This window comes from Tenebrio molitor, chromosome 8 (assembly GCF_963966145.1).
Source record: "Tenebrio molitor chromosome 8, icTenMoli1.1, whole genome shotgun sequence".
In the NCBI taxonomy this organism is placed as follows: Eukaryota; Metazoa; Arthropoda; class Insecta; order Coleoptera; family Tenebrionidae; genus Tenebrio; species Tenebrio molitor.
Window position 1 is genome coordinate 18114904 of NC_091053.1, and position 59134 is coordinate 18174037.

At 34.8% G+C, this 59134-nt stretch overlaps 6 protein-coding genes and 1 long non-coding RNA gene across 22 annotated transcripts; 5 read left to right on the plus strand and 2 right to left on the minus strand.

The window, feature by feature from the left end:
* The first annotated feature begins 640 nt into the window (after window positions 1-640).
* Window positions 641-14644, plus strand: LOC138137593 (uncharacterized). 2 transcript variants are annotated; one of them, XM_069057071.1, is made up of 6 exons: window positions 641-785; window positions 2565-2852; window positions 7740-12110; window positions 12850-12867; window positions 12901-13626; window positions 13767-14644. In XM_069057071.1, the coding sequence occupies exons 3-5, from the start codon at window positions 9195-9197 to the stop codon at window positions 12901-12903; spliced, it is 2937 nt and encodes a 978-aa protein (XP_068913172.1). In that variant the 5' UTR covers window positions 641-785; window positions 2565-2852; window positions 7740-9194; the 3' UTR covers window positions 12904-13626; window positions 13767-14644. The 2 variants fall into 2 exon arrangements, with proteins under 2 accessions (XP_068913172.1, XP_068913171.1); XM_069057070.1 differs by having other exon boundaries at window positions 12850-13626.
* A 3626-nt stretch (window positions 14645-18270) lies between these two features.
* LOC138137592 (uncharacterized) lies at window positions 18271-31507 on the plus strand. 2 transcript variants are annotated; one of them, XM_069057069.1, is made up of 5 exons: window positions 18271-18391; window positions 21939-22243; window positions 24349-28417; window positions 30448-30459; window positions 30639-31507. In XM_069057069.1, exons 2-5 carry the CDS (start codon window positions 22016-22018, stop codon window positions 30650-30652), a joined length of 4323 nt encoding a protein of 1440 aa, XP_068913170.1. In that variant the 5' UTR covers window positions 18271-18391; window positions 21939-22015; the 3' UTR covers window positions 30653-31507. The 2 variants fall into 2 exon arrangements, with proteins under 2 accessions (XP_068913170.1, XP_068913169.1); XM_069057068.1 differs by lacking the exon at window positions 30448-30459 and having other exon boundaries at window positions 24349-28694.
* Window positions 31508-36255: 4748 nt separating this feature from the next.
* On the minus strand, window positions 36256-37613 carry LOC138136897 (uncharacterized). Its single transcript, XM_069056213.1, has 2 exons — window positions 36762-37613; window positions 36256-36714 (listed from the first exon to the last, which is right to left on the minus strand). The coding sequence occupies exons 1-2, from the start codon at window positions 37611-37613 to the stop codon at window positions 36283-36285; spliced, it is 1284 nt and encodes a 427-aa protein (XP_068912314.1). The 3' UTR covers window positions 36256-36282.
* LOC138136898 (uncharacterized) lies at window positions 36589-37995 on the plus strand. Of its 2 annotated transcripts, none has more exons than XR_011161484.1 (2): window positions 36589-36728; window positions 36775-37995. It is a non-coding gene; the product is annotated as an uncharacterized lncRNA (long non-coding RNA). The 2 variants fall into 2 exon arrangements; XR_011161485.1 differs by having other exon boundaries at window positions 36590-36728; window positions 36796-37995.
* Window positions 37996-41401: 3406 nt separating this feature from the next.
* hyx (cell division cycle 73 hyrax) lies at window positions 41402-45764 on the plus strand. 5 transcript variants are annotated; one of them, XR_011161801.1, is made up of 9 exons: window positions 41402-41574; window positions 41656-41881; window positions 41932-42077; window positions 42124-42337; window positions 42391-42818; window positions 43213-43436; window positions 43489-43630; window positions 45301-45421; window positions 45473-45598. XR_011161801.1 is itself a non-coding variant. In XM_069057093.1 (8 exons), the coding sequence occupies exons 1-8, from the start codon at window positions 41444-41446 to the stop codon at window positions 45670-45672; spliced, it is 1548 nt and encodes a 515-aa protein (XP_068913194.1). In that variant the 5' UTR covers window positions 41402-41443; the 3' UTR covers window positions 45673-45764. The 5 variants fall into 5 exon arrangements, 2 of the variants coding, with proteins under 2 accessions (XP_068913194.1, XP_068913195.1); XR_011161800.1 differs by having other exon boundaries at window positions 45301-45391; XR_011161802.1 differs by having other exon boundaries at window positions 45301-45391; window positions 45485-45598.
* On the minus strand, window positions 45692-52659 carry LOC138137596 (anoctamin-4-like). 9 transcript variants are annotated; one of them, XM_069057079.1, is made up of 15 exons: window positions 52304-52657; window positions 52061-52248; window positions 51814-52009; window positions 51243-51448; window positions 50902-51062; window positions 50759-50849; window positions 48078-48204; window positions 47616-47780; window positions 47424-47567; window positions 47220-47374; window positions 46948-47069; window positions 46692-46897; window positions 46244-46343; window positions 46008-46192; window positions 45692-45960 (listed from the first exon to the last, which is right to left on the minus strand). In XM_069057079.1, the coding sequence occupies exons 1-15, from the start codon at window positions 52436-52438 to the stop codon at window positions 45757-45759; spliced, it is 2385 nt and encodes a 794-aa protein (XP_068913180.1). In that variant the 5' UTR covers window positions 52439-52657; the 3' UTR covers window positions 45692-45756. The 9 variants fall into 9 exon arrangements, with proteins under 9 accessions (XP_068913180.1, XP_068913179.1, XP_068913176.1 ...); XM_069057078.1 differs by having other exon boundaries at window positions 46008-46343; window positions 47220-47423; window positions 47491-47567; window positions 52304-52658; XM_069057075.1 differs by having other exon boundaries at window positions 46008-46343; window positions 52304-52658.
* A 1934-nt stretch (window positions 52660-54593) lies between these two features.
* On the plus strand, window positions 54594-55200 carry LOC138137087 (uncharacterized). The gene is made up of 2 exons (XM_069056375.1): window positions 54594-54839; window positions 54934-55200. The coding sequence occupies exons 1-2, from the start codon at window positions 54594-54596 to the stop codon at window positions 55198-55200; spliced, it is 513 nt and encodes a 170-aa protein (XP_068912476.1).
* Window positions 55201-59134: the final 3934 nt, after the last annotated feature.

Consider the following 59134-nt stretch of genomic DNA (forward strand, 5'->3'; position numbering starts at 1 on the left):
AAGGGATGTGCGCGCCATTTACGAAATCCTGCAACAAAATGCAACCTCCCTATTGGTTATTTTATTCCACTAACCAATAGGGAGGTCGCATTTCGTTGCAGGATTTCGTAAATGACGCGCGCATCCCCTTCCCAGGAGAAAATAGTCTTTAGTCTAAGCTGTCTCTAAAAATGCCACACCATACGTTAACACTCTATCGTCTTTAGAATTTTTTTTTTCACAACAACATAATAATAATTATTATTATTATCAAACTGTTTTGACAAATGACAAATATTCAGAGCTTATTTAGTAATTTCGAGCATTTAGAACAAACTTTTCTCTTGTTTATTTTGGTCACTTGATTTTTAAATTTTGTACATTTACCTACTCTTAATTTTCTTGACTTTTGTTTAATGAATGGGTATAGTTTTTTGCATTTTTAGAATTCAGAAAACAAATCTCTGCAATACTGAATACAAAAAATGTACAGTGCTATTTGAAAAAAAGAAGTTGATGTTCATCTATCAAAAACTGGATAAAAAATAAGCAAGATACAGGAAAGGTTTTTCGTCAGTCACCCCGTAGATATTTATTTACTCCTTAAGCTTTTTATAGTAATTGAATCACAAAAGTACGAATATAACAACTGCTCCGTTCATATCAAAAGATATCATATCTTATTTATTATGGGTTATGGATTATACACATCTAGAATTATTTTGAACTCCAACGACTCAATATTGTTATCTTATCAGAATCATTTTCATCGAAAACTGTATTGATTGAACGCCTTAAAGTAACATGTAAGTGTTTTTCAAAATAATTTGAACATTTTAACGGGTGATTTTAATTATTCAGTGTTTAAATAAGGCAGGTATTTCTTTGGTTAAACCACTGCTTAAAATGTTGATTATTTGCTATCTTGTGAAAATACAAATAGTTATCGACTACACCCATAACCATATAAGGAATTATAAATTTTATCAGGCTCTTTTACCTTTTGCTTCAATTCTAAAATAATGTCACAAAAATTAGTTTTTTTTCGACACTGTCAAAATTTCAGAATTTTCTCCTGTGTGAACGGATTTTGATAAATGTCACAACTTATCAAAATGAAACATCAAGCTAATTTTAAAGATTTTAAGCGATTTGGAGCCTTTAAGGGGCTCGTCGAACAAAAAAACGTCGTATTCAACTCGTTTGTGTGTAAGCACGGTAAGTGAGCCACGCATGTCATAAAGAGCCCAATTTACACACGAACTCGTTAAATAATATACTATTTCGCATATTTTACATTTTTAACAACTTGTTTACTTATACACTCTAGATTATCAATTTCATCAAATAATGAACCAAGTCAATCATGTAAACTTGTAGGAAATTAATTAGTTTAGAAAAGAATAGAATGATTTTAGCCTTTGCAGTCAGCCGATTTCAGTCCGATAGAAAACACAACTTGCAGAAGCAGCATAAAAGAACTTTCGCTTATATTGAGTGATTCAAAATGATTGTGGATCAGTACGGCAACTATGTACGAAAATTTATGTGTCAACTGTATGGGTGGGGTATGGTTGACATTGGTATGACATTTCATAAGAGTGCATTTGATTTTTTTATACATTTGCACATTGATTTGACAATTTTCAAAATTGCGCGGCTCTGAACTGTCAAAGAAATGTCAACTCTACAGCTGCCACATACATTTTCGTACATAGTTGCCATACTTATCCACAATCATTTTGAATCACCCAATATTTACAACACAGGTGCTATTATGATTTTTTACAATCCTGTGATAAGTACTGATACAATAATATCTATTCTAACAATAGGTATATGGTATATTATGTTACAAACATGCAAATTACAAAAAAGGTAACAGCAGTTTTACAGCTGTCATAATTTGTTGTCCTTTGGTTCAATGAAAATTTTTCTTCGAGAAGGGGCGAAAAAATTTTGTATAATTGTTATTTATGCAACGAGGTTCTGTGTAAATTGGGTTTTTCTAATTGCCCGAGAGGCCAGATTGAAATACGAGCGCAGCGAGAATTTTAAGGCCTCGAGGGCAATTAGAAAAGCCCAATTTGCACAGAAACGAATTGCATACAAACTTTTATTGTTTGAAACGACGTCCCAAAGCTTCTAAATCTATTAAAAATGATTTCGCATTTGCTTTTGACAGTTTTGACAATTTTTTCGAGAAATATCACTTTGAATGTGTTGTCTAGGGCAACGGTTGGTTATCTGCTATTTTTTGCTTTAGAGCAGTTAGCAGGCAGTTTACAAAGGAGAAAAATCAAAATCTATGACAGTTGAAAGCAATAAAATTAAATTAGTTATCAATATCGACTGTAATTACTACCTTGATAAGTAAATAACCAAATAACTATTATCGATTAATAATTTTATTACGATTTATTGCGATTAGGTATAATAATAAAAATTACTAAACTGCGTAGAACTAGTTCAAAATTTTGTTTGGTTCAAACAGAAAAGAGAACAACTGGTAATTAACAAAATTAACATTCATTAGTTAATGAATTATATGTGTTTTGAATTGATTTTCATTCGGTTTTTTATAGGGATTGCTAGAAACACATAAAACATTTGGAGAAAGTTATTTAAAATACGGAACCGCCAACATGGACAATAAGGATAACCGTAATAAAATTTCTAACAAAGTGGAGCAACACTGTGACAACAAAGAGAAGTTGAATGTGGACGAACGAATTAAGTTGCAGAAAAAATGTACTGAAGAAGTGAAGCAACAAGATTCCCCTTGCAGTAGTACAAATTATGAGCATAATGAAGAAGCTCGAAAATTATGGAGGAAGAGTGCTGGTCATGAAAAGCAGAAAGGAGAGTCTAGGGTACGGTGTATTGAAATTTATGTTACTTATCTTAAAATTTGGGTGAATATTGCCAAGCAATACCTATATGTTTAAATATGTGTAAATTGCTTACTAGATTTTTTAAAGACCTAGAAAGAATGGTAAATGAGGCACTTTTAATCCAAATGACATACACTATTTTTTCTCCAACCAAATAAAGGACCCTAATCATAAAAAGTATGAAACTCATGTAATTTACGTTAGGAAAATTTTCGTTTCCCGTTTTTCTTTGCAACAACTGTACCTACATTCAGATTTTAAAGCAAACATTTTATTGAAATATTCGTGTAACCAAAGAGACAGTTTGGGCTTTAGTTTTTTTACATGTTTAGTTGTTTTCTTCAAATCAAGAAGTATCAAACTACAGCGTGATCAACAGTGACTGAGTCTGTTGGCAATGAAACAATTGAAAAGTACTGGTGTTTTTTGTCTCGTAATTGGTTCTGACCGGATTTTTTAACTTGAGACGACATTAAAAACTTTTTTGGTTATGCCAGTTATGTTTATGCTATTACAAAAATGAAACTTTGATGGTAAATTTCAAATTTCATTGTTACAAACAGATTCAGTCATTCTTGATCATACTGTATTAGTTTCAAGCAAAAATTTTCAAGCCTAGGATTAAAAGTACTTTTCATCCTGGGAGGTAAAAGTGTTGCCTTAATAATACGTAATTTTTTGTACAGTTACAAAAACATCTAATTTAGTGACAGAAAACGGTATTAAAAGTAACCTTCTTTAAAAAACGATTGGAGAAAAAATAATTTCCTTTGTATTTCTTTATTAATAATACAAAAAAGAAATAAATAAATATATTCATATTTAAAATTTTACTGCAACCACTAGTGGAATATCCAGTTATATTTTCACTAGTGGAATATTCGATGAAATTTGCTGTTGCTAGGCTACGAAAGTAAATATCTGCTATTTTATTGGTTAATATTTGAAATATGACAGGCGAATTGAATAGTCGCTGTAATCCAAAAAATAAAGCCTTACGATTGGTCGAAAACGATGATGAATGAAATAATCATTATAAACATATTTTTTCTAATTTTGACATATAAAGTGACACTTTTCAAAATTAATTGACGTTTGGAAACGTCACACTTTTCGTAACTGGTTACGAAAAGTAAAATCTTTCCTATACTCCATTCTTTATCTTGGTGAGTGGTCGTTGGGAAATTTTCAGCCGTCAAGTTGAATTTAGGGATTTTTAAAAGTTCCAATGGAAAAGTGCGTTGGTAGTTGTTGAAAAATATTCAAATATTACAATAATGTACTTACAGAGACGCCGCAAAGTCTTTCTATTTATTATTTTCCTGGTTAAATTGCTCATGATTCATATGGACCGAGACCACCGACACATAACCTCAAACGTGTCATCTTCATATCGCATCGTTTTCTAAAATTTTAATAACTTGCTTGGGAATTTCAAAATGTTCTAGACCGCCCACACACTTTCCGGTCAAATTTGGTCCGGTTTATGGTTTAAGAATTCGGTTAATTTCTCACACCCAAACTTCTTTGCAATATTGCCCGGCACGGGACGGGAATAATGTTCGGTCGACGGTCGGATTGACCGACGACGGGCGCCGATAATTTTCATATCGGGAACGGTTAAATTTAAGAATCGATGTGTACGGCTTATATATTTACATTTCGCGACATAAGATTGTCAGATTTGGAGATGAATGCTTGACGAAGATTCTGAATTCGAATGACAGCGATGACAGTTAATATTTGATTTACACGACACACAAATTTGGTGGAAAAAGTAAAACTTACAAAGCTACCCATGGCTTGCTTGATCGCATCGACCACTCACCAAGATAAAGAATGGAGTATAACTGGTTAGGAAAAATTTATTGTATCACCAGTTACAAAAAAAAATCAAGAAAAATTTTAGTGTTTAATTAATTTTTGTAAACATTTATAACGCAATTCTTACAATTACTTATGTTAACTCCTGATGAAAGGGAAGTGGTAGTAGAATTCGCCGATATCTGAGAAACGCAATTTGATGTTTCCCCAAGGATATCGGTGGCAATCTTTTTCTTATTTTCTAATGAATCCTTCACGTAACCTTCTGCTACTGAGTTTGACTTCCAGCCCCCATGTCTTTTTATTTTCATTATATCAGCTCCAGAGTCCGCCAGCCAAGTGGCCGAAGTTCTTCTGAAGCAGTGGCCAGTAAATAAGACACATTTTCCATTATTATATTTAACAAAAAATCGGTTGTGTTTAACATTCGGTGGACGTAAATTAATGTATTTCTTGATTATATCCAGAAAATTTACTCCGTCAATGTTTCCCTTTGTAATTACAAACTCACGTATAACTTTTGTTTTTGTATTCGGAATACGAAAATATGACTGATTGTCCACAATATCTTCGACATGCACCAGCTATTCCAACGATCATTGCAACCTTAAAAGATAGGTAGTAATAATACGAGGGTCGTTCGGAAAATTCTCGGCCTGAAGCAGAGATGTCGCTAGTATGACCATAATTCTGCCATTTTATTTAAAAAGGAACCTTCAGTTGGCGCTCTGCAAAGTTTTAGATTCGCGCGTTTCATAGCTTTGTTGTGGTAATCAAATCAAGCAGGCAATTCTTGCCATTCCTGTGAAATGGATAAAATTGAGATTCGTGCTGTGATCAAGTACTTCGTTTTAAAAGGTCTTACCCCAACAGACATTAAAAATGAGTTGGACTCTACATTGAAGGAAACTGCTCCTTCATTTTCGACGGTGAAAAAGTGGGCAGCGGAATTTAAACGTGGCCGTACCTCAATCGAAGATGATGAACGCACGGGACGTCCAAAAACGGCCACGACCGACGAAATCGTTGCAAAAGTTAACGATGCTGTATTAAACGATCGCCGATTGAAGGTCCGAGAAATAGCTGAGGCTGTAAAGATCTCTATAGACCGCGTCCATCACATTTTACACGAAATTTTGGGTATGCGAAAGCTGTCTGCTCGATGGGTGCCGCGTTTGTTGACAGTCGCTCAAAAACGCGTTCGAATGAACATTTCTCAAGAGTGTTTAGATTTATTTAAACGCAACCCTGCTGAGTTTCTTCGACGTTTTATCACTGTGGATGAAACATGGATTCACCATTATACCCCTGAGACGAAGCAGCAGTCCAAACAATGGATTGGAGCAGGCGAAAGTGTTCCTAAGAAGGCAAAAACGGTTCCATCTGCCGGGAAAGTCATGGCAACGGTCTTCTGGGATTCTCGTGGTGTGGTGTTGATAGATTACTTGCAAAAGGGCAAGACTATCACTGGGGCCTACTACTCTTCACTACTGGATAAATTGAATGAGGCTATCAAAGCTAAACGTCCCCATCTGGCCAAAAAGAAAGTGCTTTTTCACCACGATAATGCACCCGCGCACACGTCTCGCATTGTTACGGCAAAACTTGAAGAACTTCGATTTGAAGTGGTTCCACATGCCCCGTATTCCCCAGATTTGGCTCCCAGCGATTTTTTCCTCTTCCCGAATTTGAAAAAATGGCTGGGGGGACGAAGATTCACTTCCAATGAGGAAGTCATAGCTGAGACAAACGGTTATTTTGCAGAGTTGGAGGAGTCGTATTATTGTGAGGGTATCAAAAAGTTAGAACATCGTTGGACGAAATGTACCGATTTGGAAGGAGATTATGTAGAGAAATAAAAAAAAAAAAACCCAAAAATCTTGAGTTTTCTTTATCAGGCCGAGAACTTTCCGAACGACCCTCGTAAGTATGTAATTGTAAACAGTTAAAACAAAAAATATATTGCTATTGTGCGATTCGAGTTTACCTTTGCCATTAAAATTATCTTATCATCAGCCTCAATTAAAAACTTGGCGATATTCTGTTTCGACAAGACGTTGGACTTTTTAGCGTGGTAACCGTCTGACTGCCGCTTTAAAAATGCCACTAAATTAGTATATTTCTTAATATCGATATTCCTCTTTAGAGATAGTTTGCTTCGCAGCATGGAATAAAGAGTCCACAGTGTGGAAGCTTTTAGAGTCTTCTTTCCCTCAAAATACGCCAGCAAAATTTTTTCGTTGATGTGCTTTATGTTTTTTCCTTCACACCATTTTTCCAATTTCTCGTAAGCCAAATCATATTTGGCTTTTGACTTATTCGGGATCACGGACGATATCGCACTTCGTGCGGCCTCTTCTACATCACTTGGTATATCATCTGAATCTAAAGACATTTTGGATGTTTCCAGTAAAACTCAGTACAATTATACACAAAACAAATTTGACACTGTCATATTTTTTGTTTTTAAGCAAAATAACCGTGCCTACTTACCTACTTGATATTTTAACACAATAATAATTTATTATTAATTAATTTGAAGAAACTTTTTTTTGTCAAAATTAGAAAAAATCTTGTATGTAACACGTTAGGAAATGCAATTTTGTGTAACTCGTGTGATTTTGCGGGATCTCGCTGCGCTCGTCCCGCAAATATTCCACTCGTTACACAAAATAACGCATTTCCTAACTGGTTACATAAATAGCTATTTCAGCAAGAAATCCGCTATTTCCTGACAATCAGATTTTTATTAATCAGTAAAAAAATTTACCTTTTTTAAAAATCGCGGAACCTAGCCCAATGTAATTGGCCAATGTGAGTTAATTGTAGCGTGAATCTTGTTTCAAATTAAAAGTTGAGAAGTGTAACAAGGGGTCTTAAATGCTCTACTTCGGTTTTAACATTAGGCAATTTTATTAATTACCTATAAAATTATGTAACCGAACCATAAAAATTGATCACAGTTTGAAATTCAGTTGAAAAAGTTTTTAATAAAATTATGTAACTTATTTAAAAAATGTATCATTTTCATTTAATCTTCAGTTTGCAACAAAGAAGAAGTCCTTTCATTCTTCAAGTCAGCTCCGATTTGATACTTACAAAAAAAGAGCTGGAACCACAGATCTCGGCAAGGACTATGAAAAACTGATGTGCGCTCTATTGGCTTTGAAATTCAGCACAAGTGATATTGTGGCTGATTTCGAGATGAAAACCAACAGTGACGATTGTGGAGACTTCGACGACGTGGTGCTGAAAGTGACTTTTGTGGATGGACAATCGCAAACGTTTCAGCTCCAATTAAAACATTCGGAGAATACGAAAAATATTACCGACAAAATCCTTGAGGCGAAAAAGGGCGACTACAGCTTACCGAAGTATATAAAAAATATTTCAAAATTTGAAAACATTGAGAATATCAGTTTTATTTTATACACGAATAACTCGACAAGTATCAAGAGTAATTCAAAAGTTTGTCTTCAAATTGAAGGCAAGACAAATGAAGAAGTTGTTGTGACGGAGCTGCAACAATTGGATCCTAAGAAACTTCTACTAATTAACAGAAAAGGAATCAGCGATAAGAAAGAGGGAACAAAAGTTTTCCAGTTTGAATTAAATCAGGGTAGTGGATCAGTTAGAGGTCGTGATGATTCTTTGAAAAGTTTTTATTTCTTTGCCAATCAAACTAACACAACAGGAGCACAGTCGTTAATCACCGATACGTTAAGAGAAAAGTGTGGAATTAACGATGCTACTTGCTCTTCAAGTTTTATCCAGTTCATGGGAACGTGGTGGTCTGGTAACTTTATCCTGACTAAATATGACGTGGTAGCAAAATTGGCTGAGTTAACATTTACGCCTTTTATGCAAACCATATCGGACAAAAAGTGCAACGAAAAATCAAAACTTCTTCGAGAAGCAATTATGAAATTTGACATGACGATTGTTAGAGATACGAATGAAGAAGTTATCGCTAACATCTGGAACGAGACAGCAAGTGACGAGGATATCAGTTCGACATCGCTCAAATATGGATTGCCTTGTAAGGGAATTAAAGACTTATCTCCAAAGGAAAGAAGTAAAGTGTTATGGCATTTAAACAAAGTTCCCTTGATTGTTAAAGCGGAACAATGTCACGAAGCACAAATTAAACAGGCTATCAGACTGCTCGAAAAAGTCGAAAAGAAAAAAGTGGTATTATTGGCAAATGCTACAAAAGAAGAGTTCCCGGGGTGGAATATTTTCCAAGATCTTTCCGATTTACCAAATGAAGGTGTCTACACAGATATTATTAAACATTTTGCGGTGTCTCTTCAAGGTCGACAATCAATTTTTTTGGACCAGTTACTCAACTTTGATCAAGAAAATGGCAAAATTATTGAAACTAAAGAACTTATTCAAATGACCTAAGAAGTTATTCAAATCGGTAGAAGGCAGGAGAATGCGTTTGAAAATTACATTCCCAGAAGTGTTTCTACGATTAGTTTAGACATAAAGAAAATGTCAGAGTTTTGTAAGAAAACAGGTTCTCTCCTAATCATTTGTAACGTTTCTCAACCTTGGAACAAAGCAATTCGACAGTTGGATTTGCACGTGATGGAGCTTGACCAATACTTGCAACTGGAAGAGAGAAATAAATGTGATGTTTTGTTGACGAGTAATAAATGGCCGCATGTTCAATTCGATGACATTTGTGAAAAAACCAACAGGAACGTGCATTTACTCCAAGTTTTTGACGACAAAAGTTGTACTTGTACTTGGGTTCTAAGTAAGCGAGACAGATTTTCGTTGGAAACAATGATATCTGAAGGAGCACATGTCGATGAAATGAAAATTTTCACATATCTCGACCATCCTCTGAATGTCATTTGTTCTCCACCCGGAATGGGTAAGAGCACGCTGGTGACTCGCTTGACCAGCAATTGTCCCTCCACTTATTGGAGTGTTCGTGTAAATTTGATCGATCACAAAGGACTTTTTAAGAATGAACATGAGCACAATGTAATATTGCACCGTTTTGTTCAAGAAGAGGAAGATCCATTAGTGGATAAGATTCGTTCGATGCTTTTACAAAATAAAAGAATGTATTTTTTTCTCGACGGATTGGACGAAATAGATAGTGACTCTCTTCAGGACGCTTTGGATTTTATTAAGTACATCTCTTCGTTGGGTCACCGGGTGTGGATTACTTCACGTGAAAATTTGGAGCAAAAAGTGTCGCAAATCCTAAACATATTTCCCATAAAAATTGAAGAGCTGACAGAAGAGCAGCAGAAGACATACATCCAAAAGCGTCTTCAGGATTTGTACCAAAAAGAAGAAGTTGTTGAAATTACCAATAAAATATACGCAAGTGTGGATATCGTTAACAGTCGATATTTGTTAGGAGTCCCTTTGCAACTGTTCATTGTTACAGAAAATTTTCGCGACAATAAAGATTTAAGGAGAGAACCCGACCAAGAAATTTTTGTATTGACTAAAATGTATAAAATATTTTTCCAAGGAAAGAAGAAGCATCAACATCGAAAATTGGGAGTGCACGAATACGAGAACCAGCTCGGGTTTGACTTTGATCTGTATCTGGAACAATACGAATTGCCAGCACTGGAATCTTGTCTTGACACCACGACTTTTGGCAAGTTAAAGATAAATTTGGGAAAGAGTCAAAACTTCTTGGAAAAATTAAAAACTGGAGATCCGTTTGGAATAGTCAGTAGAGTGACCGACGATAATCAAGTCATCTTCAGCCACCAGACTTACGCAGAATATTTTGCTTGTGTGTGGCTGAAGAAAAATCTAAACACGGTTTCGTCGCTGCGAGATGACTTAGTTAAAGAAGAAAATAAAAATTTGATGTTTATATTCGATATTATGTTGGCTGAAAAAAGTGCACTTCACTTAGCTGTAATCTACAAACATAATGATTTAGTTTTAAAGCATTTGGACAAGAGGGAAGTGAAAGATGAAGGTGGTCGAAGTGCACTTCACTTGTTGTGCTCTTTTGGCGTCCCACATCCTCTTTCGTGGAATAAATTTGACAACTTATTTCCCTACTACACAAGGAAATATTATTCTGAAAATAACATCGAAGGAGTCTCTACACAGTACAGAGAAATATTCGAAATGTTGACACATTGTGATGTATTTCAAAAGGACGACGTCTTTCAAATGGACGTGATATTTAAATGGAACTGTCTTGACTACGCCATTCGACACCATAACTTGTTCGCTGTAGAAAAATTTCTAGAAAAATGTGGAGACTCGATAAGCCTTGAAAGTTTATTCGATCACTATGACGCTGAAACACTTGCACTATATTCGTCACAGATGGCTTATACAAATTTATTGCGTGCTACCATTAGAAATGACTCAAAAGCTCTATCAGTCAGAACTGAAAAAGCCGGTTTGACATTGTTGCACGTGACCTTTATTCGAATTGAAGGGAATAACAAATTACAACAAATGTTAATGGAGGAAAGAAAAAAAGTGATTACAATGTTAATAGAAGGCGGTTTAGATGTAAATGCACAATGTAAGCGTAAGACCACCGCTTTGCATCGGGCTTCTGCACTTAATGATGATGTGATCGTTAAACTTTTACTGGACCGAGGAGCAAATATCAATTTGACTGCTATCGGTCGACAGAACGCACTACATTTCGCTCTCACAAATCCTAAAGTAAATATGAAATTAGTAAAACTCTTGATAGATGAAAAAATAGATATGGAAGCCGAGGATATGTACGGAATAAATCCATTACATATTTGTTGCCAAGAAGGACATTACGATGCTTTGGTAATTTTATTAGAAAATGGTGCCAGCGTAAACGCTAAAAATGACGGAGACCCAAGTCCACTTCACACTGCCGTTTTAACGAGATCGAAAAATTACAACTGTGTAAAAGTGCTACTTGATTACGAAGCTGACGTTAATGCTGTCGATAATTTGGAGAGGACTGTGTTACATACAGCTCTCAAAGGAACATCCTCCCCTGATGTTGAGGTGATTCAGTTGTTACTAAGTAAAGGTGTTGACGCCAACAAGCGAGATCGCCACCAACAAACTGCTCTAGATTATGCTGTAACACGTTCTGAATCAGATGACTTGGTGAAGATACTGTTCAATGCTACAGCACACGATCAGTATGTAACGTTTCTTCACTACGCTGTCTACCAAGGCAATTGTTTTGCTGTAAATTTATTTCTAAAAGATGGACCAGATCTGGATAAGATCAATGTCAACAACCGCCAATACCCTTTGCACTTTGCAGTTGAAAATCAACACCTTCGGAGCGATCTGTTATTGAAAATGACCAAGTTTATACAAGATTGTATCGAGAAAAAAGCTGTTTTCGAACCAAGTCTAATTGTTATATTTTTAAAGAAATATTTCTCAAATGGCTATGGGTCCGATTGTGTAAGTTTTTTTAAGATCAATTTGTGTTTTTCGTTTGTGCTTATTTGAGTTAGAATATTTGCTAAATAAAAACGATGTATGTGTGCCGATGTACCGGGTCATTTCATTATAAATGATTGTAGTCCAAGTTGGCGTAGAAACTGAATGTAAAATTTATGGTTGCTGCTCCATATAAAAATGATCAAAATTATGTGAATACACACCGTTCACACACAAGAGTTAAATTGGATGCCAAACAACTCAATACTTTTAGATGCAATCGTTTATTAAAAAAAATTAAATCCTCATCATTATTTGCATTTTACCTGGTCAGACTCGTCATCTTAGAGTGAATAATCCTGTACAATTGGTACAATGTTTGTCTTAATCATAAAATCGATCATATCTACACAAAAATTGTTGCATTCTTGAAAATGAGTCAAGCTCTTAATTTTCTGTTTGAAATAACATTTAGCAAATTGACGTTATTACCATATCGACATAAACATTTAAACCAAAATTGTAGATTGATTTAATTGAAATTTCATTGATAGTACCTTCAGCTTTTTTTTATTCTTTTCCTCAATATTATAACGATATCGTGATTAGATATCTACTCGTATTTCAAGAATATTGTAATTTTCAACATGTCTTATGTTTCTACATTTACTGACACAAAAAGTTTTGATAAGTCTTAAAACATATAAATGTTGAACACGAAATCTTTTTCTTTTTCAGTAAAAAAGTTTACATTTTCTAGATACCGGATCCTACCACGTTTGATGGATCGATGCTATTAGAACCGCGCTTTTGAAGAAATGAAACAATCTTCGTCGATCTTATTGAGTTTAGAAGTTGAACATTTTTATTACGGTTTATATGATTAGTTAGAAAACGAGTGTCATTTACAAAAACGACTAAAGAAACGTTATCAATAAATTTATAATAGTAGTTTATTTGACGAGTTTGTGTGTAAATTGGGCCTTTTTTGGCCCACGAGTGCCAAAAAAGGCCCAATTTACACACGAACGAGTTGAATACAACGTTTTTTTGTTCGTAGAGCCCCTTAAAGGCTCCAAATCGCTTAAAACCTTTAAAATTAGCTTGACGTTTCGTTTTGACAAGTTGTGACATTTATCAAAATCCGTTCACACAGGAGAAAATTCTCAAATTCTGACAGTGTCGAACAAAAAAATTATTTATGAACTGTAAATCACAGGCATTATACATGGAATAAGTAAAGACGTAGGTAATGCATATTTCGTAACTACTACAAACTAAGGCCGCCAATTTGTTTTTTTTTCCTCTTGAAACTCACACAATATTTAGATTTTATTTAAACTAATAAGTGAAATTTCTATTAACGAATAGATATGGTAAAAAATACAGAATTTAAACATAATACAAAGTTTTAACTAAACCCTATGTGTACATCGTCATTAATCTGCATAAAATGTAATCTTCAACCGCATACAAAATTCTGATGAATATTTTTCTGCAGAAAGTTTATCTCCAGAATAGAATTTAACAGATTAAGGCCCATATTCACCAACGCCAGTTAAAGTTAACTGTAGGTTAACATATACGAAAATATTGTTGTAACAATAGGTAACTAAGGTAACGAAACATTTTAACCTACAGTTAACGTTAACTGGCGTTGGTGAATACGGCCGTAAGGGGCGTATTCTGTAATTTTTAAAGGGGCGTTAAAATTTCAAGCACTGATTTGTCATTGCTATGACAACTTAATTTAACTGCCTTTAAAATTTCGCGGAGCAGTTACAGAATACGCCCTTAATAACGTCCAAATTAATGCACATTTACGTACCTAGCTTAAGACACATACCGCGTGAGCAATAATAACTGTTTCAGTTGGCAATAAAAATTTTTACTTGAAATTGGAAAGACTGTGAATTGTACCTATTTCAGTTTGTATTATTGTCATTATTGACAGCCGACATCAATTTCAAATTTAAACGCCTCGGTTTTTGTAATCTTTTATTGATAAAATGGTTTTGTAGTTAGCTCAAACAGTAATTGTTGCTCTCGCTGTACTACCTACAATTTGTCATTTAATCAAAGAACCACCAGCACTTTACACCCAAGATTCGATCGGCAACATTGTGTTAATTTGAAGTTACGTTACCTGGAAATGAGAAATGTCATCACCTAGCTAACCAACAAGCACAAGAGCGGATAACAGTATGATTTCTATTTCGTGGCGTTTTTAAGAAAAATTGTTGAATTCAAATTTCAAATTTTATGCGTAAACTCGAGTTTGGATACCTCGAATGACATCTGATAATGACAGACGGCAGGTGCAGTCTAGCCAATCGGATAAAATTAAATACACTACAATTTTATTTTTTGCCAACATGATGCAACCGATGGTGTTTATTTGATTCGAAAACAGTTTGTTATCGCTTTGTAGCCTTAATTTAATTTTTATGGATTGTTTAATACAAATACATTACAATTTGTTAATAAATTAGTTCATGTAGAATTGTTTTACCAGACATTGCATTTTACATGAAAAAATAAATAATGAAAAGGGGTGTTCTGAACTTGTTAGATCCTTCTAATGACCCAGAATTTTTTTTCAGGTTATATCGGAACCACCCTGTATATAAAAATCAAGTAATTTTAGAGCCAATAATTAATTAAATGTTAATTTCTGATATAAAGTTGTAATTGAAAGCAGCTTCAGTTCACTCTTAAGTAAACAAAATGTAGAAAAAAACACTTTTTTTCCCTACCGGTTAGAAATGTAGGCTGTGGATACCTCATTTGAGGTGAGAAAATTCAACTTTCTCGCTAAGGTAAGAAAGTTAATCATGAAATGTTTATGGTAAAACTGTACCAAAATAAAAATGTCAAAAGTGTCAAAAGTGAAATAAGTTATTGATAAATGAAAGCCAATTCAATAAAGCAAGTTGGTAGATCAATCATATAATCTGGAAAATAAACAGATAAGCTAGGTAGGTACTACCCTAGATGGTACTACAACTTCTGTTTATATCAAATTTTCGAACAAACATCAAATCTTCAAATTATATGACAATGACAATTTAATTAAACAAATAACCCAACCTACTATTCAATTCTCAAAATTTTCGTTTTAATCAGGAATATAACCATCTTTTTTTGACTTTTTTCAACGAAGTTGTGTCGGTAGGGAAAAAGATAGTATTCAAACCTTGTTAAGAAAGTGCCCTTGCAGACCTTGGGCACTTACAAACCTCGCCTACGGCTCGGTTTAGAAGAAAGCACTTTCTTACCTTGGTTTGAAATATACTATTACAATAGGGGCATATTTCCGATATGAAAAATTGATAAATTGACAGTACTGGTTGTGTTTTCTCATACGTTTTGCAACACCAGATTTGTCGAGTTATGGACAAATTTTTCTCAACAACGAGCGTAGATACTGAAAGGCTGATTTTCTGGAAATCTCAGCCGAGTTTCCCCCTTTATGAATTGGCACAGTTTTAAAGTTTTCCAAACATTTGGAAACGTGCCCTGCTCCAGGGACAGATTAAAAATGTGTACCAACGGTTCGATGAATAAGGAAATTTTGGGTTTAACCTGGTTCAACGCTTTTTCTACGTCCGATTTATTAAGTTTCTTTAAAGTGATACGAGTACATGGCTAGAAGCTGTTACTATACGACCTTACTGTAAATTTACCAAGAACAGAAGACGTGGAATAAAAATTCATAAAGTAATCTGTAAAAGAGTTGACTATGTCTTGGGATTGATTGTAGATGACATCATCATAGATCGTTTTAGATGGAATCCTGGCTTGAACTTTTTTGGATCCTTCTGCAAGGAGTTCTCAACGAAATGGATACAGGCTGTTTGATAAAAAACGCCTCAACCCATAACTTTTTTATTTATTATCCGATTTCAATGAACAAAAAAACCAAAGATATGGTTTTTCATGCGCTACGAAGCAGCAATAAAATATATTTTTTTTGGCGTTATTTTCAGTAGCTACCGATAGTCAACTTTTTTTTTAAATGGACACATGTAGTTTTTTAGGCTTAGTCTATTAAAGTATTTTTTTAAATCTAATGATGTATTAAAAGTTATCGTTTGGTCCGTAGCTGACTGAAAAAAAAAAATAAACAATTTTTAATTGTGGTTCAACTTATTATGAAATTTTCGAGTGTGCCGGGAAAAACAATTGGAATACAAATAGCAACAAATGTCAAGTGTGAGTTTGAAAATTTTCAGGTGCAATCTTGAAGAGTTTTAATATTATTTTCTTGGAAAACATGAATAATAATAATTAATATTATTATTTTTTCTATTAAATTTTTATTTTTGACTAATTACGATTTTCATTACATTCGAACATAAAATAATCGTCAAATGACTGCTATCCTGCATGACTGACAATGTTATTTTATACTTAAATAAGAAAAGTTTAAAAAAGCAGATGAAAATTTCAAAGCTGACGTTTAGATGACATTCATCGTACTTTGTATTCCGATTGTTTTTCACGGCACTCTTAAAAATGTTATAATAAGCTGAACCACAAAAAAATGTTTTATTTTTTTTTCAGTTAGCTATGAACCAAATGATAACTTTCAATACATCATTAGATTCAGAAAAAAAAACCTTACCACACCAAGCCTAAAAAACTACATGTGTCCATTAAAAAAAAAAAAGTTGACTATCGTTAGTTATTGAAGATAACGCCAAAAAAATATATTTAATGGCTGTTTTGTAGCGCTTGAAAAACCATATCTTTGATTTTTTTGTTCATTGAAATCGGGTCATAAATAAAAAAGTTATGGGTTGAGGCGTTTTTCATCAAACAACCTGTATAGGCGTTATAGTCACGCAAGATTTGGGTCTTCACCAATCTTCTCAATCTCACGTTTTCTTTGTGGACACTTTCAATTCTAAACCTCTTATATTTTTTATAACACCGTTCCTTTCAACGTATGTTACCTTTCAGCTCTTTAGTATACCATCTGGGGTAATCACGAGAGACTTCCGATGAAAATTTCGTTAGATGCAACCGAAACTACAATTTCCAGTAGCTTCTAGCTTCCTAAAGTTATAAAAAGTAATACTTAAAAAAACGGTTGCTGCCCCTTATTGTCTGTCATGTCAGTTTTCACATTTAGGTATATTAACTTTTACCAAGGCGATTTTCATTTAACTTGAGACCGCCTTGCTTTTGCTCATAACCTCAATAAAGAAAAAGTGTCATGATTAATCTTATTCGCCAAGCTACTTCGATTGCTAACTTATTTCGAATTATACAAAATAAATCAAGTTCTAGGTGTTTCTTGTATTTTTGGTTGCATATAACGAAATTTTAATCGGAAGTCGCTCGTGAATAACCCTGTAAAGCTAGCTTCTCATAAAAAGCCGCGCAAACCTCGTTTATATCACGCAGGGAGTAAATGGGTGACCAATCGACTTCCTCCAAGTACAGCACAGTATGCTACTGGGTTGAAGTAATTGTAAGGAAAGAAAAAAGATTTTGGAAATATCGAGCAAATTTTCAATGCTTCATAACACAAAAACAGAAAGACTTTTACTAGAAAAAAAAATTGTATTTAACTTCTATTCATCGTCACCAACTACCGATTATTTTAGACATGCATTTCGAGGACACCTGTATAAAATCTATTCTAAAATTTGAAAACACTAAAAATGTCAGTTTTATTTTATACATGAATTCCCCGACAAATATAAAGAGTAATTCAAAAATTTGTCTTCAAATTTAATACAAGACAAATGAAAAGATTGTTATGAGGAAACTGCAACAATTGGATCCTAAGAAACATCTGCTAATGAAGTAGGCAATAAAGTTTCTCAGTTTTAATTAAATCAGCGTATCTAGTGGGTAACATGAAGGTCTTGATGATTATTTGAAACATTTTTATTTCTTTGCCCATCAGACTAACACGACAGGAGCACTATCGTTAACCACCGCTATGTTGAGGGAAAAGTTTAAAATTAACAATGATATTTACTCTTCAAGTTTTATCGAGTTTATAGAAACGTGGTAGTCTGATAACTTTATCCTGACTAAATATGACGTGGTAGCAGAATTAGCTGAGTTAATCCTTCCATCACTTTTAATCGCTGTAATCACTACTATCATATTTATATCAAAAGATATCATACAAAACAAAATTTTTTAAAAATACTTTAATACATGGATCAATATCTACTAATCATTTGTGACAGTGACAAATTAGATGGTTCAAATAAAAACTTCATTGAAATTTGATGTTGCCAATGGTCCTCTATAACGATAGAATATTTGGAATACAAATGGTAAGAAATTATAAATACTAGAAGTTGCCCAGCGGTCGAAGTTCGATCGTTATTCATAAAAATTTTAAGTTTGAACGTTATTGAGATTTTTTTTATCAAAGAGTATACCTCTATAAACCTTGCTTATAATTTATTGAAAAAACGATAACGAGTTTTTTGACATTTCCTTGGGTTTTTTTAATTGCCATACTGGCCAGATTTCTCCAAGGCTACACAGTTAATTTGCCTATGTTTCTCAAATTATACAGGGCAAGTCACATAAAGCTTATTTCTGAATTTATTTTGTACGCCACCAAAAATACTAATGACGGTGACCACTTGACACCGTTTATAATGTGATTTAATGTATGTAATTCATCCACTTGTACGTAATAATGCTCTTTACTACTCTCGTAATGTAATATACTATAAACTGCGCTCTGCGCAATCTAATTATGGTAACGTTCAAACTTAAAAATTTAATGAATAACGATCGAATTTCGACCGCTGGGCGACCTCTAGCACATATAAATTCGGCTTACATGTCGCTATGGAAATGACATAAATAAAACAATTAAAAAAAATGCCGGAAGAGAATTGTAGTGAAAGTGATGTTTCAGTTTCTTGGAGGTACTCCTCCAGAGTTAAAAAGTATATATTATAAATTTTGGGGTTTTTAATTTCATACCCGAAAAATCTAAACTCCAGTCTTACATGGAAACTTTGAATTGTATCAAATATTAAGATGATGTTTTCTTTAAGGTCCGTCGTTAAAAGCAACAGCCACGAAATTGGATTTCGCGGCCTTTTTTAAGAACGCGAAGTGCTCGTTTCGCGTACGGTTGCACAAAAATGTAATTAAACATGTGTATAAACATATCATACAACGTTTTATCTACTTTCATAATCAATACAAAATATTTGTATTGATTATGAAAGTAGATAAAACGTTGTATGATATTTGTATCGTAAATAACTACATATTCGCTTATATTTATGATCTAGCTGATATTATGAATCATTAATTCATTACTGTGTTAAACAATGATACAATAATATCTAATCTAACCATGCATGGAACGAAAAAACAAACTGAAATATATTGTGTTGCAAAGATCTGCAAATTAAAATTTTTCTTCGCAAAGTAAGGGGCGAATAAATTTTGTAAGACAAGTAGTACCGTGAGATCATTTAAATTTATAATTAAAGGAGGCTATGACTTTAAAATTATATTGGCAACACCGCTGACACCTGGATTTGAATTGTCAAAATGACACTTTAAAATTCAATACAAAATATGAAACGGCGAGTTAATAGTTGTATCCAAGCGAGGGGTTTGATACAACTGTTAACTTGCAGTTGTATACCTGGTGATTCAGATTGGTATTCGCGCAGTTGTATACCTGGTGATTCAGATTGGTATTCGCGCCCCTATATCTTTTTTATTTTAAGAAAAAAGTATAGCAAACCATATATATTTGTAAATCGCTTATGAAACTACAATTGATGACGTTGTCAAATCTTCTCTACGATGACATATGTCAAAGTTAAGACAGTCAATTTTTTTTTTTAAATAGTACATTTTACATTTCTTAGTCTATTCTTGTAAAGCTTTTTTTTTCTACATTTGAATGTGTAAAAAAGTTGACACTTGCAATAGGAAAAAATCAAGAAAAAAAATAAAATATGATTTAATTTATTCGAAAGTGTTATTTTCTAAAAAGAGCTAGTTAACCATGGAGACAATTAAATTTTGACATTAATAGCGTCAATTATTAACGTACTATTCCGGACACGGAATCTTGGCCATGACTGACATTTATCTGACAAATATATGTGAACTGGCCTTTATTGAATATAACCCAACTTTTGACTCGATAATGCCATTTCCCTGTTTTTTTGATGTCACTTTATTTTATTTTACTTATTAATGACACTAATGACTGGTTTACATCATTTTTTTTTAGAAATGTCTAAAAAATGTTGGCCAAGATTCCGTGTCCGGAATAGTACCTACATTTAAATAAATAGCTATGTTATAACCTACATTTAAATAAATAACTATGATATAACATCTAGCTTCGAAACCTAACTTTTTCCTGACTATACCGCTTTGAATGCATACACGATGAAAATATGTAGTTGAATTTTGATAGTGCATGAATGACATGATGAGTCTTGGGAATCGTATTCGAATTATTCGAATATTTGAATAGGTGACTATGTAAAATTCGAATAAGTGTAAATTCTAATATTCGAATAAAGTAAATTCAGGATGGATCGGGTATTTCACTGTCAAATAATTTTATTTTTTGGCTATGTAATTCTTAAAATAGTGAGATGCAGGGAACCAACATAACGCGAATTTAGCATAGTAAATTCAGTATGGATTTGGTATTTCGTCCGAGTCTCAGTTTTCTGGCCGAGGCGCACCCGAGGCTTGAAAACAAACAAGGCCAAATCATTTTATTTTTTGGCTACGTGGTTGTCTTGTAAATAGTGACATGCAGGGAACCAACATAATGCGAATTTACAAATGTTTGGCTTACTAGCTCTTTTTAGAAAATAACGCTTTCGAATAAATTAAATTATATTTTATTATTTTTCTCGATTTTTTTCTGATGTAAGTGTCAACCTTTTTTACACATTCAAATGTAGAAAAAAAAGCTTTACAAGAATAGGCTAAGAAATGTATAGTGTACTATTAAAAAAAAAAAAGTTGACTGTCTTAACTTTGACATATGTCATCGTAGAGAAGATTTGGCAACATCATCTATTGTAGTTTCACAAGCAATTTACAAATATATATAGTTTGCTATACTTTTTTCTTAAAACAAAAAAGATGTAGGGCCGCGAATACCAAACTGAATCACCCGGTATTCTGTATTGAATTTTGAAGCACCACTTTGACAAATTAAATCAAGATGTCAGTGGTGTTGCCAACCTAATTTTAAAGTCACAGCCAACTTTAATTATAAATTTAAATGATCTCACGGTACCTATTACAGTCTCGATGTAGTTATCAATATCCTTCGACTCTAATTACTTTACTCCCTTGATGAGTAATAGTAGATTACATACCGAGGTGGAAAGTGTTTCATTCCTGTCAAGAGCTAAGATAGTTTACCAAGGCGTAGCCGAGATGAATTAATGCTCCAGACAGGAATGAAACACATACCCACCGAGGTTTGTATACTATTTTATTCGGAATCATTACATTTTTAGCAAATAAACAATTAATTTGATGCAGTTTCATTTCTACTGTTTTTCGACGTTCAGTAAGTACGCCACTGGAAAAACCTTATAATAGGGCGGAAAGTGGCCTATTACTAACCAAGAGAGGAAAGTAAAGATAAAAAGGAATGGTTAACTTTCCGCCCTCATATAAGGTTAGGAATGTGCATATTACAATACGATTCCGAATAAATAATTAAATAACTCTTACCGATTATGAATTATTTTTTTTGGTTCAAGCATTGAAGGGAAAACAACTGGTAATTAACAAAATTGTCATTCATTAGTTGATTAGTAAACGAATTATTTGTATTTTGTATTGATTCATTTTCAGACTTTCATCGGGATTGTAGATAAAAGCACATAAAATGAACATTTGGAGAAAGTTATTAACAATACGGAACCGCAAAAATGGACAATAGAGAAGGCCGTAACAAAATTTCTAATGAAATGGAGCAACGCCGTAACAATAAACGAAAGTTGAAGGTGGACGAACAAATTAAGTGGCAGAAAAAATGTACTGAAAAAGTGAAGCAACAAGATTCCTCCTGCAGTAGTATAAATTATGAGCATAATGAGGAAAATCGAAACTTACCAAGGAAGAGTGCTACTCATGAAGAACAGAAAGGAGTTTCTATGGTAAGATGAAGATTTAAATTTATGACATTTATGTTATCTTAAAATTTGGGTGAATATTGTGAAGCAATATACAGTGTGCGTCCTAAAAAACGCCGCAAGACATATCTCCGTTATTTATGGCTCGATTTAAATAAAACGAAAACTGAAACATTGAAAAATACAGAGTGTCTATAAAAGAACATATATCAAGAGTCCTATGGAACTCGAATATATTTGATTTTTGCCGCTTTGTCGCATATTGTGGTATCAAATAGAAAAACAGAGGTTATGTAACTTCATTTATGACAGGTTCTTTGATTTTTACAGTAATAATAAATAAATTTTAAAATAATAATACAATTAAACTCCTTCGTGAGGCAGCAATGCATACTCCAACCTTTATAGGATGCCATCGAGTTTTTTTTCTAACAATTTTCTGACAAGTGGAGACTGGTAGGTACATCAGTCTGAAGTGATAACTTCCTAAGGGATTTTTTTTGAGTTTTGTTCCATTCGTTGGCGTAAATCTTCAACAATTTCGTCATTCACTGGCGGTCTTCCTACAGTTTTACCTTTTTCGATACTTCTAGTTGCCACAAATCTATCCACAATCCTTCTAACATGTGGAATTAAATTTGCTTCCGCATGTTATCATTTGGAAATTTTCCGAAAAATTCTTCCTTGCAAGCGTTTATTAGAATAAACCCACTCTCCATTCTGCAGGGTAATAAGATTGCTTATTACTTACTGTAAACGTACGAAAATAAATGTCGTACCTTCCGTACGTTCTTTTATAGACACTTTGTATCTTCAAGGCGGTCTCTATTTTAACAGGCCAGGACTCTGGCTGTGTTGCCAAATTTCTTAGTGGGCCATTCCATAGCATCCTGAGTTTCAAAAATATTGGCACTTCCATAGAAAGGCGGTTCATTCAAAAATAATTTTGACAAGACAATTAATTGTGTAATTAATTTCAGTAATTGAAAAATAAACATGCCACACAAATGTTGTGTTCTCGTAGATACCCAATTGCAAGTCAAATTATGTTTCAAGTAAGTCTTCCTACGTTAGCGTTTTCAAATTCCCATCGAAGAAGATTAGAATGCAAGAATGGATGCGCATTTTGGAACTAGAAAATTGGCGCGTGAGGTCTTTGTTGCTCGTTCCATTAGGTCTAAAATCCATTTTAAATTATAAACCTGTATTGATGGTAGGGTCCATACACCCGAGTGGGTAGCTTTTGCAGTTCTTATTTATTTTCAACAATTCATACTGCACCTTTATTGGTCTTTAATGGTCTCTGTGTAAGACTTTAGAAAAAAAATCTTGTCCTGAGCTGTACATTGTACAGGTGGCAATGGTTGGAATTTGCACTCGAGCTAATGCAATCAAGGTGAACTAAAAGGACTTCTATCTTCATTTCGGATAGGATACTTGTTCAGAATACAGGACTATGAAATTTTACTAACAATAGCTATCTTATAAAACAGGATACACATAATTACCTTGACTTGGTCACCTGATATACTTTGACTGAAGTAAAGTTGCAATACGAGAATTAGAAAAATCTTTCAGTGATGATTAACTGACAGCCAACAATGACAAAATAGTGAGTGACAGTGAGTGATCACAAAACTTCAAAACTAGTAACTTTTTTTAAAGGTTGGCGAAGCAATGTTGTCAGACGTTAGTGGGCCATTCCACAGACCACTTTCTGAAGTCAGTGTCACGGCCTGTTAAAATAGAGACCGCCTTGGTATCTTGCGTTAAAAAATTTGATTCGCAAGACTTTTTGATATAGCAAAATATTTTTCCCATTTGGATATATCGGGTGTTTATTAAAATGTTTCCTCAAAGTAGGGGTTGAAGAATCGATTGTGAACGCACCACGGGTTACAGATTACGAATCACCTGTTTAAATAAAACCTCACTTTTTGCGTTGTTTGTGCTTTTAATATGTAGACTGATGAAGGGTGCGTGGTGCGTTCATAATCGACTCTTCAATGCCAACTGGAGCATACATTCTACTCGTATACGTTGTTTTATACTAGTCACTTTATAATAATGTATTATCATATAATCATGTGACTTATTAAAAAATTATGTCATTTTTATTTAATCTTCAGTTTGCAACAAAGAAGAATCTTCTTGATTCTCCAAGTCAGCTCCGATTTGATACTTACAAAAAAAGAGCTGGAACCACAAATCTCGGCATGGACTATGAAAAACTGATGTGCGCTCTATTCGCTTTGAAATTCATCACAAGTGATATTGTGGCTGATTTCGAGATGAAAACCAACAGTGACGATTGCGGAGCTTTCGACGACGTGGTGCTAAAAGTGACTTTTGTGGATGAACAATCGCACACGTTTCTCCTCCAACTAAAACATTCTAAGAATACGAAAATTGTTACCGAAAAAAAGCTTGCGGCGAAAAATGACCACTTCAGTCTACTGAAGTATATAGAATCTATTCCAAAATTTGAAAACACCGAAAATGTCAGTTTTATTTTATACACAAATTGCTCAACAAGTGTCGAGGATAATTCAGTAATTTGTCTCCAAAATAAAGACAATAGAGTTGAAGAGGTTGTTGCCAGAGAACTGCAAAACTTGAATCCCAAGCAACTTCTGCTAATAAACAGAAACGAAATCAGCGATAAGAAGGAGGGAACAAAAGTTTTGCAGTTTGAATTAAATCAGAGTAGTGGATCAGTTAATGGTCTTGGTGATACTTTGAAACATTTTTATTTTTTTGCTGATCAGACGAACACGACAGGAGCACGGTCGTTAATCAACGCTATGTTGGGAAAAGAGTGTGGAATTAACGATGCTACTTACACTTCAAGTTTTATCGAGTTTATGGAAACCTGGCGGTCTGGTGACTTTATCCTGACTAAATATGACTTGGTAGCAAAATTGGCTGAATTAGCACTTACGCCTTTTATACAAACGATATCGGACAGAAAGTGCAACGAAAAATCAAACCTTCTTAGAGACGCAATTATGAAATTTGACATGACGATTGTTAAAGATACGAACGAAAAGGTTATCGCTAACATCTGGAACGAGACAGCAAGCGATGATGAAATCAATTTGACATCGCTCAAATATGGATTGCGTCTTACGGAGATGAACAATTTATCTTTAGAGGAAAGAAGTAAAGTGTTGTGGCATTTAAACAAAGTTCCCTTGATCGTAAAAGCGGAACAATGTCATGAAGAACGAGTTAAACACGCTATCAGACTGCTGGAGAAAGTTGAAAAGAAAAAAGTGATATTATTGGCAAACGCAACGAAAGAGGAGTTTCCGGAGTGGAGAGTTTTCCAAGATCTTTCCGATTTACTAAATGAAAGTGTTCACACTGATATTATTAAACATTTTAAGATGTCTCTTCAAGGTCGACCACCAATTTTTTTGGACCAGTTACCCAACTTTGATCAAGAAAATGGCAACACTATTGAAACTACAGAACTTATTAAAATGACCCAAGAAGTTATTCAAATCGGTAGAACGCAAGAGGAGGCGTTTGAAACTTACATTTCCAGAAATGTTTCTACGATTACTTTAGACATAAACAAAGTGCCAGAGTTTTGTAGGACAGAGGATTCTCTCCTAATCATTTGCAACGTTTCTCAAGCTTGGAATAAAGCAATTCGACTGTTGGATTTGCACGTGGTGGAGCTTGACCAGTACTTGGAACTGGAAGAGAAAAAGAAATGTGATGTTTTGTTGACCAGTTATAAATGGCCTCAGGTCGCATTCAGCAACATTTGTAAAGAGGCCAAGAGGAACGTCCATTTACTCCAAGTTTTCGAAGACAAAAGTTGTACTTCGGTTCTAAGTAAGGAAAACAGATTTTCCTTGGAAATAATGAAATCTGAAAGAGCACGTGTCGATGAAATGAAAATTTTCACATATCTCGATCATCCTCTGAATGTTATTTGCTCACCACCCGGAATGGGTAAAAGTACGTTGATGTCTCGCTTGAGCAGCATCTGTCCCTCTCGTTACTGGACTGTCCGCGTAAATTTGATCAATCACCAAAGAGTCTTTAAGAAGAAATGTGTGCACGATGAAATATTGCACCATTTTCTTCAAGATGAGAAAGATCCATTGGTGGTTAAGATTCGTTCGATGCTTTTACAAAATAAACGAATCTATTTTTTTCTCGACGGATTGGACGAAATAGATAATGGCTGTCTTCAGGACGCTTTGGATTTTATTAAGTACATCTCTTCGTTGGGTCATCGGGTGTGGATTACTTCACGTGAAAATTTGGAGCAAAAAGTGTCGCGAAGCCTAAACGTATTTCCTATAAAAATTGAAGAGCTGACAGAAGAGCAGCAGAAGACATACATCCAAAAACGTCTTCAGGATTTGTATCAAAAAGAAGAAGTTGTTGAAATTATCAATAAAATATACGCAAGTGTGGATATCGTTAACAGTCGACACTTGTTAGGAGTCCCTTTACAGTTGTTCATGGTTACAGAAAATTTTCGCGACAACAAAGATTTATGGAGAGAACCCGACCAAGAAATTTTTGTGTTGACGAAAATGTATAAGATATTTTTTCAAGGAAAGAAGATGCATCAACTTCGAAAAGTGAGAATGCACGAACACGAGGACCAGATCGGATATTACCTTGATCTGCATCTGGAACAATACAAATTGCCAGCACTGAAGTCTTGTCTGGACACCACAACTTTCGACAAGTTAAAAATTAATTTTGGATGGAGTCAAAAGTTCTTGGACAAATTAAAAACCGGAGATCCGTTTGGAATAGCGAATGGAGTGACCGACGATAATCAAGTCATCTTCAGCCACCAATCTTACGCAGAGTATTTTGCGTGTACATGGCTGAAGAACAATCTGGACACGGTTTCGCTGTTGCAAGATGATTTGTTCACCAAAAAAAATCAAAATCTGAAGTTTATATTCGATATTATGTTGGCAGAAAATAGTGCACTTCATTTGGCTGTTATCTATAGACATACGGATTTAGTTCAAAAGCATTTGGACAAGAGTGAATTGAAAGATGAAGGTGGCCGAAGTCCCCTGCAGTTGTTGTGCTCTTATGACGTCCAACATCCTCTTTTGTGGAAAAAATTTGACAAGTTATCTCCCTACTACACAAAGGAATATTATGCTGAAAATAACATCGAAGGAGTCTCTACAGAGTACAGAGAAATATTCAAAATGTTGTCACATTGTGATGTATTTCAAAACGACGACGTCTTTCAATGGAACTGTCTTGACTACGCCATTCGACTCCACAACTTGTTCGCTATAGAAAAATTTCTAGAAAGATTTGGAGACTCGATAAGCCTTGAAAGTTTATTCGAACACTTTGATAATATCACACTTGCATATTATTCGTCACAGTTGGGTTATCCAAATTTATTACGTGCTGCCATTAAAAAAGACCCAAAAACTCTTTCAATGAAAATTGGAATATGGGATTTGACATTGTTGCACGTGGCCATTAATAGAATTAAAAAGAATAACGAACTTGGACACATTTTAATGAAGGAAAGCAAAGAAGTAATTACAACGTTAATAGAATGCGGTTTAGATGTAGATGGACAATGTCGCTGTAAGAGAACAACCGCTTTGCACATCGCTTCTGAACTTGATAACGATGTGTTCGTTAAACTCTTACTGGAACAAGGAGCAAATATCAATTTGACTGATAACGTTGGACGGAACGCACTACATTTTGCTCTCGAAAATTCTAAAGCAAATACGGAAATAATAAAACTGTTGATAGATAAAGGGATAGATGTGAAAGCCATTGTTGAGAATGGACCAACTCCATTACATCTTTGTTGCAGAAGAGGACATTACGATGCTTTAGTAATTTTACTAGAAAGGGGTGCGAGTGTAAACGCTAAAGATTCAAAGAACTATAGTGTACTTCACGAAGCCGTTTTCAGAAAAAATTACAATTGTATAAAAGAGCTACTTGATCGCGATGCTGACATTAATGCTATTGATGATTTCGGGAAGACTGTGTTACATGAAGCTTTCGAAGAAAGACAGTCCCCTGATGATGAGGTGATTGAGTTGTTGTTAAGTCGCGGTGTTGACGCCAACAAGCGAGATAACAACCAAAAAACTGCTCTAGATTATGCTGTAACACGTCCAGGATCAAATGAGTTGGTGAAAAAACTGTTCCATGCTACAGCACGGGATCAATTGATGTCTACCGATTATGTTACGTTTCTTCACTACGCTGTTTACCATGGCAATTGTTTTGCTGTAGAATTATTTCTAGATGGTGAACTAGATCTGGATAAGATCAGTGTCAACAACCGCGAATACCCTTTGCACTTTGCAGTCGAAAATCAACACCTTCGCAGCGATTTATTATTGAAAATGACCGAGTTTATTCGAGAATGTAAGAAAAAAGAAAATTTTGATAGAAAGCAAATTGTTGAACTTTTAGAGAAAGATTTCTCAAAGTAGATTCTGTAAGTTTCTTTTTCTTAATAAGAATTTGTGCTTTTTGTTTATGTTTATTTTTCAGAAAGTTACAGTAGTTGCTAAATAGAAAACGATGTCTGTGTGACGATATATTTATAGTCATTCAAGAAAGTTATATTGCCTGTTGCCTTATTGTAAAAGGTTCAATACCTTAACAGCCGATAACCAAACAGATCCATCTTTGGCCTAGGATATTATTTGTATATTATAATAATTAGGTATAGATTTATTTATTATTATTAACGAAAAATGTTATAAAACGGCTCTACATTTAAAAACAGAGTGGGTGTACCAAGCAGTCTCTCTTGGGCTCTGAATCTTTCTCACTACGAGGTGTCAAATAATGGTCTTCTAATTATTGAAGTCAAAGTGTAACATAACTTTAGGATTCTTGAATGACTATAAAAATAATTGATACCATGTCCAGTTTATTTTATGGCCGGTTGCAACGCACTTTTAATCCGGTGATTAACGTATTATTTAATTTGACAACTTTGTTGGCACCGCACTTTAAATAACCTTTTCCGTTGACCACTTGATAATTTCAATATTAATGAATTATTTTGTCTAAAATATAGTGTATTAATGGACCTCATTAATACACTATTTTTCATTAATCAACGATTTTTGCGATTTTGACGTTTTCAAAAGCCGAACTTTTTGGTTATAATTCGCATGTCATATTTTTCAAAGGTAACTAGGTTTTCTTAGCAACCGTGATTTTTACGTGAAGTTGAATGTGAATGGAGTTGACGTCTTCTGACACTCTTTGTAGAAAAGTGAATAGAAAGTGTTGAAAAATTTTAAAATGGCCTACCCTAAGGAAAAAAAAAGGATGAATGTATTTTATAAGGTCTCATCTTTATCGAAAAAGATTAAATTGATTTTGATTTGGCTTTAATTTGAAATTTTGTCACAAAAAAAAAAGTTTGCGTTCAACGAAAAAATTTTGTAATCAACTCGTTTGTTAATGGGCGATTAATAATCTCAACTATTAAAGGCACTCACTCGTTACACTCGTTCGTGCTTTAAACAGTTTCGATTATTAATCGCCTTCATTAACAAACTAGTTTATTAAATAACTATTTCCATCTTCTTTGCTTAGTAAAGTAGCCAAAATCGGCGAATTAACCTTTAAATAGAGTTTATGTAATGTCATTAATGTCAATATGAGTTCAAATTTCAAATCAACATGGAAGATTTTGATAATTTCTTGGAGGACGATTTAGACATTTTGGAGATTATTTTTCACGGTTCCAGAACACAAGATCTGACCGTTTTCATGAACTGGATGAATTTAGATTTTATTCGAGGTTCAGGCTCACAAAAGCAAGTGCTTTACATTTTTTGATTTTAATTGAAAAGGAAATAGAATTTCCTGCTGATACGTAAGTTGTTGTAAGATATTTCGCAATTGTTTAACAAAAGCACATTTTACTTTAATTTTATTTAGGTACTTCTGATTCCGCTGGTTCAAATAGTAGCGCCTCTAGCGGAATTCTTCTTCCGTTGTCAAGGGGTTTGTTTACAATTCGATTATTATTGTTTAAATTAATTAATTAATCATGTTTACTTAAACAGATTTTAAAATATGCGGTGCAATGAAACAAATTTTAATATACCATTCAGTTTAAATCTCGTTTTAGTTAATACATGATTCACGAAAATGCGGTGCAACCGGCCATTCATCATTTATACCATATTTACATAAATATAGATTGATTTAATTGAAGTTTTATTAATATCTAGTAGGTACTGTCAGCTTTTTTTTTATTCTTTTCCTCAATATTATGATGAAATATCTATTTCAAGAATATTGTAACTTTCGACATTGTACTAAGTCACATACTTAATAAGCTTTTGAAACATATACATTTTGAACACGAAATCAACTTTTTTTTCTGTCAGTAAAAAAATTTTACTTTTTACAGGTACCGGTTTGTGACCATGAGATGTTGATGATTATTACAATCGTTCTTTTGAAGAGATGGAAAAATCTTCTTCGATCTTATTGAGTTTAGAAATTAGTCATATAAATGATGATTTTATAAGTAAAGTTTCGAAAATACGTCATTTACAAAAGTGACTAAAGAAAGGTTATCATAAAATGTATCTATAATCTATTTATAAATTGCAAAACACAGGCATTATAGAATTAATAAAGATGTAATGCATATTTCGTAACTAACTAATCTTGAATACTAAGGTCCAAGTAAAATGTGTACGGCAAAGAAGATACAATAAGTTAATTTTTTTGAAATTTTTGAAATCGGTCCTGGTTAATTTTCGTTGATTTGTTAGAAATTAAAATTGACAAAAAAAATAAAAAAAGCATGAACGTTAATCAAAAATACTGTCAGAGTTGTCATCTAATTTCTCGGAATGGCTTATCATTACGAAAATACCGAGCTCACAGATATATGGGCAATGTTATCAAAATGTAGCTGCGCCGTCCAGAGAGTAGGTACGCAGAGCGATTTTCGGAAAGATACCATCCTGGGCCACGTCAGTTTATTAATCTACTACAGCGAAGAAATAGGCAGGACCGGACTCAAAATTTTTGAAAACTATAAAAATATGTAATCAATTATCTCCGTTAAGGCTCGCGTTTACCTGAGTTTGAAACGGTCGAAAAAGTGGATTTTCGATCACGTTTTTTGAGAAAACAGTACGAGATGAACGTTTTCTCTCTTTACTACATAAATTATGAACATTTCTATTAGTGAACTATGAAGAGAAAAATATAATTTTGTTTTGACGAATTTGTTAAAAAACCACAAATAAAATGCTCTGCTTAGAAGCTGTGTAGGCAAAACGAAAAGAGATATCGAAAATATCTCACGTCATTCACTAGATATTGTTGTGAATGTGACGCAGACGAAAAGTGGTGTTTCCTACTTGAATACTAGTTGAAAAAAACGAAAAAAATGAAGTCATTTTTCAACGTTAAAATTTTACGTTGTAGACAACCAACCCTACATGCTACCTGAGCTAACAGCTTACGGAAAGGGGACTATACAAGGGTACAAATTACATCGGCCTCCTCCTAAGAAATTAGGAAATACTTATAATAGGTATTTGCATTTTTATTCCAAATTTGTAACAAACGATTTGAGCTTTATTAACAACAGTCAATAATACTGCTGCTCCATCAGGAAAAGCTTCATCAGATTATTATATCACCCATTTTAATATTAGATACGCAAATCTCTGTCCTTTTTTTTTTAAGTGGAATAATAATTTCCAGTAATAATGCACTATAAAAATAAGCACAATTTTTTCCTTTATTTCATGTCAAAATTCACGATCTCTAAATATTTTATTTTATACTGTCCGGTAGATGTTCGATTACATTATCAATTTGAGTCCGGTAGGTGAGTTATAAGTTATAACAGTATCAGAGCCGGAAAGTGTCGCTAAGCAACACTTACCGGACTGTTTTATTTTTCTGACATTGAAAATTGCAAAAGTCGAAAAATATCCACTTGAGTGCTTCGAAATGATCGATTTGTAATACGAAAGTTGATTAGCAACCACAAGTGTCATTTTTTGACGTTTTAATTTCTCGAGAAATTTGTGAAAAAACGATACGAGTGTTGCGTTTTAATCAACTTGAGTATTACAACAGATTATTTCAGAAGGACGAATGTAGAATGAAGATTATTTCATGAATAAAGTTGTTTAATTAAAGTCCTTTAAAATGTTTGCAAGTTGCTCGTCAGAAGTTGACGATTCATGTTGACATTTGAAAAAGGACAATAAAAAATTATCGAAAAATTATCGCTGTAATCCAAAAAATAAAGCCTTACGATTGGTCGAAAACGATGATGAATGAAATAATCATTGTAAAAGCAGTAGTAACGGCCGTTGCCCCAGGAAAAAAGATGATGCAATTTTCATAAAATAGAACAGACTTCCAGTATGAAATAATAGTACATATATTATTACATGAGCAAGTACAGAATAAGTAAAGAATAAAAATCGTTACTTGCCAGTACCTATAATCCTATACTTTGTCTATAGCAAATTTATCTGACTCTAAAAGCCCGACTAATAAACCGATAATGTTCAATTATTATTCACCGAAGGGACACAAGATGAAACCAACCATTTCATTGTATTTTTACCTTAAAAATATTTTGCCATAAGGGTCATTTTTGTCTCATTCATAATTCTTGACAAATCAGGTAGAAACTCCGAACTAATATTCATTCCCTCATCTGCAGGGAGTAAATGCAGATTTAATCGTAATACTTTGGGAAAATACAACTACAGAACTACACAATGCTGCTCCCTGTATTTGGTGAATATTATACAGAAATTAAACAAATTTTTTTTCAAAAAAATCTTTGGACAGGTCAATTTTAGTTTATAAAAATACATATTTTAATACAAAATAAAATTCCAAGCAGTCATTTGTTTTCGAGTTATGACGTCATCGATAGTTTTTTTTAAATAGAAACCCCCTATTTTTGTTCTTGATTCTGATAGGCCTTTTAATTGTCTAAACGCCAGTATAAAAATTTTGTTATCTTACATAAGGAAATTTTTGAGAAAAAAAAAAGTTGAAAAAATAAATTTTATAACAAACGAAAACGAGTCAAAAACTGTGTTAGTAAGTATTTAAAATTATGGAATTATTGAATGTTTGAATTGCCATCCTCCAGCTTGTTGACAATAAGCAAGTTTATGAAGAAATTCCCCCTGTTTAATTTTCTCTAGTTTTATCCACACACCCAATCAAAATTGAAATTTCTATACGTTGTGTTTCTGATAAATGAGTCATTTTCGAAAACGTTTTGTAAAACAAATAACACATACGAATGAAATTGACAGTAACATTTGACTGTTTGATTTACCTACTTGATTTTTTGACTTGTTTTTGTTCTTTATAAAATTTAATTTTTCCAACTTTATTATTTTTTTTCTTAAAAATTTCCTTATGTAAGATAACAAAATGTTTATACTGTCATTTAGACAATTAAAAGGGATATCAGAATCAAGAAAAAAAAATAGGGCGTTTCCATTTAAAAAAACCATCGATGACGTCATAACTCGAAAACAAATGACTGCTTGGAATTTTCTTTGGTACTAAAATATGTATTTTTGTAAACTAAAATTGACCTGTCCAAAGATCTTTTTGAAAAAAAAATTGTTTAATTTTTAAGGAATTTATTCCATACTTTTGCCGCTCACTGTAGTTTTATTAGTCGGGCCTTCAAAGTCAGAAAAATGTCCTATACGATCAAATTGTAGGTATATTATGTACCTACAAAAAATAATAAAATTAATTCTTAGCTCAATATTTTTATTTTTTTAAAATTTAATGTTCTTTTTGTTAAAAAAAAAATGGGAGAAATACAAAGGAAAGTCGGAAAATTCGGACAAACTTCAAAAATTATAATTTTTGTATGCACTCTCGATCATTACTGACGACATTTGTAATTGATTCTCTTTTTTTTTTGTTCGGTTTGTTCCCGGGATGGAAATAACTCAATTGAAAAAATGTTTTTGGAAAATTTGGAGAAAAATCTGGAAAAACGCATTCCACCCTAAATTAAAATTACATCCGTTTTTACTTTTGTGTTGTTTCGCGAACTGTCCAACAAATGTAGTTGTTTTATTTCACTGTCGGATTGTTCACTTGAACATCGATCTTGCAATCGAAATGTAAATAAAACACCTTGAGATTCATTGTAATTTCAAATTTAATGAAAGAAAATAAATCATCATCACAAACTAATTTGCTGAAATTTGGATTGGACAAGACAACGTCTGTCGGGTCAGCTAATAAATAATAAAATGGAATGAAACAACAGTTTGCAGTGCAGCCAAAGCCAATTCAGATTTGGCATTGTAGGACTTGTCTTTCCAACACAAAATTTTATTTTATCTCCGTATTTAGGTACGGAACAGGACAGGGTCGTAATCCTCTACCCCCTACTGAGCGTCTGTGACCAATTCAAGGTACCTGCGTCCTCGGTTTGTTTGACCCAAGGAGGTTTGACCAAAATATAAATTTGTAAATAGAGGACCCACTGTACATCAAGTTCGAAATTTCTTTCAGGTAAACGCGAGCCTTAATACAAACATTTTACTAAAACGATTTAGGCTGAAATTCTTAAGAATAATGTATAGTACCTCTTGTTACAAGGAACACCTCAACTTCGAAAACACCCTGTAGAATAGAATAGTCAACTTGACCAGAAATTTTTTGAAACATAGAGTATTATTATGCGTAAACTCGAGTTTGCATATCTCGCATGACATTTGAGCAAAAATTAGAGAGGTAAGAACATGTTTCACTCGACCAGCGGCACTTGGTTGGACATGTTGGTGTCCCTGCCCATCTCGTTCTTTCATCGGTTGGTTTGGTAAATTCAAAATTGAAACTAGTGAACTTGTTCAAGAGCCTTAAACGAAAAGTTAATTTATGCTTAGAACAAAATGGGGGACATTTCGAGCATTTCCTTTGGTTAATTTTTAGATTATTCTTAAACCTGACGAGAAAAATGTATATTTTTTCACTACTAGTCTCAGAAGGCGTCATTATTGACTCTCGAACCGACCCCCGAAAGTAGAATTTCTCTCCCTTGGTTAATAATAATTTTCATTATTAACCAAGGTCAACAATGAACAGCCGTCACTTAGCAACGAAAGATTTTCGTTGATTTCATTGGTTAACGTAGACGATTTTCATAGCAACCGTTGAAAAATGAGAACTCGGATCGTCGCATCAGACAAAATAATTTGATTAATAATTATTATCAGAAAGGGTTTTAATTTATCTAGTAGTGAAAAAAATAGTATATAAACCACGGTGAAGAAGTCCCTTATAGCCTTCGCGCCTCGGGCTCTAATCTTGGCGCTCTGGCTATAATCATGAACTTCTTCACCTTGGTGTATAATATACTATTACATGACAATTATTATGACCTCAAACGACTGTTCTTTATTTACATAACGTAAAAAACTTTTACATCCAGAGCGTAATACCTAGTTATTTTTGGCCTCCTCAACTCTAATTGACATGTTTATACATTTTGAACAGCTACAGTATCTTGATTTTTACACACTCACCAAACTATCTGTCAATTCACCATGAAAGGTTCATTTTTATAACCGACATAACCAAAAATGTTTTTAATGTCGTCTCAAGTTAAAAAATCCTGTCAGTGCCTATTACGAATCAAAAAACACCATACTTTTCAATTGTTTCATTGCCAACAGACTCAGTCATTGTTGATCACGCTGTATTACTGAGAACGCACGATTATGTTTCAGTGTATATTAACCACGTCGTACCTACTTGAAAAAGACATTTATTAAAAAATTGTACAATTTAAATTCTTGTAAAAGACACTAAAACCATAGACAATAGACACATACAAGGCCGCCACACAAAGGAATAAATAAGAATCAAATCAGGACAAGCGTACAAATAGAACAAGAAACATCAAAGCAACCAGACACAAACAAATTGTTTTGGATTTTTTCTTTCCCCTTTGTTTATTTCTCCTTTTTCCCCTATTTGCCAACTCTCCACAATTTCTTAACGTACAGTTAACAATCCCATTATAGAATTTTCTTCTCGATTGCCAATTGTATAATCGGAAAAATTCTCTTGCTGCACCTTTCCACGGTCCTCTCCGAGTACTTAATCTCTCGGCCCGACTCGACCATCTCTGCCAAATCAAAAATTTCCTCCTGCTCCAAGAGAGAATTCTTGATTGCCGGGAACATCATCCTCAAGCCGAGCTTTCCAAACTGTCTCCACTGATTGGTGAACGCGTCGAACGGGAACACTTTATTCGGATCTGACCCCAACTTCTTCAAGTAGTCGGACAAGCTCTTGTAGTAGAGGTTGTTGATCTCGTCGAAATGCTCGATGTCCTCTTCGGAGATGCACGAGAAGAGGAAGTAGGAGAGGTCGCAGATCGGAGAGGTCAATCTGCTGAACTGGAAGTCCAAGAAGCAGACGTCGGCGACTGTTGTCTTCTGGTCGTCCTAGAAGAAACATGGTACTGGTTTGCAAACTTCTCATTTCGCTTTACCTCGTATTTGAAGAGAAAGTTGTTGGTTTCGCAGTCTCCGTGGACGATGACTGCAAAAGGGTCGTCTGGATCGGTAGAATCAGCGGTTAGAGGCACTTCGGTGAGCTTCTCGGCGAGTTCTGGCTGGATCTTCTCCTTGGCGATCTTGTGGAGTTCCACGAAGAAGCGAAACTCCTTCAGGACCGCCTCGGCGTCTGTTGTTTTCATCACATCTCTCAATCCCTCGCCCAGTGCTTTGAAAACATCCGGTTTTTGGTCGCGCAAAGCGAAAGAAACGGCGTGGTACTTCCCGTAAGTCTGCATCACCTTCCGGATGTGCTCCCGGTTCATGGGCTTAGTCCTGTCGTGCAAGCAATACCCGTTGCGCTTCATGTTTTCCAAAATCAAGACTTCCATATTTTGCAGGATCACGGAATCGTAGTATTTCGGAGCTTGGTTGAAAGGCTCTTCGATTCCTTTCTCTTCTTGGAACTCGACGAACGTCGGAAGGACTCTGTTGTAGAAATAGATCTCGTTCTGGCTCATCACCTCTATCGGCATCATTTTCCTCAACGGGAGGCTGTTCTTGCTGCTTTTGATCGCCAAGTTGTAGAATTTCTCCTCGTTGGTTGACGTCCTTCCGTTGACCTCTACGAAGTTCACGTCGCCCAAGTAACCGTCGCCTTTGCTGGAGGTCCCCACGATTTCCAGGGTGCACTTCTTGAGGAACTTTTTCGAGAATACTGGCTTCAGCCAGGTTTCCAGGGCGGTTTTGGTCACGCGGTTTGTTGGATTCATGCTCCAGTCTTCGTGTGGAGTTGTCAACCGATTGAAACGCGTCTTTATAAGACGTCGCACAAAAACATTCTTCATCGGGAAGTTTTTCAAGAAGTGATTACTTTTTCCTGATAGATTAAGGTGACTGGTGGTGCTTCTTGTAGCCAAAGATAACGAAAAATGCGGAATTTGTTGAATTTAAACTGCATTTTTATATGAAAAACAATTAAATTCAAGCTTTTTGCAATTTTGAATTTATTGAGGCAGTTTCTAGTAAAAAAGTTAACAACATTAAAATTCTTTCATTTTTGTATTTATTGCACTATTTTTTTTTTTTTCATAGAAGAGAATTGCTTTAATTTTTTTACAATTCAAAATTACCGACTCTGTCGTGCCTTTCTAGTTTTAGTATTCGAACCATTCTCAGTAGATCATGAAATGAATTTACAAATGTTTTAATAAAGGCTGGTTCATTCGATTTTATTTAGTATTTTCAATTTCAATGTTCACTGTCCAAATCTAAGTGTACTAACAAAACTATATTAGACAAACTGGTTTCGTATTGTTTTGAAACTGATTAAAAAATATAGGTACTTTGAACAGAACATTTCATTTAAATTTATTCTTAAAGTAGGCGTTGAAGAGTCGATTGTAAATTGTGAACGCACCACGGATTACAGATCAGCTGTTTAAATCTAACCTCACTTTTTGCGTTGTTTGTGTTTTTATTCAGCAGACTGACGAGTGGTGCATTCACAATCGACTCTTCAACGCCAACTTTGAGGATAATTTAATTGAACACCCGATTGAAATAATATAACAAAAATAGAATATTTTTTAAACAAATTTTTATTCTCATACCAATATGGCATTAATTAGTACAAAAAATCAGATCAATTTTTTGACTTAATCTTTTAATTCACGTATTATCGTTTCTGATCCGTCCGCATTATATTTTACAAGTTTTCCTACAGGCGAGGGGTATAATTTCCAAATTAATCCCAGCACCCTCCACTCTGATTCTGTCAATAGATTGGCCGCGACTGCTAGATTATCACCTCCAGAATAGAATGCAGGGTGTGGTAGTCTGGTAGTTGACAAATTCTGTTGTAAAAGCTTACAGCCGCTGTTGCCAAGGTAACTGGCGTAAAGTTCCACGCTTCCACTTCAATTAAAATATCTGTTTTTTCTGCAATTTTTTTTATATTTTACTTCCATGGAAATCCCAGAATCAATACGTTTTTCTTCGAACAGTTCAAGGATGGTCTTTACACAAAGACTTTTTTCCTTTTTTAGGTGCTCCCAGTTAGCTTGAGCCTAAAAAATAATAATGGTTAGTAAAGTGCATTCAAAAATTAAAAAAACCCACCAATGTCGCATTTTCTCGATAATTACTATCGGCAACACCGTCTGCTGTAAAATTTGGTGAGACTTCTAATTTTGAGGTTAAATGTTTATTAAGTGTCTTGTTTTTCTGGGCATGTTTAAGTAAAAATAATAAGAATCAATAAATAAATGAAACGTGCTGCTAATAAAACAATATGAACGAAATTCAAAGCTATTGAATTTTATTTTTAATCAAATAAATGTCATAATTTATAGTTACCAACATAGTATGAAAAAATATCTACCTAGGGTTTTTTAAATTTTACCAACCTAAAGCAACAGGTGGTGGTTTTTTGATTTTTGAATGGACTTTATGCAATTTATATCAATTTTTCTAACACTAATATCTTATACTGTTTCTATGGTGCATTTGAGCTCACACCTCATGTTTCCCATAAAATACGCTTTCCTCTATAAGACACGTCGTCAATAGCAACGTATCTTATACAGTCATAAAATACGCTCACACATATTATTCAAGTAACATTTTACAGTAATTATCACAAAAGTGAAAAGTACAATTATTGAATTGGAACTGCCACATTAGCTTCGTGCTCTTGTTCCTACCTAACATCTTCTTCTAACTTCTGCTGTTTCATCCAATGCAAGTGCCCGGCCATCGAAAACTGGCAATCTTTACATTTTCTTCAAATGATTCTTGAAACGATCTAGGAGGACGTCCTGAGGCTGTCTAGCCAGAAAAAACACGAAAATTCCAGAAGTAGGTAGTTAAAGTGAACAATTACCAACCAATCGAAGTTTCGGATTCTAACCTATGAATCGCGTATTAAAATGTAATTCGAATTAAACATTTAATTCTCTTTCTGTAAACTGGCCCTAAAATACGCTCTACTTTTAATTTTAATTTGTATTCATTAAAATACTTGCTATTGAAAATTATATTCAACATCAACACACTGAAAAGCCTACGTCATCTAATTATATGTATTTCTATACTGGATTTAGATTTTACGTCTAAAAATAATCTTTATTATAGCACAATAATAAAATCTATTGACGTAAAAAAGATTGTGCACCGAACGATCCCACCGACGATCCCTGACGCCTCATGAGGTTCAGATCTGCACGTCTTGCTGGCGTCCACATCGCAATGTGTCTGAAACGTACAAATTATTTATCGTTGTGTTTTTTGAATCATCCGGAGGAAAACTTCGTTTGCAGCGTCCGGACTAATCGGTTACTCCCGGAATCACGAAATATCAAAGAGCATCATAGTTTTAGTTTTATAGTTATTGACGTGTGCAGAAAAATAGATTCGGAGTAAACACTTTGCTACTCTTAGAAACTACGTAAGTTTTCAGCAAAACAATTTTTGTTTGTGGTGAGACTTGGTGAGACTCTTGAGGGAGCCCGAATGATCATATGAATGGTGCGGCTGCGGCACGCTCCGACGGTGCGCAGCTGATGTGATGGTAGGGGCCCAGCGATTTGATTCTCGCTGGCGACGGTAGCGCTTCGAAAGGGTTAGTACGGGGCGCTTTGGTACTACATCCGTGATTTATGCTGCACAATCAATTAAAATAAGGGGCTTTACTGAGCAACCTGCGAGACTACATTCAACCAGAAGAAGAAACAAATTCCCTTTAGTAAAGAAAAAGAAAAAGAAACTATCCAACACATTGTGTTAGTTATAAAATTTATTTTTTCCAAATTTATTTTTTTTCTCAAAAATTTCCTTATGTAAGATAACAAAATTTTTATACTGTCGTTTAGACAATTAAAAGGGCTATCAGCAGAATCAAGAAAAAAAATAGAGGGTTGTCATTTAAAAAAAAATTCGATGACGTCATCAGTCGAAAATAAATGACTGCTTGGAATTTTGTTTTGTACTAAAACATATATTTTTATAAACTAAACTTGACCTGTCCAAAGATTTTTTTGAAAAAAATTTTGTTTAATTTTTAATGAATTTAATCCATACTTTTGCCGCTCACTGTATAGTAGGTGCCTACCAAATGTGTGGAACATTATCTATATGAAGTAAACTTGACCTGTCTAGGCTGAACGTTAATAAGATTTTTCCAGAAAATGAATTTAAACAAACGCTGGTCGAGTCCAGATTTCCTCAAATTCCTGTTGGATCCAGCGCTTCACCAAAAACTTTGACAGGATCTTTGAAACAACCTTCCAGTCGATTTGTTTACATTTTTCGGCGATTCTCTTGATTTCACCTAAGGCGCCACCGGCAATGATTTGAAATTCCCGAATGAACGAGTTCATCACCTTTTAATCAAGACTTTTAGAAGAAAATTCCCGTAGGAAATAATGACATTTACTGAAATGCAATTTTTTTTTTCCTTTTTTGATCAAAATGATTTCGCAAAATATCACTTGGTAAATGGTCGTTGATTTAAATAACAAGTACGCATAGAAATGTTTCTATCGATTCATTTTATATTTCTTTTGATTACAAAATCAAATAAATTCGAAATTGAAATTGACATTTCCTGCATTTCCTAGTTCGAAGCGTCACCACATCAAGACGTTGGCGTTGTAGTCGGTCGCAGTGGTAAACAAAAATGGCGGACCCGCTGAGTCTCCTCCGCCAATATAACGTCAACAAAAAAGAAATAATCGAACGAGATGGTCAAATAATATTCGGCGAATTCTCGTGGCCAAAAAATGTGAAAACAAATTATTTGATGTGGGGGTGAGTACCGAATTACGCAGCCCCCCTAACTAACCTTGACCAGCTGTCGACAAGCTAACCTCAAATTTTTTCAATTTGTAGTTCTGGAAAGGACGGAACTGCCAAAGAGTATTACACGTTGGAATGTCTGTTATTTATTTTAAAAAATGTCTCCCTCACTCACCCTGTCTACGTACGACAAGCGGCCGCGGAGAATATTCCTGTGGTGCGAAGACCCGACCGAAAGGAACTTTTGGCGTATTTAAATGGCGAAACCGCCAGTTGTCCCGCTATAGACAAGAGTGCCCCGCTCGAAATACCCACACAGGTATGTTAAACACCATTTTGCTGTAGTGTTTTTGAGAAGATGTGTCGTAGGTCAAGCGTTCTGCCGATTACGATGGACCCGAAAGCATCGCGAAAAAACCGCGATTCGAGGACCCACATGTACAGAAAGTCAGAGAGAAGTTGGCCGCGAGGCTCGACGCCCCCAAAGAAGCTTCCGTTACGGTCGATAATATCAAGTGAGTTTTCGTGGAGTTGTGGTTTGATTTAATCGACAATTTTTAGGTCTTTGTCTGAGGCTATGTCGGTTGAGAAGATTGCGGCGATCAAGGCAAAGCGATTGGCGAAAAAGAGAACCACGATTAAAGGAAACGACGATATCGGACAAGAGTACGACATACGTGCTATCCTGGACTTGGACGTTGACTTAACCAAAGATATTATCAGTCGGGAGAGGCAGTGGAGGACTAGGACTACAATTCTGCAGTCGAGCGGCAAGGTTAATATCATCTCCATTGTAATATGTTGTAAGTCAATTTCGGTTTTTTGTAGACTTTTGCCAAAAACATTTTGGCGATGTTGCACAGCATCAAGGCACGCGAGGAGGGGAGACAAAGGCCCCCGCAACAAGCCCCCATCGTCACACCTAGACAAACCCCCGTCAGACCCACCACCCAGCCCGCCGTCTACAACAGGTACGATCAGGAAAGATTCAACCGACAAAAAGAAGAAACGGAGGGCTTCAAGATCGACACGATGGGGACATACCACGGCATGACGCTGAAATCCGTGACCGAAGGTCCGGTGAAGGTGCGGCCGCAACCGACCCAGCCCCAGGCCCCTTTGCCAGTCAGCGCGGCGAGACCGCCACCGGGGGGCCTCACCAAACGAGTCTCCCGAACGCCGATCATCATCATACCCGCCGGAACAAACTGTCTCATCTCGATGTACAACGTGAAGGAGATCTTGCAAGAGTTGAAGTACGTCCCAGATTATACAGGGTGTTTTTGAAATCCGCGTACAAATTTTAACCACGAGCTACTGGCTTCATGCTACGTTGTCCCACAACGTCGTAGGTGAAATTTCGGCACATTTTAAAAATACACCCTGTATATCATATTTTGTAAAACGTACCACAATGCGATTTCCTTGTTTTAAAGCATATTTCCTAAAGGTTACTTTGCATTGGCGTACATTTTATAAAACGTGATATGCAGGGAGTATTTTTAAAATGTATTTTATTTTTTGACAATTTTTTAAATATTTTTCCCGAGTTCTACATGAAGCCAGTAGCAAGTGGTTAAAATTTGTACGCGCATTTCAAAAACACCCGGGATTGTGCGATTTTTTTTTTCGTCATTCGCTCTGTTTCAGATTCGTATCGGTCGAGCAGAAGAAAGCGGAAGGGGCGAAGCGAGACAACGAAGTGTTGATTCAAAGGCAGAGGAACGGTCAGAGCGTGCCGTATCGCATCGTGGATAACCCGGCCAAGTTGAGTCCCAGCGATTGGGACAGGGTTGTGGCGGTTTTCGTCATGGGGCCCGCGTGGCAGTTTAAGGGTTATCCGTGGGAGAATCCTGTTGAAATTTTTTCAAAAGGTACAGCGAAAAGGGTGCAATTGGGGCGATCGTAATTTGTGATGTTTTGCAGTTGCTGCTTTCCACATAAAATACGACGAGATGAAACTTGATAGTAATGTCGAAAGATGGGCTGTGACTGTTATCGAACTATCTCGAACTAAAAGACATTTAGATCGCGCTGCGTTGATGGTGTTTTGGGAAAAACTTGATCGGTGAGTGATAATTTTACGGATCTTGTATGGTGTGGTAGTTGATTTTTTGTTTGTGATGTGAATGTTAAGTATCAAAAAAGAAACAAAATCCAAAAGTTTGGCGATAGAATACGTTATTTTATGCGGTGAACGTGAATCATCAAGAGAAACTTAGGAAAATACGTTTTAGCAAAGAATAGTGAATGTAAACCTAACCCTGTTTAAAAAATATGTGCGTACTTCGCAAATAATTAAAGGAGATTGCCACAATACGAATTATTCGAAAAAGAAAGACGACCCTACCCTTTGAAGACACTGAAGACATTTTTGAAATGACAGCCGCAGAGCTCCCTGTCACACTAGTCATTGCCAACCGTACAAAAATTACGACACTAGCGCACTCTAGCATTCGTACGATTTGATTTATTATTAACTACCACGGCCTCCTAGATATAACGATAGAATTGTCTCTTGTCATATCTAGGAGGCCGGGTTAAATATCAAAACCAAAGTGAAAAATAATTTCTTGACCGGACCCGACTAACTTTTATGTGAAATAATATTGAGAGAAATCAATAACAAAGATTGAATTGAAACGTCGATTGTGATTTTATTATCTGGTGCAAGATTATTAATAAATTGTGAAAATATTTTGTAACCAAAAAAATTTGATTATGACGGAGGTGGTAAATTTTAGTAAGGTTTGTAGCAATGTGTATTTGATAGAGATGACCAGAAAATACGAATGCGATAAAGTGAGGTTAGGAAGTTGTTTGTTGACGTTTCATATAAACTTGTGCAGCCGTGGTTCAAGTCACAGTTTCTCAAATTTGCCACGAAATGTAAATAAACAAATGTTTTTTCGTGTTTCCAGCCGGGATTTGATAGTTTATAGATCTCGAAATCGTCAAGGAACACATCTAGCCCGGCTAAAAGTGGGGATTTTGAGTTGTCATCGCTTTCGGTTGGCATGTGTTATCAGGATTCTGTCAAGCGTCAATGCTAATTCTGTGCATGGCTCGTTAAAGTAGTTATTTGTATCACAAGGCTAGAAAATCCCATTTTGCAAGTGCAAGCACGGTTTGTGGGGCAGAGGCGTTAACCAAGGCGCCACAAGTAACTATTTTTCTATTTCAATGTAATAAAGAGTTCAATTTTGTAGTAGAATTGATGTAAATGTCAATATTTAATGTGATGTCAAAAATAAATCTGAATCCATGTAGGATCAAAATAAACTATTAAGGGGGTAAAATATGGGAGACATTTGAGATTTAATTTTCAATGAATTGTCTGCTTCGTGAATACCAACTCAATGTCATTAAAATAAAAGTCACTAGATAACTATTTAATATTTTTCATTAAAAGAAATAAAAATTAATGAAGGGGAAATAGAAGGAATAGCATGTTACACTCGTTTTACAAGACATGTGCGACAATAGACTGTCTTGTGCAACGCGTATAACAATATTATACTGTAGTAAAGTTCAGGAAATTTATCTACGACGTATTTCTTTAATTTAAAATCCGAGCGGCACAAATATTTATGTTATCTAAAAGTGCAGTAAAGCGAGATCTTGACTTGAAAACATCACCACATTTTTCATGATTTTGCGAAAACCCAACTCTTGAATTGTCAAACAAATCGTCAGTTCCATCAAATATTCTAAATTCTTCTTTCTTCTCTTTGACAGTTTCATTATGTCGAATAAAACATTTATGCGATGAGCAGAATCTACACTGCTCTTATTGCGACTCCTAACGAGCCGCCTCTGTTACAATAAGGTGAGAAATTCGTTTGTTATCGACTATCGAGTAAGTAAGGTTATGTTCGTGTCTTTGCAATAAAGTGAATCTCCCCTCAAGTTTCTCTTATAGATTCGTCTTCTCCGCATAAAAATGTTCGTAGAGAGATTGGAGCTAAACCAGAACTTCACAAAGAAATAATAATTTTACTAAACTGATAATAAATCTGACTGTAATGTGGAAAAATTCATATTTATTGAATCGATTCGATGTTTTTTTTCAGGCATATCATGCAGTTTAAACCCCATTTACGCTTCTGAGTGTATAGTATATACTACGTTCACTTTATGTATTATAATTATAAAAAAAGAATTTATATAATAAATGAAAAATATTTTTTATGATCACACCATATTCGCCGTCGTGTATTCGCTCCTATTGATCTTCAGTTTCGTCCTCCTGTGCCTCACTTTCGCCAAGTTGTCGTTTTTGATTTTCATCTGCAGCTCCCGATCCTTCGTCCTTTCGTAGTGCAGCGTTTCCTTCACGCTCTGCGGCACCTGGGGTATAAAGTACGACACGATGCCGTTCGTCAGCATGATGATATGCTGGAAATGTGATTTTACTGGTGTCGGTAGATTTTTATATTGTCTACTTCGAAAACTATCACGCACACCAGTCTCATCCCCATTTCGTACCAGAAGGAGGGGGTTAGTTGGTACTTTTTCGGGTGGTCGGGGGGAAAACGTAGACCTTTGTAGTAGCAGAGGGAAGAGTTGTTGATTGGATTGATTCTAGCCTCAGGGGTGATCTCAGCATTGTGATCTCTCATGTCGTAAACTGGTTGTTTGGAATTAGTAAACCTAGAATGGTCGTTAAAAATTGTTTTACTTGATAACGTCGAATTAATGTAACCGTCGAGGGAGCCTCCGTGCTGGTAGATGTAGATCTGTCTGACGACGAAGTCGCTGGTAAATGCCAGCACGAAGGCCTGCAACAAACAAGTAAATGTTGCGGACTTGTTTTGTATTTGTATTCAAGTAGAGGCCTTGGATTTTCTCATGGACTATGGGTCATATCTGCGCAAATGACGAATTTCGTTCTTTGCACTCGATCGTAATGAAGTTGTCGTTTCAGTCTTGCCAATGTATATCGTCTTCACTTACAATATAGGGATTTTTATTGTTTGACCAAGCCAAATCAGCAGTTGGTACTTCTTTGACAACTGACAAGTTATCACTAATAATTTCAAACAAATTTCTAACCACAAAGCACTCAAGTATATTAAGTGGTTTGTGTTTCTAACGTTTCTAGAGAACTTGAAGACTGTTTTGCTTACATTCGTCGCTACACTCAGGTGCGTTATGATACCCAGAATATCATTCCACGCTCCTATTCCACTTTGTTGCTTGGGCACCGGTCTTCTATATCTTGTTACCAACTTGTAAGCATCCAATCGCAGCTCCAGCCAATTGTTGAGCAAAGCGCACAACGGTGCCAGAGGAAACGCCGCCACGAAAAACGTCACAAACCCGTACTGTATTACTACAAATCGATTGTTACAAAGAACTTGATGACTTTCTACGTCACTTTACTCATCTCGACGAATTCTGTGGTCAGCAAGTACCGACCTGCAGGATACAGTCTATACTCGCTCTCCCACTGTGCTTCAGGGGCATCGGTCTCTTTGGTTTGGCGAAACCCAGTTATTATTTTCCTGCGATGGATTTTATCGTGTCAGAAGGTGTTACAGCTTGGCACATGAAATGCGCAGAAGAAGAAATAACAAAACACAAACAAGTGCGCTCCGCTAGCCATGTGCCAAGCTGTTTTTGTCGAGCTGTAGTTGACAAGTCTTTTCACTTACGGTACTGTCAAAGTTAAGATATTCCCAGTTAAAGACTTGAGTAACATCAGAAAGCTGAGCTGGACGCACAGAGACATCAAACATCCAGTGGGGTCGCACAAGTCCGTGTCGACACTGATCAGAGCGGGGTCTTGGTCTGGGGAGTAAAAGCGGCTCTGTTCGTCAAAGTTAAGTACCGTAAAGTTGTTTTGATTTTTGGGGTACCTTCATAAAAGCAATGTAAAATAGAGAGGCGTAGTTGTTGGCAAAACCTAAGAAATATCTCTTGTACATTACTGAGTTGTCGAATTCTGATTGGGTGCGTGGATTCTCGAGGTTTGTAAGCCATTCGGACATTTCACTGTAGAACTGCAAAATACGAGTGAGGGGGAGTTTCGGAAATGGGTGACGACGAACTCTTCCGAATATTTTGATGAATATCACTTGGAGACAAGCACTGGTGACGGTCAGCAGGAAGGTGGAGTGGATGTGGAGGGGCTTGAAGTCGCTGGTTCGTATCAGGGCGGCCATTGTGATTCTGTACATTATCACGCCGAAAACAAAAATTACGACGATTCCCATCTGCGAAATAAATAAGTGGCAAAGATTTTAACATTGCGAAAAAAAAAACGCAAAATTTAAAACTGATGAAATAGTGTGCAGATTAAAATCAGGGATCTTTCCTTCCTTATAAATTTTGTTGGAAGAAAATCGACCCGTTAGTTTTTGAGTTAAGTGAAAACGAACAGACTGACAAACACTTCTGTGTCCCAGAAGACTTGGGAAAAACTAAATTAGAAGTTTTAAATATTGTACAAGATTATTATATTTAAGATATAAAAAATAGTTGAATGAAAAATATCTAGTGAAAAATATTACCAACAGCAAGCAGGTTCCATAAGACAGGGTAACATACAAAACTTTTATTTTTCTTGGAGTGTACGGTTCTAGTGTACCAGTGAGTGTGGACAATTTTCTGTGGGTACTTCGTTCCTTGTATTCCAGCCTAAAAATTGCAAAAAATATATTTGGCAACAGAATGAAGTCACAATTTATTATTAAGTGAGGTTAAGTAAGATAAAAAAAATATATAATAACTTTTTGAAGTCGAAGAAAGGCGAAATAAAAGAACTCTGCAAGTAACTAAAAGCTTGTTACTTTATTTGATAGGTTGGTAACACTTTCGTTCAGATCAAAACATTTATAATCTATTCCATCTTTAAAAAAACGATAGGTTGCCATGCTTTAATTTTGTTAAATTGGCAGTAGTGAGGAAAGTAGTAGTTATATTTCATTTCATTTTGGTTGTAAATCTTTTGGAACTAAATTTGAAGTGCTATGTTGCAAGATGATTCTAAAACAAAAAGTAAATAAAGTTACAATAAATGTCATTTTGACGTTTTTCCAATTTGTTTTAAATTAGACAACAGAAAGTAATAATTTAAAGGGTTTACTACAAGTGCATAATGTCAAAAGTTGTGTTTGTCGAGTGTTGAAGGGCTAGACACATTTTAAACGAGGTAGGGCCGATCTAAGTAATGATGCTATTATTAATAGATTGATGGATATCTTCAATGTGAGAACAATGAATTTGTATTCGATGAAATCCTGAACTGTATAATTAATTTATAGGTGGGAAGATCTGTTATATATTGCATAATTACAAAAAAAGGACTGGAGGATACTAGAACAACAAGAAAAGGAAAATCAGAAAAGTGGAACTATTTTTTAAAAGAGATCTGAACGAAATTATTCGTGGGCTAAACATTAGAAGATGATTCGGAATCTAATGATGAAGATAATTTTGAAGATGAAATAATGGAGGAGGTTAAAGTGTAGATGTCTTTTAAAAAAAGTGATTCCATTTTGGAGAACTTATCCGTTTTCTGCTTGTTAAACTAAAGCAAGCGTTCTTGAAACTCATTCAACGACTAAAGCCTCCACCAGATGTTTACATTTTGATTTGTCTTTTTTCTTTCAATTGCTATTTTTAATAAAAAATGCTGGGTTCTCTATTAATTTTTTGTAATACAGTTTCAGTCGATTTGCAAAAAAGCGGAACATAAGTATGGCAACACTGTGCCTTCAAAATTTTCAAAATTCCTAACCAAACTTTTATTCAGATATACAGGATGAAATCTGTCAGATTGTCATGGCCAAGCATCGTTTTTTTAAAGTTGGAATACATTTTCTAAAATAAGTGCGTACGCCTATGGTTATTGTCAAACACGTATTTGCCACCAGATGACCAACATTTACATTGGCAACATGAAAAGACGTCACAATTTTTTAGTAACTTGGTGAAAAAATATACAGGGTGTCTCAGCTAAGACTTTCGAGCCTAATAACTCAGTTATTTTCCAGCGGATTTTTGTGAAATTTAAAATGCAATCACCCAAGTTTTAAAAACGTAATTTTTACATGCCTTTTTAAAATGTTGCATCAAATAAGATTTACATAAAAAAAATTGATCGTCAATAAAAAATGCTGTAGGGAAAAACTCGTCCTTGAAAGAACTGGTTGGCAAGAAAAAAGCAAAAAAACTGTGTTAAACGTAGACGCGTATGAAACAAACGCGCAATTTTGTAGAATTGTGGTCATCCCTTTTCGCAGAAGCGCAGGTGGCATATTTGAGGTTTATCTTGCTAACCTTACAAACACTTACAAAGTTGAAGACAACATTTGGACGTAATTTATTATACTGGATGCTTTAATTCTTCCATAAAGGACCAAAACACGATCGGGATATTTTAGCAAGGTAATTTAGTTCACGTACGCTTCCTGTGTCTTCAAATAAATTGACGACTCTCTTAACCTTACATTTTGTAAAGCCTACATTTGGATAGTGTTCCACGAGAAAACTGTGTCATTGAAGTTCTTACGACACTCTCCATAGGCAATTTTTTTTCCTCTTTCAACAATATTGAAATTTCTGCCGCTGTAGTCTATTTTTAGAGTATTTTCAATAAATTTTCACAATTTGACGTTTCTAATAAAGCGCGCCCAATTTTGACAGACTTTAAAGAGTGTACAAAATGTTGCTTGGCAATTAATCATCAATTGTTTCAAAAGGTAACTGCTCAAATACCTTCAAATTTTACATTAAATTTTTAACGACAAAATCTAATCTTTTCGTTGAATCAGACAAGTGATTTACTTAATTGTTTGTGTAGACCCTTATTTTTTAATGTTTAACAATCTAATAATAATCGCGCATAATTTTCGATAAAGGAAACATGTGTTAAAATTACATTTTTTAACTTGAGGTAATTTTATTATTACTAATTGAACCTTCACGGTCTAAAATATCTGCATTTTAAATTTCATAAAAATCAGTTGGCAAATAACCGAGATATTAGGCTCGAAAATCTTAGACACTCTGTATATTTTGTCTAGTAACGCTTGGTAATAGACGTTTAAACACGTGTGTTGTCCAGGGTCACTGCTGTACCTTTAAAAATGCATATTACCAACTTCATAATAAAATCACAGCCTACTTTAATTCCGAATTTATTTGAAGGCACACTGCGCCACTTTAAATTCTAACTTAACTTACCTACCTAACTTGGGTGTCATACTCTTCAAATTCAACATTCCAGCGTATCTTCAAAGTATTTTCAAATCTCTTCCAAAGATTTATGAAGAATGTGGCTGCACAAAGATAGCATAGTAGAAATGTGTCAAATCGTAAATGTCAATTTACCCCAAAAAGACATAAACACTGCAAAAAATACAGTCGCTGGATTGTCAAAAATTACCGCCAGTTTCGCAGATTCGCAAGAAATATTGAGTGGTGTGTAGATGCAGTTGTCACTTGAATGACAGATTGGACACATCACTAAGTGGCTGGTGCAGATATCATCTCTGAAACACAAGTGTAGTAATTGTTTTATGTACATAAGTTGATGAAAAAAAATCTGTTTTATGGCAGTAAAATACGATTTACAAGTGATCGGAATTACCCCAGTTTATTCTACAACGAAACAAACAAGAATCCAAAGTGAGTGTTAGGCAGTCAGCAGCAATTTAGTGTTTGGTACTTACACTCTCTCTTGGTCTATGACGCGCAGCTGTATAATACTAAATACAGAACAGATGATTCCAACGATAGCAGCAGGAATCAGCATCCTGTTGTAGAACCCGAGCCAGGCAAAATAAAACGCCACTTCGGTTCCAAAATATTTCGCGATTAAGTTCAAAGGCTGTTCCTTGTACCACAGAGAGAAATTTGCCCAATATTTCAAGAGCAGCTAAATCAGAAAATATTTCTGAACTCACACTATTGGCGCTGTCGGTGCGGCGACTAAATGGAGTAATAAACTGGCGTGATCTTCACGTGATTTTCGGGGGATGGTTTCCTTTGGTTAAAGGGCGCGCGTTAAGAAGTGTGGTGGAGCTCAATGCACGCAGCCGAAATTTCCATCCAATCTTACTATTTTATAGTAAGATTCAAACTTCCCGCACAAAACTCAAATTTGGCGAAGCAGTGTAAATCAGGCTTTTCACGAACTATCACGTGACTACTCCACTGATTCGCCGCACCAAGTATATGAATATAATAGGATAAGAATACAGCATTGTCGTGATCCTACGTCAAAACTAATTAAACCGTTACTTGTCTGTCGTTCTGGGGTATCTGGTAGCCTCCATCAAACTCATCCCCACATTCACCATCATGCAGAGGATACGCCGTTTTGACAGCACGAAGACTGATTAATTTCTGAATGCCGTACTGATCCTCCCCGTTTCCGAATTTCGCAGTTTTTAGAATCTCGTGCGCGATTTGAATCCTTTCCAAATTGGTAATCTTTCTGTAAGTCAACAATTAAGTCGATTCGTTGCGTTAAAATAAATGGTCTTACCCCCGTCTCGTAAAAATATCTCTGTTGTGTGACAACGCAGTTTGAAAACATTTGAAACTGAATAGATTTATAGTGGAGACCGGAATGACAGTGTGTCCTGGGTTGTGTATGTTGATGCGGTAGACGAGCGCGAAGTGTCGAATGGCTCGAGGAGGTAGATTTATGACCAGGTAGATGTTTTCCTTGATCTACAACGAATAACAAATTTGACCCGAGTACTGATAGAGTTTCAACAACACTCACGTTTCCACGTTTTATTTCTACTTTTAGGCCTCGCGACTCCAAGTACTGGATGAATTTTACTATGTAGTTCAAGAATTCGGATTTGCTAATGGTGCTGTCACATACGACAACATAATCTATTCTCGACTCTTCCATACTCGAGATTCAAGATTCAAGATGTTATGGAGTATCTATCTTCTGCTACAAAATGTAAAGGTTTTGTAGCAAAGAGTTTTATTTGTGACACTTCAAGTGTCTTCCGATCTGTTGCTAGCTAACAGTGATGCTAGTTTTTTTCTGTAGGGGGCGATCGAAAGAAAAATCAAGCGAGTCCTGACTATCATGATTCAGTTGGCAGCCCTTGTTGTCAAAGAGACATTTCAAATGATGTAACCTCTAATAGAGAAACTTGACAATTGTCAAATGTTTAAACTAGTGCTGCCAACTAAACCATGACAGTCATGGAAATACTCTCGTGTCAAAAATGGATTACTCCCTAGGATTTAGGGATATTCGTTACTAGGTTGCCATAAATTTGGTTAGGTTGGAGGCTATATGGTTTCTGGTGACAAACAAAAGATATCCCAAAAATGTAAGACAGCAAATTAATTGTAACAGTTGCAAATGATTAATTTCTCGCTAAGTAATAGATGATTTTTCGTTTCACAATCAATTTTGGTTACTGGCGGGCGGCTGCATATTTATTTGGATTTAATCTCTCAATTCAAAATAACCAACCTTAGGCATTCAAAATAACTTTTGAAAATTCTAGTTACACACAACATGAAAAACGTTATTTCCCTTCGAATTCTAGGGAGTAATCCATTTTTGACACGAGAGTAGAAAAAGTAGCGTTGCCAGAATACATTTTAGTACTCTCTGTTTTATGTGGTTGGTGGTCATGATCTAAAGACGATCTAACGAAATTTACTCTCTTTTACTTAATTATCACAATTGCAATTCTTTCATGGTAAAATGGTGCTACCCTGTGACAGGTTATTACACAACACACAAGACAAATGCTCTTCCCGGAAACTTATAAAGTTTTTAAAACCGAACTGATTAGTTTAAAGCGCAAAATCGTGTTCAAGATATCGAGAAATGACGTTTGTGTGTTTTGCAGGTGATTTAGTAGCTTTTGTAAAAGATGCAAATGAAAAATATGACCGTTTAAAAAAGGTGTAGCTCAGTATGTAGTATATTTCGTCTCCGGTATTTTGGAAGATATTTGTCTTTTTCTGAATCTAATTCTGACGATGTATTGAATTCATTGCAATAATGAAGATAAGAATAATCGGGACGCGTCAGTGTTGGCGTAAATCCGCACCTGTGTCGCGAACGGAGGTCGTCAGATCTCGCGGAAACTCATACAGAGGCGGAACATATAAAATGAGCGATTTTACTTTATAATATCATAGCACAGCATAGGATTTTTTTGATTGGATGCCGCGTTCTTTTTTTATTAATTTTTATAACTCTACATTTTGGTAAAAATCAGTTTTTTTCAAACTGCTGTCATTTCAACAGACTTTTTTTTTTAAATTTTTTCTTTACACCACACATTAGACATTACCTTTCTTTACAAGAAAAACAGTTTTTTAAATTTTTTGGACGATGTCTGACAGCGAAAAAAATTCCACCATCGGCAAGGATTTTCAAAAAAAAGATCCCACTATAGAAGACTTATATCTCCACCGTTTTTTAATTTTTTTTACTCGTTTTGTTTTTAATTTGTTCATAAAACTACAATGTATTTGTGAAAAATAAAAATTTGTGTATTTAATAGTCGCGTCAAATTTGTTTTTTATTTTTATACCCATTTTTGGGATAGCCAAAGTGGTGTAACTTAGCTAATTCAACTACGCCACTGCACTTATTACGCGTGTCCCCAAAGTACCACCCCGTCGGATCTAACCAAACAGGTAAAACATTGCTTTCACTATTTGCAATTTTCCTCGAAGTGAGCCTTTTCTACCTGAAGATTATTTTGTCTAGCTGTTGACAGTTACTCTACAAAATAAAGTACCAAGACATAAACACCTTTTCTGGTCTTATATTTTTCACTAAATTTTTACTCAAGTGGACGGATAATTTCAGGTAAAAATGTACAGGAAACGGTACTGATAAGGCACTAAAACCACCTCTATTTTGGACAGTTTGTGACAGGCGAGGGGAAGGTAAAGTTCTGGTAAAAATCTATAAAAGCAATCACAATTCCCTGTTTTCGCATTTGCTGTCGATACACTCGAAAAGGTACGTTTTCGTTCGCTTCAGGCTCGATCTTGATCAAATATGTATTATTTTTTTTAGAATGGACTACTTCTACTTGAAATTAGTTGTACTGGTGTTCGCCTTTCTTGGTGTGTCTGCCGAAGACATCAATGCGGGCACTTCAACAACACCCCCATCGAGTTCTCCACAGCCGCAGCCCGTTTATCAGCCTGGATATGTACCACACGCGACTTACCCGTATGTGGAGAGTTATGGTCCCGTCTATCCTGGGTATCCCTTCCCTGCATCACCATATGCAATGTCAGCGGTGATACCAGCAGCACAGGTAAAAAAACATTTTCAAAAATATCCCAAAAATTAAAATAAAAATTTCATCTGTCAAGGCTTTCATAGATATTAATCTAAATTTTCATTTTTAGGGGGCTTTTCAGACGGCGTTAAAAATTTTCACCAAGGTCGGCTTGTTCCTCATCGGTGGTTTAGCTCTTCTGCTTGTCGGGGGCATTTTCACGACAGCGGTTTGTTCGTTTACGTCGATTTGCACAATCAATTTTGCCGGATGGGGTGGAATTGATAAGGAAACGATGCGTGCCTATATGACCCCGGAGAAAATATCTACGGCAGCGGCACTCGTGCAAGATGCGATCGGAAAATATCAACGTTTGCAAAGAGCTGTGAATAATTAATTAATTTTGTATTATGTTAGAAGAAATTGTATTGTGTGATTTATATATTTTTTTTTTTTGATGAAATCTGTATTGTATTATTTGCATAAACTAAACCAAAAACGATTAAATAAAACCGATTTCAAAAATACAAGTGTATGTTCTTCATTTTTCATTTATTCATTATTAATAGTCGATGATAGGACTCGTGAAACCAGAGCAGCACATTCAACTCGTCCAGCGGATTCGCAAGCCGCTACGACTTGATTATTACTTCAATTTAATTTATAATTTTGCCCGGTTTTTTTAAATATTTTTACGCTTCACATTGAATCTGAAACGTAGGTAGCATTGGATTTTTTTTATAAAAGGTTAGCAAGAAGCTTGTTAACATTCAGGAATGTTTACAACTTGTTGCAGGTTCTTAGAAGGATCCATACTTTTATGACAGAGCAGGTAATTCAACCCTCACATTATTTATTATCCCGTTATGTAGCTTCTCAGATAATAACCTAGGTCATTGATTAGTTTTGTAAAAACAACGTAGAGGAATCAGAGAGGAAATGAAAATTACAGTTTCATTAATTAATAATAAATAATAAACAGTTTAGATTAATTTAAACATTTCTTAAACTTGAATAATTGTTATTGCGATTGTTACCTTTGTGCTTCCAATAGCAACACTTAACCGGCTTCAGGCCGTTTTTTACGTTTTCCCGGATTCAAACTGATGACTCAGGATGACATAAAAGTAATAAGAATATCGGTACATTTAGTAGGTACGCTTGGAAAGGAATTAGATTTAAATATCATCTGTCATCGGCAACTTTGACTTTATTCATTTAGAAGAACCATTTGAACAAACCTTTTAATTCCATTTTGACATTGACAGCTGTCAATAGTGTCAGTCTGTTGCAATAATGAAGTTCAAATATGTTGCTCATTGTAAGATGTTAATCACGGCGTTGATTAATTCCTTTTGTTTTTGATAGCAGCGATATTACAGAAAATAAAATATCTATAAATTAATTTACTGCATTTGTTCTTATTTATTGAGGACGCCGAAAGAAGGTGAACAAAATAGAGTACCTATTAAATTCTTTAGTCGAGATTTACTTCTAATTATCAATTTTGTCTGATACAAACGAACAAAAACTGAATAAATATGGATTATTATGAACAGAGGTCTCGATTTTCAAAACGAAGCAACAAAGACATCTTATTTTATTTGGTTATCACGAATTAATGAGAGATAAAGGGATGACAATTCAATTTATATAAAAGAAATGTAGAGTAAAACCTAACCTTATTCAATTAGTAATACGTCAACGTCAACATTCCGTAACGGTAAAATACGTAGGTAATTTTCATAATCGATGAAACAAATAGAGAACGTTTTTTCAGTGAGATTAACTAATTTCAAAGAAAATGTTCAAATAAAGTCGCGGAAAAATATCTGTGCGTACTGCCAACTCTGAAAAATTAAAACTCTAGTTTCATACGCTTCCCATAGAAGTAAAGTAGATAAGAGTTCTTTGGAAGAATTAAAAATCTGGACTAAAATATAAAACTGATCTAGCTTGTGATAGTTTAAATTAAATCAGAGAATGAGGAAATACCTGGTGACACAAGAATCATGACTGACATTCAAAAATTAAACTTTTCTGTGTCGGTCACGCAGTCAGTTTTTGAATTTTGAGTTAATTGCACTGAGTGTAATTAAATTATCGCTTTCAGCTGCTGCCTACCCGTTATTATGCCACAAATCACTATTTTTTACTGTAAATACATAAATCAAAATGACAAAAACATGACAAGAGTAAAAAATGAGGTTACATTATACTCAATTTCATATAAATGTGCATCTAAGCAAGCCATGAAAATCTGATTTTCTGTTGGTATTAAAGCTAAAGCTAGTGACTTTGACAAAGTTGCTTGCTCTGCGCGAACCCGATTTGACTAATTTTTCAGTTTTTGTCCATTTTAACATTGCTGATTTCAAAAGCAATGTTACGTCTTTTTACTGATTAAATTAAAGTAACTCTTATTTGTTTTTGTCTTTGTATTTTTACCAAGTAAAGATTTATTGGACATGACCTTCATAAATGTGACTTTTGTAATGTAACTAAATTAAAGGTGCTTTTACAAATGCACAGCTCACTTGATGAACATTTATACAGCGTGATCAACAATGACTGAGTCTGTTGGCAATGAAACAATTGAAAATACTGGTGATTTTTGTCTAGTAATTGGCACTGACCACGCACTGACCGGATTTTTTAACTTGAGATGACATTAAAAACATTCTTGGTTATGCAGGTTATGTTTATACTATTACAAAAATTAACCTTCGTTGGTAAATTTTAAATTTGCCAAATTTCATTGTTACCAACAGACTCAGTCATTCTTGATCACTCCGTATGAAATCAATTAAAGTCCATTCATTTTGTGTTGAACTTTTCAAGGTCAAATAATTTAATTTTTTGGCTTTGTAATTATGTTTTGTAAATAGTGACATGCAGGAAAACACCGTAAACGTTGAATTGAGCATTGCTAAATCACATTATGTTGGTTATATGCATGTCACTATTTACAAAACATAATTACAGTGCCAAAATTTAAATTTTTGACCTTGAAAAGTTCAATACAAAGAGAGCGTTTTTAAATTCATCGATGGATCAATCGGTGGAATCAGTTTTCTACCAAAACGTTGTTATATTACTGTTGGATTTATGTTGAGCTTAAGAAAACACGTTTCTTTATTCACCAAAAATTTCATGTTGGGCTCAACCAAAATTCACCTTTCCCATCTACAATGGGAGTTGGTTGTTTGGTGGACGAATAGTGGGGGAAATGTCAAAATAGTTCGTCGAAGTCAAACGGTCAATGTCAAAGCAAAGCGAGGGAAAAACTGGAAAAGTGCAACATTATTCACGTATCCTCTAATTTTTTCATGAGTCTTTCTTCTGTTTAAAATAATTTCTTCATCAGAGGAAGTTAATAAATCATCATCTGATGAATCTTCCAAAGGCATTGTAATCCGTTTTACCAATATTATGGTCCCAAGAAGACTAATGTCGCACATTTATTCATATAATAATAATAGTCGCCGAAAATGAAAAAATGTTTAGGTTATGTTTACACTTCAAGTGTCATGACATCAGCACAGTCATCAGTTTTCCACCAAATCCGTTTCCCTATTCATCACATTTTTGCACAACATAAATGTTCAACACAAAAAAAACTTATGATTGACAGTCCACCAATGTTGAAATTCACCGCAAAAAGTTGATGAATTTAAAAACGCTACCAAAATGAATGGACTTTATATATTAGGGTGTCCAGAAAATTCTGAGCGTTTTTTAAAAAACAGATAAAAATAAATAAATATCTATTACAGTTGGCAAAACGGAAAATAAAATTTGACCTAATGTGAATTGGAAATTTAATTTGTCAATTTGTGTCTGTTTGACAGTAGTATTTCTGACACATTAGTGCAGTTTTTTAACCTAAAAAACTATAAAAATTTAATAAAATCTGACAAAACTTTTTCTGACAGTTCCCGTTTTTTTTGAAGCCAACCGTACTCAAAAAATTAAACAACAATTAAACTAAATATTCGCCGTTATTGTCAATGACTTCCAACCACCTTTGTCCCAAAAGCTCAATTCTACAACGATAGAAGATGGGCTCTTTCGTCCCGAACGATTCTTATCTTAAATTATGTACAATTTCGTTCTTTTTCCATGTAAACAATCAATTACCAGAATGTAACCAACTGAACATTATTTAACTGAGAAACGTCAAATTGTTTATGGACAAGTGTACTGCTTATTTTAAAAAATTAACAAAAATTACCAATTGCTTTTACATTTATTTTATATTGTGAAAGAGAATACCACAAAAACGCTCAGAACTTTCTGGACAGCCTAATATTAATGTAAAGGTTGTTTTA

Excerpts from the sequence above, each read along its gene's own strand:
- LOC138137593 (XM_069057070.1), top strand. The coding sequence starts at position 9,195 with ATGTCAGAGTTTTGTAAGAAAACAGGTTCTCTCCTAATCATTTGTAAC. Across the intron at positions 12,111-12,849 it reads ATGGCTATGGGTCCGATTGT|ATACCGGATCCTACCACGTT; the intron begins GTAAGTTTTTTT and ends TACATTTTCTAG.
- LOC138137592 (XM_069057068.1), top strand. The coding sequence starts at position 22,016 with ATGGACAATAGAGAAGGCCGTAACAAAATTTCTAATGAAATGGAGCAA. Across the intron at positions 22,244-24,348 it reads AACAGAAAGGAGTTTCTATG|TTTGCAACAAAGAAGAATCT; the intron begins GTAAGATGAAGA and ends TTTAATCTTCAG.
- LOC138136897 (XM_069056213.1), bottom strand. The coding sequence starts at position 37,613 with ATGAAGAATGTTTTTGTGCGACGTCTTATAAAGACGCGTTTCAATCGG. Across the intron at positions 36,715-36,761 it reads ACTTTCTCTTCAAATACGAG|GACGACCAGAAGACAACAGT; the intron begins GTAAAGCGAAAT and ends TGTTTCTTCTAG.
- hyx (XM_069057093.1), top strand. The coding sequence starts at position 41,444 with ATGGCGGACCCGCTGAGTCTCCTCCGCCAATATAACGTCAACAAAAAA. Across the intron at positions 42,078-42,123 it reads GTTACGGTCGATAATATCAA|GTCTTTGTCTGAGGCTATGT; the intron begins GTGAGTTTTCGT and ends GACAATTTTTAG. Across the intron at positions 42,819-43,212 it reads GAGATCTTGCAAGAGTTGAA|ATTCGTATCGGTCGAGCAGA; the intron begins GTACGTCCCAGA and ends GCTCTGTTTCAG.
- LOC138137596 (XM_069057073.1), bottom strand. The coding sequence starts at position 52,438 with ATGGAAGAGTCGAGAATAGATTATGTTGTCGTATGTGACAGCACCATT. Across the intron at positions 50,850-50,901 it reads AGTGTTTATGTCTTTTTGGG|CCACATTCTTCATAAATCTT; the intron begins GTAAATTGACAT and ends ATCTTTGTGCAG. Across the intron at positions 48,205-50,758 it reads GAGTATGACACCCAAGTTAG|GCTGGAATACAAGGAACGAA; the intron begins GTAGGTAAGTTA and ends TGCAATTTTTAG.
- LOC138137087 (XM_069056375.1), top strand. The coding sequence starts at position 54,594 with ATGGACTACTTCTACTTGAAATTAGTTGTACTGGTGTTCGCCTTTCTT. Across the intron at positions 54,840-54,933 it reads CGGTGATACCAGCAGCACAG|GGGGCTTTTCAGACGGCGTT; the intron begins GTAAAAAAACAT and ends TTTCATTTTTAG.